The following is a 72,089-nucleotide window of genomic DNA, read 5'->3' as shown; positions in this document are numbered from 1 at the left end:
AAACAAAGAAAGAACAAAGAGTTTTATACTGATTCAACTAAGATATTTTGGTTTACATCCAGTTTAAGAATATCTATCTTAGATTTATTATTCAACAACAGTAAGAGTACATATCACAGTCGAGTAATGGCATCATATCTCTTAAACAATCTCACAAGTGCTTTCTCTCAACACTCAAACCAAGCACAACACTTTCTAACAGTAGTGAGGCTTATTACAAAACCTAGAAACCCAATACTCTTTCTCTCTCGTACTCTTTTCTCTCTCTCTAAAGCCCTTGACAAAATATTTCTTCAGCTGAAAATCTTCTCACTTGTCTGTATTTTTTTAATGAGAAGAAGCTTATTTATATTTATATATATGGGCCTTAGCCTTATTTGAATTAGTTGCCCAAAAAAAAAAAAAAGAACTGTTTGAAAACAATTGGAGGTTTAAATGAAATTGTTAAAGTTGTTGGGATTTGGTGAAACAAACCCAACAGTAGGCATGTGCAAGATTGAAGTTCTTTATACCAGATTTTCTCTTTTTCTCCATTCAAGTATTAAAAATACAAGAAAATTAGTAAAAAGACAGTGGAAACTACAGTAATTGCTTTAGCATCATATGTCATTGCATTTGGATTATGCATTATATAGTGTGTATTTTAAGCCAAGTTATTTCCTATCTAAACTACAGTAAACTCTGGTTTGTTGTTGCACTACCAAAATTGAACAACACACACAAACACCTTATGATCACAGCAAAAACCAGAAAAGAAAGTAAGAAAGAACACACACCATTACAGAACTCAACCTTGCAAGAATGAATATCACATCTCAGCTTTTTTTCTCTGTTTTCACTCTTCTTCTCTTGAGTTTTTTTTCTTCCTCACAATACCCAACTAGCTTTATAAGACAGCTGGAACATTTATACTATGTGTAGGATATAACTACCATAACTAACTTTATAAGCCAGCTTTCTAACAACACTAGAAAGATATGTTTACTCTAATTATTCCACACAGTGGCTTTCTTAAATAGAAATTATTTTATGTATGCTGATACAAGTGAATGAGCGAAGGGAATAATTCATTTTTATGTTGTTTCCGGCACAGATGATATGTCCTGAGGTGATGGAGTGGTGCAACTATTTTATCTCAGCTTATTTAATTTAGCAAAATTCTTCAATAATTGAGTCAGCAATTGGAGCGAGAGACCAAGAAGCTTCCCTCCATTTAGAAGTAGTAAGTACTTTTGTTGATGTACTTTTGGGGGAAAAAAACAAGTGTTGATGAACTGTTCTTGAGTTCATTTATCAACTTTACCAGTTTATTTTGAGTTTTTATTTGTGCATTTACCAGTTTATGTTTAAAGATCATATTTTGATTGCTATTTTGAACTGTTCTTGAGACAAGATACTTTGATTGATTTAAAGATCAGGTCAGATTTTAGATCTCAAAAAATGCTAAGTAGTTATCTATTAAATGTTGTATGGCTCTTGTCAATCATAAATGATAAACAAGTAATTGCTAGTCGGGGTTAAGCAAGTTTGGACTAGTTAAGACAGATGACATGTATAACAAGAGCCATTCACAACACAAGACTTCTGTAGTTGCTAAAAGATCATCACACTATCATGCATGTCTTTTGCCAATTATTAAAATTAGTTTCCTTTTCAGTTTTTCAAAGTTGCATGGATTAGATTGAAACATACAAGTTTGATTGGAAATATGAATCCATATTAATGAACGTTAACAATGCATATAAAATTTTGATCCTAATTGATGTTTTGAAAGAATATTAGCTCCCAATTTTTATAGTTTGGGTTCTTACAATCTTTATATCTGTACTTTGCCTAAAAAGAATATCACTTCTAAGCTCTCTTTTTTAGTGCTTATATTCTGCTGGTTATTTCTCATTTTTAGCTACGCTTGATGAATTTATGTCTCATTTACTTTGCCTTGAAAGAATATCACTTCTAAGTTCTTTTTTTTACTGCTTATATTCTGTTGGTTATTTCTCATTTTCACTCATTAGCTACGCTTGATGAACTCATTTTCCCTGCTGGTCATTTCTCATTTACTTTGCCTAGATTTTGGTTATCACTTCTAAATTTCAGTTCAGCCTTTACCCTTTCAATTTCTCTCTGTAATTTCAGCCAGAGTATATACTGAATATACTCTTGCATCCCCTAGATAAATTTTGGATTTCAAAGGCTTTTTTAATATCTATTGACAAATTTTAATTTTGTATTAATCTTTTAAGTATTGATTATATTCTTTAGGTTGGGGATCGAATTGGCAAGGAGCATTGTAAAGTTAATTTGTAAGAGGTACGAAATTTTTTCTTTTAACTCTTATTATTAATATCTTAAAAATGTTAGAGGAGTTTGAATATCTTAAATATTCATCCATAGAGAAGTAGGTTCTGAGATTAAAATTGTGTGCTGCGGTGATAACGGAAGGTTGAAAACTTGTGTGTATTAGAGAAGTAGGTTCTGGAAAATTTGTTTGTGTGCTGCGGTGATATAAGGAAGAAAACTTATTGTGTGTTGTTTGAATTTTTTGACTTGGTATTGATAGATGGTTAGGTAAGCTTTTATATGTATAGATTAGATTTTTCATTATATGTATAGATTAAATTTTTCATTTAGTCAAATTTTTTTCATTATTTCCATATGTATAGGTTAGATTTAATTGCCATAACAAAATTGCCATAACCCAAGCTAAAATCTTGTCTTTGATCCAAACCCAATTAGTTAGTGGGTACCATTTTAGAATCTGATTTTTAAATTAAAAACAACACTAGAATCTCTTGAACTAGAGACTATTAAATGGATAGAAAATAAACCAGCAGAATTAACAAAAAATGGTGGTCAAGACTTGTGTTTAGATAAGCCTCCAATAAGATAACTAGATAAGCATTTAGATAAGCCTCCAATAAGAAAGACTTGTGTTAGAAGTTGTCTGGGCTATTAGGTTGGGGAGATATTGTAGATAAAGAGTGAGATTTACTTAGAGAAGAATTTGGCAATCTTTGGGAAAGGGGAGCCTCTCAATCTAACTCACCCTTGGGAAAGGAATTGTAATATGATCAATCTTGTGTCGGTGCAGGTCAGTTACCTAAAAAAATAAAAAAGACAAGAAGTAGCAAAGATTCAATTCGAAAATCTACCAACAGAAAAGAAAGACAACAAATTTCCAGAAAAATATCGATGCAAAGTAACATATAATGAAAACTTACTCCACCCTAGAAGATATTAAGATGAATGACAAAAGGATAACACAGAAAACACATGCACATGAACATTGAGGTATAAACCATGGACATGAGCATACATTTGTCTAATTTTAACATTTAATAAAGTTGAATTAAAAAAATAAGTAATCATATATATTCATATGTGTGCAAGAGAAAGAGAAGCTCAAAACTTGTTGATGAAGCATCATTGTAGACTTCATAAACATAAGTTAAGTAAAAATATAAGGTACTAGTCAATTAAATTTTGGTAGCAAGAATTGTCAACCCTTCACAAACTTCCTGAGCCACAATGATAAATACTTTAACATTTCACCAATCCTTATCAGCACCAAAGAATTCTCCAGTTAAACATTACTTACCTCCCATATTACCAATATAGTCCATACCACTTTGAAGGAAAAAATTTTCGAAAAATAAGAAAATATCAAGGGAGTGACTAGGAAGCAAAGTTCAATTTTATGATCATAAATTACCAAAATAGCTCGACAATAAATAGCATGTCCTTATTAAGCTAAGTAAAAGCTATTTTATAAAACTAATCAAACTATCTCATCATACTTTTATAAAAATATAACCACATAGACCATGTAACAAATTTATCTTTAAGAAGCTAAGCATAGCCATGTTTAGTATATTTCCAGACTTAAACAAATAAATATTCACAGCCACAAAATAGCTACACATCAAACACACAGTGCCTATGTAGGGTGTCAACTTCAGTTCACCCAACTGCCCATACCAACAGATTCAGAATGCAATGCCCATCCACAAAATATTAGTGACCTTGCATAAGACCCCACAGATCCTAAGAGGGCATCAATCTATGAAACCTCAAATGTCTCTATCACTCAATATTGCTAAGCCCAGTGTCAAGCAATATAGTTTATAATATAGTGACTCCTTGTCATCTCTGATATTACCAGTGTCTTTTCTGACAATGAAGAGTACCACTTAAATTGATTAGCTCCTTAGGAAGCTCCTTATCTTATAAAAATACAGAGTAACAGTATATTTTTAGAATTAAATAAATAACACATAAACTAATATTTCTTTCTATCTGTTTCATTTTCCTGTTCTCTATATTCTTCCTTAGTCCTATTTGTTCGTTTCAATTCCCTTGTCTTAAATAACTTAAAAAGCTTGTCCCTTGGTCAACCATTTATCATAACTACTTCCTCCACCTCAAACCAAATTCTAATATAAAAATTCCAGACCTGCCTGTTACCCTCACCAAATATTTCTTTGTACACTTTAAAAGATAATTTTTCAATTTATTATCTTTCTTATGCTCAACATTCAATAAAAAAAAAAACCTTAATCAGTAGCCCATTTGAATTGATGTTTTGCTTGAGTGTTGCTCTAGCTACTCAAGATACATAATTGTACTCAATACTTTAAAGTTCCAATGTTGATAAAACAATTCCACCCTCCATTCCAATTTATTATCTTTCTTATGCTCAACATTCAATAAAAAAAAACCTTAATCAGTAGCCCATTTGAATTGATGTTTTGCTTGAGTGTTGCTCTAGCTACTCAAGATACCTAATTGTACTCAATACTTTAAAGTTCCAATGTTGATAAAACAATTCCACCCTCCATTCCAATTTATTATCTTTCTTATGCTCAACAGTCAATAAAAAAAACCTTAATCAGTAGCCCATTTGAATTGATGTTTTGCTTGAGTGTTGCTCTAGCTACTCAAGATACCTAATTGTACTCAATACTTTAAAGTTCCAATGTTGATAAAACAATTCCACCCTCCATTCTAATTTACTCTACCCATTCTTGAGACTATGATTTGGAATAGCATTGGCTCATCATTCTAACACCACTTTAACTGCGGTACTAAGCCAAACTTAGTGATGAAGGGATTACAAGTTCAACACAACAAAATTTCAAAATGGACTATTTTTCATGATGAATGAGAAGCAATAAAAGTTAGTCATATTTCGGAGAATTTATCAAAGTCTAGGCATAGTTTACAGCTAATCCCATTTAATTGATGACAAAATAAACTAGGGAAACAAAATAAAAGTATCGATAAACCCCTTGATTAAATGTTCTACCTTTACAAAATAAGGAACCCAGTAAGTCTCCTTGTTGTTTTCAAACAATTTCTCTTTCAACAATTCCACCCGAATAAACCTAGAAAGATGCACCAAAACTCAATTAGGCAGCAAATAATCTTTAAGTAGGGACAAAAAATATTTCTTACAAAAGCACCATTGAAAAAAAAAATACAAGGTTAACACTGTGAATCAAGTCCAGTAGATAAAGCTTTAAACTTCAATAACCCAAATTTACTTATATATAAAACTTGCTTGAAGCCTGAATAACCTGTATACTTGTGTATAAAACTAGCTTGAAGCCTAAATGACCTAAATATACACCAGAATGTATTCATCAAAATGATGAATATCCATGTCATTAATCATCAAACTTTGACAAACTAATTGGAGGCCCAGTCATGTTCCTAAATACTATCTCATCTTTTCTTTCTTCTATATTAAAAAGTATATCTGTCCCTATAAGCTAAATTTTGGAGAAAAAACAAACACTAAATGTATTTACCAGCTTGGAACAGCTCTATAAATTAGAGGAGTTTTAGATCTCCAAGGAACGAGTTCTTAAGAGCACATGATGTAGAGTCTGCTGCCCACAAGACATGATATCCCTTTCTTTCTTAATCAAATTAAAAGGGCCAGTGCCCACAAGGCCTTTTCATTGATATATTTACAACCCACAAAACAATTGAGGTCGAAAATAACAATATGGTCAACTTCTCTATTAAACAACATTGACTTAATGACCTTTCTTCTTCTTCTTCTTCTTCTTCTTCTTCTTCTTCTTCTGCAACTAACCCCAAAACAATAAAGGAATTCTTCCATTTTTAATCATTCATAGGATAAATAGCAAATATAGGATATTTAACTGAAGAAAAGGATCTTTTTAACTGGTATGACCTAAAATTCTCTTTTAAGATGACCTGAAATTCAACCAAGGCATGTTTTCTTTTAAAAGCATGTGTGTGAATGACCTTATCATGACCCTGAAATTACAACCACAAATAATGTGATTATCTTGTCTAACAATTGTTAAACCCAGACAAAAACAAGATTTTATTATAGAGAACAACATCAAATTCAAATTCATTGGAGATGGATAAAAGTTGGATCCATCTTAACAGGTTAGTAACCAAAATCATATAGTTTATTTTGGGTATAAGTTTAAGTGTCAGTGTTTGATTATTGACGTATGCTCTAAAATTGTAGAGCAACGATGGAATATGAGCAAAAAGCTAGGGAGTTTGTTAAGACAGCCATGACAAATCTTGGCTTTCCACCCAAGATTCTTTGTCCATGCAACAAATGTCACAATCTAAGACATTAACTTTCAGACGAAGTTGTCGAACACTTAGTTTTGTGGGGCATGGACCAATCTTACAAAACATGGTTTCATCATGGGGAAGATCTAGTCCAAAGCAGCACGACAAACACAAGTTTTGAATATGATTTATTTCGGGCAGCGGGAGTATTTTCAAGTAACGCCAATGATTTTGGTGACGATAACAATGATGCTGGTTTTTAGAGTCTATTAGCAGATGCTGAATCTTCATTGTATGAAGGTTGTTCAAAGTATACAAAAATTTCGTCTATCGTTGGGTTGTATAATCTAAAAACAAAGCATGGAATCTCAGATGTTGGCTTTAGTGAGATGTTGGAGATGATCAAAGAAATGTTGCCGAAAGATAATCTCCTACTGACATCAATGTATGCAGTTAAAAAGTTTCTAAAGATGTTTGATCTAAGCTATAAGCATATCCATGCTTGTGTCAACGATTGTTGTTTGTATACAAAAGAGAATGTTGATGCCCAAGTATGTCCCACTTGTCAATATCCAAGATGGAAGCAAAATGAACAGACAAAAGAGATTCTACAAGGGCAACCTGCAAAATTGTTAAGATATTTTCCTACTATACCAAGGTTTCAAAGGATGTTTAGAAAAGACGAGACGACTTTAAGCTTAAAATATCATTCAACCAATAAAAGAACAAACGGGAAAATGCGGCACCCAGTAGATTCAGAGGCTTGGGATGCAGTTTATGAGAGATGGCCAGATTTTCAACTTGAACCTAACAACCTTCGATTAGGACTTGCTGCTGATGGGATCAATCCTTACAAAAATATGAGTTCTACGTATAGTTGTTGGCCTATAATGCTCATTGTATATAATCTGCCACCTGCGTTGTGCATGAAGGATGAATTTACCTTTCTATCTATGTTGATTCTTGAACCTAAACAACCCGGGAATGACATAGATGTTTACTTAGAGCCCTTAATTGATGAGTTACTTGAATTATGGAATGGTGTTTATACATATGATATTTCTACAAAGAAGTTTTTTAATTTAAGGGCCATGTTGCTATGGACCATAAATGATTTTCCAGCTTATGGAAACTTAGCTGGATGTGTGACTAAAGGAAAGTATGGTTGTCCTGTTTGTGGCGAGCACTCAAATGTTGTTTGGTTGAAGCATAGCAAAAAGATGTCATTTTGCAATCATATTCGATTTCTACCACAAGAACACTGTTACAGAAAGAAGAAATATACAACAGCTAGGGCAAGGGAAAGAGCACCACAATGTCCAATTATATTGACAGGTGTTGAAGTAGCTGAGCAGTTAAGCAAAGTGACTAATGACTTTGGAAAGGGAAAAAAGAGGAGTCGTGGTATAGACACAGAATAAATCTGGAAGAAGCATTCTATTTCTTTTAGGCTGCCTTATTGGGAAATATTAGTTGTTCTTCATAACCTTGATGTTATGCATGTTGAAAAGAATGTTTGTGAAAGCATACTTAACACATTGCTCGATTGCAAAGGAAAATCTAAAGATCACTACAACTCAAGATTAGATTTGATAGAGATGGGCATTATGCCTCATCTCCATCCGTATGAAGAAAATGGTGTTACTCGTCTTCCTGCTGCAGCTTATACTCTATCAAAATCCGATAAGAAGTTGCTTTGTGAGAGGCTATTTGACTTGAAATTGCCTTATGGATATAGCTCTAACATTAGAAACTGTGTAGATGTGGAGAAACATAAGCTAACAGGACTTAAGTCTCATGATTGTCATGTGATTATGCAACAACTATTTCCTATTGCTATAAGGGGTTTAATGGAAGGAGGTTGTAGAGAGACAATTCTTCAGCTCTCTAAGTTTTTCCATGGATTGTGTCAACGTGTGGTTGATAAGGAGGAAATTCTGAAATTGGAACTAGAAGCCTTTGAAATTCTTTGTCAACTAGAAGAATATTTCCCTCCTTCTTTATTTGATCCAATGATTCACTTTGTTGTTCATTAATCACGAAAAGTTAGACTTTGTGGTCCGGTGCAATTTCGATGGATATACCATTTTGAGAGATATATGAAAGTATTGAAAGGATTTGTAGCAAACTATGCACGGCCAGAAGGATGTATTGCAAATCGCTATCTTGCTGTTGAATGTGTACGCTTTTGTGAAACATTTTTAAAGCAAAATGATAATCAAGATAGTACATTACTAGAAGAAAATCCACTATCAGCAGTAGAGTGCTTTGAGCTTGACCGATTGAACTTGGCAGTAGCGCATCGGTATGTGTTGTTTCACTCGGATATTGTAGAACCATTTCTCAATGTCCATATGGATGGGCTGAAAGAAAGACACTCAAATATGAATAACGATCAAACTTTGTTGTGGAATTGACATTCTGAAGGGTTCCCGTTATGGTTTTATGAAAAGGTTGTATTCTATTGCCAAGATAAAAGTTTACGTTTTGTTTTAGTGTACAAATTTCTTACAAGTATATTTTTATTTTCAGATTTCTAACATGAACAAAGTAGATGACATGTTAGCTCAATTGGATGAAGGTCCAAGTCGCGGTGTCACTTCCTACAAAGGGTACATGATTAATGGAATTCGATTCCATAAAAAAGGAGCTGAAAAAACAACTCAAAAAGCGGTGTATACTTGGAAGCACATGACAGTGGGCAATTGAATGATAAAGAATAGTATTTTGGTGTTATCAAGGATATAATTATGCTTGATTATCGTACTTTTAATGTAACGACCCAAATTCGCTAGTAAAGCTTAAGGGCCTTGATTAGTATGCCTGGAGGGCCTAATGGAGATTATGTGTGGTTTTAATGATTAAGATGTATAATTATGATTTAAAGCATGTTATATGATTACTTGAGTACTTGAGATGCATGACTATGCGTGTTAGTGTGCATATAGGCCCAGATTAGGTTAGAAGGGCATAATCGTAATTTTGGCCATTAAGGGCATAACTGCTTTGATATATGTGATAATTTTTGAGACCACATTATTATGTGGATATATCTGCGATCTGTGACTCGAGACGATCCTAGTGAGCTAAGTAGCGGAAAAGTCATAGCGGGGATTTATACCCGGCTCGGGGTGAGCTCACGGGTGTAAATGGGAATTTAGTGGATGAGCTGGAGATTATTGTAACATTGAGGAATGCTATTGGTGATTAATTAGGTATCGGGAATTAAGCGGGAAATAATAGAGACATTCGAGGAAGTAGCGGGAATTAGGTAAAATGACTAAAATGCCCTTAAGTGGACTAAAGGATTAGAGTTAATTGGGAGGGCATAAAGGTCATTGGACTCTTAAGGATGGGTATTACTGAGGTTTTAAGTTAGTGGAATTTATAGAATATCAAGGAAGTCTGAAAAAGAAGGGAAAAGGAAGAGGGAAAACAGAGAGAGTTTCTCTAAAATCGGTTTACACTTTCCTTCATCTGTTTCTTGAGAATTTCTGGAGTAAAGCTTAGAGGAGAGCTGGGATAACCAAACATCAAGGATCTTGACCTAAGTAAGGAATTGACAGAGGTTTAGCAGGGTTTCACCAACACTTGAGGTAAGGTTCTAGAGTTCATCCATTTCTGTTTCTGGTTTTTAAGTTGTGGTGCTTGAATTGAATTGAATGGAACTTTGGGGAATTCAGGCTTAGGGCTGAGGAGTAGCAAGCCAAGGGAGCCTAGGGATAGCTTGTGGGCGAAATTCTATCTAAGGTATGAATTCTAAGCTTTAGTTCTGATGTTCAGCTGGTTTATGTTGGGTTTTGGAGTTTGGAGGTGGCTATGGTGAACTTTGAGTTTGTGATTGCATGTGCTTGGATTTTAGATGTTTAGGGTGTTTGGGATGAGTGGAGTGTGATCATGAGGTTGTTTTTAAGTTTGGGTAAGAGTTGGAAGAGGTTTGGTTGAGAATGGCTCGAGAAAATCGCATAAGGGAAATTTTGGGTGTTGGGCTGTCTGTGACTAGCGCTACAGCGCTAGCCTTTGGGCGCTGTAGCGCTAGGCCATCTTGCTGAAGGGTTTTTGGGTTCTGTCTGTAGCGCTATAGCGCCCTCCCAAGAGCGCTGTAGCGCTACCCTGCCTTCTGAAGGGGATTTTAGGGTAATTTGCAAGGGTTTTTGACCTAAGGTTTGGGGTTTGGTTCCACCACCTTGTTTGGTGGAACTAGGACATCCCGGGGGCTTGGGATTGGCCCCGGGGCTAGGTTTTGAACTTGAGGGTTGATGTTGACTTTGGCCATGATTGTGTTTAGGTGAGCGCTAGGGCTCGAGTGGGATCGTGCTCAAGGTGTCGAGGGATTAAAGCTATTGAATTGAAAGGTAAGAACACTGCACCCGAATGTATGGTTGTGAATGGGACAAAGTGCTCCCGAAAGTTGTATTGTGTCATCGTTGGTATTATGCCAAGGGACACGTATACGCGGTCTAAGAGTACCGTTCATGAGTTTAGCGCACGGAGCGCGAATCGGCCATTGAGTGCCGGAAATAATAGGATAACAGAGGGAGCTGCCTGTGAGCGCTAGCCCTGGTTATCGTCTGTGCATTATGTATTTGAGCTGAGATGCTTAGTATATGAAATACTTGATTGATGATACACTTGAGTTGATGAGATGCTATATGTGTAATTGATTTATTGCTAGTTGTTCATGCTCTGTTGTTTCTGTGTTTTCTTGGTGGGCCTTGGCTCACGGGTGCTTCGTGGTGCAGGTAAGGGCAAGGGCAAGCTGGACCAGGCCTGAGGTGGAGAGCTCCGAGGTGAAATGTACATAGCCAGCCGTTCGATCACCACGGTCGAGAAGTGTGTCAGGACAGAGATTGCCTAACAGCTCGCTTTTGCCTTAGTATGGCCAGTTGATGTATCTAAACGTTGTAACTTTTGTAAATGGCTTTTAAACTGTCAATTTTGGGATCCCATGTACGTAAACAATGTTTAGTAATGAAAACGTACTTTTGAGACCAAAACACTTTTAACCCTAGTTCCTCTACTATTTCAGTAACACGCTTTTACTTTAATGACTTGATTAGCAAGTCTGGCACTTTATAAACACACAGTGTAACGGTCTTGGCTATCCAGGGCGTTACATTTAAGGTGCCATTGTTTTGGTGCGATTAGGCGAATATTCGAATGGGTGTTAAGAAGTCGGAGTTCTATACGCTTGTAAATTTTAATATAGGACAAGCTCAATCCATTAGGGATCCATTTGAATTAGCTTCGTAAGTGAAAAAATCTTTTTATGCAAGGGTGAATGAGTCAAGTAATTGGTATATAGCTTTAAAGGATTCAAATAGAGGGTGTTTTGGACTTGAATCCAATGAAGAAAATTGAGTTTCCTATTGTCTCTTATGTACTTTGAATGAAACAAACCTGCTTACACTTTTTGTATGTAATTTTGGTGTATTATTACTTGTTGACGCGGTTCTTCGCCAACAGGTAATTAAGAGAAGAAGAGAAAGGGATTAGTACTGAAAATAGAACCGTCACAGATATGAAATCTTAGAGAATGAACTAGGTGACTCCAGACACGTTTTTTAAGTGGTTCAAAGGTTAAAATCCTTCTACTCCACTAGTCCATGTTATTCATATATTCTGGGTATTTGGTTTACAAAGTATATGGCTCTTCAGAGACTATCTTTTCCAACCCCCTATCAACTCCCAGGGTCCCCATATTTATAGGAGAAGGCACCTGGAAGTTGGTAGGGAGGTCATCCCGTGACCTTACCATTTGTCATATCAACTCTGTGACAATTATGATTAATTCCTAAACCTGACACATGAGTGTGGTCTAATCAGTATGCAAGGAGATAATGGGCCGCACGGCCCAACCCAGCCGTGGGTGTCTGAATGCGCACGTTCTTGCTGCGTGTCCGAGAAGTCAGGGGGATATCGGACACGTGATGTCAGATATATGCACGTTTATCTTGCGTGTATTGACTTTACAAAGGGTCAGAGATCCATGGCCAGCTCGTACAACGAGCTGCCTCCTTGAACCGACCTTCATCCTTCAGGTCTTCTGATGCCTTCATCCGGTCTTGGGGGTCCTTGGCGAGCCTTTGAGGATCCCTCGAGCTAAGAAGGTATGATCTGGAAACAGGATCTCCGGCCTGGGGGAGTCCTCGGGCTAAACCATGATTAGTCTGAGACTCGACCTGCTAATAAGCCCGTGGGAAAACCAGGGCGTACACCTACCCCCCAAGCCCCCGCTCGTGGTATATGACGTCATATATAGGAGACCATAGTAGGGGCTTTTAGGCTTCCCCACAACCCTTCACATTCCATTCTTTGTGCAGGCGTCTGATACGTGGAACGTCGTGGGTGGTGACGGTACGCTTTACGAGAACCGCATTTAATGGCCTAGCCTATTGTCCAGCCGTCGTTTCATATTTCGAGTGGAAGTCCTCGGATCCCTCACTAGGGCCATCCAAGAGCCTTTTTCACGTGATCCTTCCCTCATATAAAAAGGGAGTGGCCACCCTATGCACGGGCCACCCCTTCATTCCAAAATTTCCCAAATCTCTCTCCTTCCTTCCTTCTCTGACTTTCAGAAGAACGAAACCCTCGACTCTACTGCCACCATTTTCCTTGTTCAAGAAGCTTAGGCGCACGAGTCTCTCCAAAGCTTTGGAAGCTACTGCACCGACGAGACTTCTACCAACGCAACACTCTCGTTTACCATCCAGCCATATACTGTAAGTTTTCTGACCCTGTTCATTTTGAAAACATGCCACTATAGTTTCGGTAAAAAAAATTTACTGTAGCCGCATGCAAGGGTTTTCTGGGTTGCGTGGGTAAGAGGGCGACGACCCGTTTTAGGCTAGGGCACACTTGTTGTAGGAAATCGCCTTAAAGTATGGGTTTCAAGATGTTTCTTCAGGAACAATTTCTGGTTAGGATCTTTAGGAACTTCGGGTGCAAAACCGGGTAGCTTAGGGGATACGCCTCAAAAGCGGTTTCGCAACGTTCTGCCTGTTGAAACTTCCCCCCCAAGGCAAATTTTTACTCTGAATCCCTTGACACACGAATTCCGAGTAATCTGGGATCTGTTGGGGGCATACGCGTGTGTTCATTGAACCGCGTGGTTCCACTCTCCAGGGGCTGGGCTTACCTCAGCTCGTGTAAATAATAATTGCTTCGCCCTTCTGCTTGGGTCGCCTTTTCTAAAGTGTTTTCTTTTGTTCGATAGGCGACCAGATGGCTCCAAAAAGGAATCTACCTCCGAAGAACGTGGGAAGCTTGGTCTCCCAGCAAGAGAAAGGAAAGGCAGTGATGTCAAGCTCGCTGATCCCCCACTTCGGGCCGGCCGTGGAGAAGCAGGTCGAGGTGGCCCCCGACGCATTCTTTGAGGCGGAGAGAATCGTCTCAAAGGTAACCGACCAGGCGAAGATCAACAAACTCTTCCTCACCCACAACATTCCACTGGGGAGAGCCTCCGTGATTGCCCGACCTGCTGCGGAAGGCGAGCGGAGCTGCACGCCATTTGACGAATCGTTCGCGGCGAACACTTCAAGGCAGGGGCCTTCCTTCCCCTGGATCAGTACTTCGCTGACTTCCTAAATTATGTGGGGTTGGCCCCATTTCAGCTCCCCCCCAACTCCTACCGTCTGCTGGCGGGCTTGAGGTATTAATTCAAGAAGCAGGAGTGGGAGGTCCCCACTCCTGCGGATATTCTATATTTCTTCTGCCTCAAAGCCAGCCCGGGCCAGCGGGGACGAGGTGACGGGTTCTACTACTTAACCCGTTTTCCTAATAAAGCGGCGGTCATCGAGCTTCCAAGCCATCCAAATGACTTCAAGGACCAGTTCTTCATGTCAACTGGGTTCCGGAATTGCGAGCACCATTATTTTAATCGCCCTCGTAAGTGATCCCTGACCTTAGCTCACCTTTTGAGTGTTTTTTTTTTTTAATTTTAGCTCCTCCCGTATTCCACCCTGACTCCAGCCAATCTTGCAGCCATCTACGCAAGGACCGAAAAGTCTGCGACCCTCAGGGGTCAGTATGACACATTGGCGGGCCTGCCCCCCAGCGAAAAGGACTACCGCGTGCTCGTGACGGACGAGACGATGGTGTTCTGCAAATTGATCTTCCCAAACCAGACTCTAAACCTGAAGAGGCCTCGGGGGCCGCCCCCAGCCCGCGACAACAGGCCTATCACCGTGGAGGAGGTCGCGGTAGAGGAAGACGAGGAGGACGAGGTGGCTGAAGTTCCTCTCGTGAGGAATAGAAAGAGGACCTTGGAGGTCGCTCAAGGGATGGACGAGGAGAGGATCCAAACCGGAGCAGCCGCGGGTCCTTCCGGCCAAGGTAACCCTTATTTGTTTAAGAATGTAGATAGGGCCATTGCAGACCCCCGACTGGTTAGATTCAATCCTAGGCAGATCATCCAGCGTCACGGGAGGGACCCGGACCTGAATACACTCCTGCTCTATTGTGTTGACCGGCTCGTTCTGGATCACCAAGAGAGCCGGCCTAGGGGAATCGTAGTAGTAGATAACACCCTAGCTTTTAGGTCGATCCTTTTTTAGGAGTATGGGACCAACTTACGCACATGGCCATCACTTCAGAGGGGTGCCTATGCCCCGGGGTTTAGACAGTATGTAGAAGAATCCAGCCCCGAGTCAGAACCGGACCTAGAACCTGCGCCAGTTCGTGAGATAATTGTCCCAGGCTCTTCCAGCTCGGGGGGTAAGGCTCCCTTAATATTCGTATACTTTTTGCTTTTAACTTCTGCATGATTGCTAACTTGTAATAACCATGTTTTTATTTTTGGCAGAAGAGATGTCTCAGCCCGGGGGTAATCTACGAGGTGTAGTCTTCGGCGGGAATCCCCCAGCAGGGCCAAGGTTGAAAAGGCTCCGAGAGTCTAAGAGCGTGGCCGGGGCCTCCACCAAATCCCCGGCTAAGGAGAAGGAAAAGACCCCGCCATCCCAGGTCGGGGGGGCAATCCTTCCTGCTGCCAGAGCAGGACACATGCCCCCGCCGCCCCAGCGATCTCCGTTAGCCACCCAGGACGTGGTACCAGAGGTCGGGATTCCGAGCGTGGCAGCCCCGGACGTACGCATCCCGGTCGACCCCCAGGATCTGAAAAAGATCCCAGAAGCATTCCGGGGGACGGTGTATGAGTCGGCGAGCTATGCCGTCGGCCGCTTCTACAAGCTCAAAGAGAGGGATCTCCGGGCTATTGAAACAACGAGCCCGGTCCGAGTCATAGAGTCTTCGATGGACATGACCCTAACGGTAATCTGCCCCACTTCTATTAAAGCTTTAACACTTACACAATGCCTTGTTTTTCCACTTAGCCAACTTATCCTTCCTTTCTTGCAGGGCATTGCTGCCGTACATCAAGGTATCGCCAGGACCAAGGCTCAGCTCGAGGAGATGGAGGCTGAGCGCCAGGCCACCCTTCAGGAAGCTCAGGCGGCGAAAGATACACTGGCGGCTTCGAAGGCCGAGCTAGAGAGGAGCCGCTCAAGGAACCGAGAACTTGAAACCTCCCTTGCCACTTCGCGAACAGATCTCGAGGCAGCGAAGACCGAGGCCCAGGCCGCCTTGGAAGCCGAGCGGGCCATCTCGGAGCAGTCCATGCAGGACTTGTTCTATTATTGCTGGGCCCATAACCCGGATGCTGACTTCTCTTTTATGCCAGCGGACCTCTGGGATACTTTGCTGCCGAAGCTCCAAGCTCGCCTAAACAAAGAGGTACCGCCCTCGGAGACTGGGGAAGCCTCTGGCGCGGCGGAGCAGGGCGAGACCGCGACCTCCAAAGGACCAGCTGGTGGGGCTTAGGGCTCTTATGCATTTTTAATTATTTTATTTTGTCTTTGTAACCTTTTCATGAGGTGTTTTCACCTCGAGACGATTTGCTTAATATTAACTTATATGTATTTTTTTATATAAGCTTAGTTCATGCTAACCGTTATTTATATCCCGAGCTCTTTAAGAAAGAGCAACGACCAATAAACTTAAGTTAACTTCCAAGTTTTATGACCCGGTTAAACCAGGGACTTATTTTGAAAACTTAGTTCGTGTTAACTTTTATCCATATCCCGAGCTCTTTAAGAAGAACCACGATCAATAAATTTAAGTTAACTTCTAAGTTTTATGACCCGGTTAAAACCAGGAACTTATTTTGAAAACTTAGTTCGTGTTAACTTTTATCCATATCCCGAGCTCTTTAAGAAGAACCACGATCAATAAATTTAAGTTAACTTCTAAGTTTTATGACCCGGTTAAAACCAGGAACTTATTTTGAAAACTTAGTTCGTGTTAACTTTTATCCATATCCCGAGCTCTTTAAGAAGAACCACGATCAATAAATTTAAGTTAACTTCTAAGTTTTATGACCCGGTTAAAACCAGGAACTTATTTTGAAAATTTAGTTCGTGTTAACATTTATCCATAGATAGGAGTCAACAACTAAGTCGTTAAGGAGACCTGGTTATATCCAGGTACCATATGCCCCCCAAGTAACTGGGAAAGGGTCTTTCGTGGTTACTTTGAAATCACACCTGCAAATAAAAAGAAACATTTGATTTTTATTTATACATAGAAAGTGGCCTTCCAGGCCTTACAAGTGGATCATTGATAGTATTTCTTTAAGCGGATGGCATTCCAAGTCCGCGGGATCGCCCCTCCATCAAGTCGAGCTAACTTATAAGTTCCCTCTTTGATGACTTCGAAGACCTGGTATGGTCCTTCCCAGTTTGGTCCCAAAACCCCATCTTTGGGATCTTTTCCGGCCAGAAAAACTCTCCTTAGGACCAAATCGCCAACGCTAAAGGCATGTTTTTTGACCTTAGTGTTGAAGTAGTGAGTGATCTTTTGCTGATAATGGGCGAGCTGGAGTTGCGAGTCCTCCCGCTGTTCATCAACTAGGTCTAGGGAGTGGCATAGGAGTTCGTGGTTCCGATCTTGGTCGTAGAACTGGACTCTATGCGATAGAACTTTAACCTCCACGGGGAGGACTGCTTCACTCCCAAAGGTTAGGGAGAAAGGAGTGTGACCCGTGGGAGTCCGATGCGAGGTCCGGTATGCCCACAGGACCTGGGGGAGCTGTTCTGGCCAGACCCCCTTTGCCTCATCTAGCCTCTTCTTGAGGCTTGCCTTTAGAGTTTTGTTCACAGCCTCGACCTGGCCGTTCGCCTGGGGATAGGCCACGGACGAGAAGCTTTTCACAATTCCGTGCCTTTCACAAAATTCGGTGAACAAATCGCTGTCAAATTGAGTGCCGATGTCGGAGACGATCTTCTTAGGTAGGCCAAATCGACAGATGATGCTTTTCACCACAAAGTCGAGTAATTTCTTCGATGTTATTGTCGCCAACGGCTCTGCTTCGGCCCACTTGGTAAAGTAGTCAATGGCTACCACGGCGTAACGAACCTCGCCCTTTCCGGTGGGCAGGGCGCCCACTAGATCTATTCCCCAAACGGCAAATGGCCAAGGAGGCGAGATCATTTTTAGCTCGACTGGAGGAGCTCGGGCAACCACAGCGAATTGCTGACACTTGTCGCACCTTTTCACATACGAGATCGAGTCTTCGGATAGATTCGGCCAATAATAGCCTTGCTTGAGAACCTTTAAGGCCAGGCTTTGCCCCCCAGCGTGGTCTCCGCAGAATCCTTCGTGAACTTCTTGCAGGATGGCCTTCGCTTCACTCGAAAGAACGCAGTGGAGGAGAGGTAGGGAGTGCCCACGTCGGTATAACACTCCTTCGACTAGCGTGTATCTAGGAGCTTGATAAAGGACTCGCTGTGCGTCGTTACATTCTTCGGGTAACCTGCCCTCGACGAGATACTCCAGAATGGGAGTCATCCAGGTCGGCCTAATATCAATCATCTCGATCTCCGCCCGATCTCCTTCTATACTTGGTTTTTCCAAGAATTCTACTGGCACCAACCCCAGGGTTTCTGCCTCTCCCGAGGTGGCGAGTTTGGCGAGAGCATCTGCGTTGGCGTTCTGCTCCCGAGGTATCTGTTCGATCGACCCTCGCCCAAATGCAGAAAGCTCGGCTTTTACTTTCGCCAAATAGGCAGCCATCTTGGGTCCCCGCGCCTGATATTCTCCCAAAACCTGGTTCACCATGAGCTGGGAGTCGCTGAAGCACTGGACGGAGCTCGCCTTTAGCTCACTAGCTATCCTCAGCCCAGCCAACAAAGCCTCGTACTCTGCCTCGTTGTTAGACGCCTTGAATCCGAACCTTAGTGCCGAGTGGAATCTATGTCCCTCGAGGGATATCAGGATGATTCCGGCCCCGGAGCCGTTCTCGTTAGATGAACCATCAACGAAGATCTTCCACGACGAATGTGGGGAGGCGACCTGAGGCAAGCCTTCTGATGGATTCTCCTGGAATCCCGTGCATTCCGCCACGAAGTCGGCCAAGGCCTGACTTTTTATGGCAGTTCGTGGAGTATAGAAAATCTCGAACTGACTGAGTTTGACCGCCCATTTTAACAGACGTCCCGATGCTTCAGGCTTTTGCAAAACCTGCCTTAAAGGCTGATCGGTCATGACGTGTACAGAGTGGGACTGGAATTATGGCCTGAGCTTTCGCGAGGCCGTGATTAGGCAGAACGCCAGTTTTTCCATCACTGGGTATCTTGATTCTGCTCTGAGGAGTCTCTTGCTGATGTAGTAGATTGGCTTTTGAACTTGGTCCTCTTCTCGTACTAGCACGGCGCTAGCTGCGTCCTCAGTGACGGCCATGTAGAGGAAAAGAGGTTCTCCTGCCTTGGGCTTAGATAGCACAAGCGGTTCAGCCAGATGCGCCTTCAGGTCGAGGAATGCGCTTTCGCATTCTACTGTCCACTCAAACTTCTTGTTTCCCCGGAGCAGGTTGTAGAAGGGCAAACACTTGTCGGTTGATTTGGAAATGAACCGGTTGAGCGCTGCCACCCTTCCTGTGAGGCCTTGGACATCCTTTCGCGACCTAGGGGAAGGAAGCTCGAGCAGTGACCTGATCTTGTCGGGGTTTGCCTCGATTCCTCGGGTATTGACTATGAAACCCAGGAATTTCCCCGATTCTACACCGAAGGTGCACTTCTGAGGATTGAGCCTCATGCCATACTCTCGCAGTATGTTAAAACACTCTTCTAGGTCAGAAACGTGGTTGTCAGCAGTCTTTGACTTGACCAGCATGTCATCGACGTACACTTCCATGTTTTTTCTGATCTGGTCTTTGAACATTCTGTTTACAAGCCTTTGGTAGGTAGCTCCGGCATTCTTCAGGCCAAATGGCATGACCTTATAGCAATAGACATTAGTCGGGGTCATGAAGCTGGTATGTTCCTGGTCTGCCGGATTCATCACGATCTGATTGTAGCCTGAGTACGCATCCATGAAGGACATGAGCTCGTGCCCCGCCGTGGCATCCACCAGCTGATCGATCCTTGGCAGTCGAAAGCAATCCTTGGGGCAGGTTTTATTCAGGTCAGAGAAGTCAATACAGGTCCGCCACTTCCCGTTGGGCTTTGGAACCAGCACGGGATTAGTGACCCAAATTGGAAATTTGGCTTCGCGGATAAAGCCACACTTTTTGAGCCGGGCCACTTCTTCTTCAAGGGCTTCGGCTCGGGTCATTCCTAAACGCCTCTGCTTTTGGGATTTGGCAGGAACACTCTTATCCAGGTGGAGTGTGTGCATGATGACACTCGGGCTGATCCCTATCATGTCCTCGTGCGACCATGCGAACACGTCCAGGTTTTTCTGCAGAAACGTAGTCAGCTCCGCTTTTCTTTGGTCACAGAGGTTCTTCCCAAGCTTAACCGTCCGTGATGGGTTTTGTTTATCAATGTTCACCTCCTCGAGCTCTTCAATAGCCTGGAGCTCGGATCTATCCTCGCCTACACGGGGGTCAATGTCCTCACTTAAGGCAAGCTTTTCCTCTTCGGAAACCTGAGGTTTTTCAATCTCAGCAGCCGCCTTGGGTCCCTGAGATTCCTCTCCGCCTTGAATGGCCATTGTCAGCTGCCCGGGTTTAGATTTTCCCTTCGTGGAAATGCTGTAGCATTCCCTGGCAGCGAGCTGGTCACCCTTGATAGTACAGACTCCTGTTGAAGTAGGGAACTTCATGGCGAGGTGTCGGATGGAAGTGATAGCCTCGAAAGCTATGAGCGTAGGTCGGCCCAAAATGGCATTGTAGGCAGCAGAGCAGTCAATGACCACGAACTCGAGTAGTTTGGACACTGTCCGAGATTCTTCCCCTAGGGTGATCACAAGCTCGATCGTCCCTATTGTTGCTGATCCTTCTCCCGAAAAGCCATATAGCATCATCGAGGTTGCCTTTAGCTCGGCGACGGTCAGACCCATCTTTTCTAAGATGGATCGGAATAGGAGGTTCACCGAACTCCCATTGTCCACCAACACTCTCCTTACTTTCCAGTTGGCGAGCTGGACTGCTACGACCAAGGGATCGTTATGAGGGAATTGGACATGGCCTGCGTCTTCCTCCGTGAAAGTTATCGGTTGTTTCTCTAACCGTTGTTGTTTTGACTGACGTTGCTCCGGGACGAACTCTGCTCCGCTGTGAGACTTTAATTCATTCACATATCTCTTCTGGGCGCCTCTACTCGTGCCAGCCATATGCGGTCCTCCAGAGATGGTGGATATCTCTCCCTCGACCGCGGGGTGAAGGACGTCCTGATCTATCCGGGGCCCGGGCTGGCTGGCTGGGACCTCTGGAACGGGTCGACTTGCTGGGACCCTGTTTCGCGAGTATTGCGCCAATGGGCCTGCTCGGATGAGAGTTTCGATTTCATCTTTGAGATGCCTGCAGTCGTCGGTATTGTGGCCGACGTCGTTATGGAAACGGCAGAATTTTGAAGTATCTCTCTTTCCCTTGTGGTGCTTTAATGGCTCCGGCCTTTTCCAAGGGACCCGAGCAGCGTTGGCTAGGAAAATATTTTCCCTGGACTGGGTGAGCTCGGTATATGTTGTGAACACGGGCTTGAATTTATCCACAGACTTATTCTTCTTTTGACCGTGATGGCTGTTTTCACCATTCCCCTTTCTTTTGCCACCACCGGGCTGGTTGTTCTGCGCGACGTCGGGAATCGCCACTACGGTCTCTGTCCCCGTTCCAGCCGGCTTCTCGGGAATCTGGCTGGTCCCCACGGCGGAAGCTTCAGCCTCTTCCAAATTTATCCACTCTTGGGCTCTGTTAAGGAATTCGCTAACCGAGCTGACTCCCCTCCTTTGAATATCTTTCCACAGGTCCCCACCGACCAGGATTCCGGTCCTCATGGCCATGAGCTTGGAGCTATCGTCAGCGTCTCTGGCTCGAGCAGCGACATTCGCGAATCTGCTCAAGTAGGCTTTCAGCATCTCACCGGGCTGCTATCTTACGTTAGCAAGGGAGTCGGCCTGGACTCGGGCGGCCTGGGAGGTGCGGAATGCCCTTTTGAAGTCAGCCGAAAAGGTCTTCCAGAAGCTGATTGACTGCCTTTTACTCTGCTTGAACCACTGCCTGGCAGGTCCAGTCAGTGTGGAAGGAAAGATCAAGCAACGCAGCTCTGGACCGATGTTATGGGCCATCATTAGGGTGTTGAACATCCCTAAATGGTCCGACGGGTCTCCATCCCTGTTGAACTTTGACAAGTGAGGCATACGGAAGCCAGACGGGTATGCCGTCGCCGCTATGTTGGGGGCGAAGAGCTCCATTTCGTCACCCGAATCATATTCGTCTTTTTCTTTCTCTGATAGGAGCTTTCTCATCAGTTCCTCCATCTGAGCTAGGCGCTCGAGGGTTTTGTCCTGAGATCCTGGGTTATTCCGGGGCTGTTCAACAGCTCCGGACCCGTTGTACATATTAGGTGGGTTGTTGCCCCCCCTATCTTGAGATGGGTTATTTGGGACATTCCCTCCGTTACGTACTTCGGATCGGACTCCCACTGAATGGGCCTGGCTACCACCTCCAGCTCGATCGTCTCTGTGAGAGTTGAGGCGATCTCGGAGGTCGCCTCCCTACGTATTCTGGTGACTTTGTGCCGAGCTTAGTCGCTGACGCAGGTCTCCTCCCGAGAGATCACTCCGGCGACTACCAGTCCAGTGGCTCCTGCTGGATAGGCTTGGAGTGCGTCTTTGGCGGTTACGATCTGATCCTTCCCCTGGCGCCCTGCTGCGCCAGGAAGGCCCAGCCGACGGCGGGTCTCTCCTACTACTCCCGTAGGCCGGGATGTCTCGGACGGCCTGAGGAGACGGGTATCTGATTGGAGAAGGAGGATGCCTGACTGGGGAGGCGATCCTAGTTATTTCCGGACGGATTAAATTCGGTGGGGGCCTTTCGGCCCTGCCAGCCTGCTGGTCCCGTGCTGGGTGAGCTGGACGACGCGTAGGACGGTCTTCGGGGACGGGCTGACGTCTCTGGCCCTCCCCGGATCTTCTTCAGGAATTTCCTCGATCTCTCCTGGGCGCCCTCGAGGAAGGTTGAGAGCTAGGGGTTGATGTCCTAACCGAACGGCTGTATTGCTGTTGTCCGGTTCTAGGCATTTCCCTGAAGTTTTCCTCTTGATGGTGTGATGAAGGGGTAGAGTTGGCTACAGGAAGTCTATCCGAACGGCTGTGCCTGGACCGATTACTCTGGCGAGACTTAGGAGCCTCACCTTGCCTCTCTCCAACGTTAACGTTGGTTGCGAGAGGGGGTAGTCCGTCTAGAATATCCTGGATTTGCTTACCAGCTGCTGCTAACTGGCTCCTCAGCTGAGCATTCTCCATCTCCACCGCAGTATAATAACACGGATTCGGATTAGGTGGCCGGGGCGCTGAACTACCAGTGTCGTCTTGGCCCGCCAGCTGCTTTCCTGGCCTCTGCTGGACTTCAGGAATTTTCTCATCAGGGATGGCAACATGGTGGGCCTCCTGCCCATCATGCTGTTCTGTTTCGTTGCCATGTCTGGATCGAGTGGTCACCATAGTTGGACGTTTGTGGTAGCACTAATCGAACTTGCTCTCAATGAAAGCACCAAACTGTTGACGCGTTTCTTCGCAAACAGGTAATTAAGAGAAGAAGAGAAAGGGATTAGTACTGAAAATAGAACCGTCACAGATATGAAATCTTAGAGAATGAACTAGGTGACTCCAGACACGTATTTTAAGTGGTTCAAAGGTTAAAATCCTTCTACTCCACTAGTCCATGTTATTCATATATTCTGGGTATTTGGTTTACAAAGTATATGGCTCTTCAGAGACTATCTTTTCCAACCCCCTATCAACTCCCAGGGTCCCCATATTTATAGGAGAAGGCACCTGGAAGTTGGTAGGGAGGTCATCCCGTGACCTTACCATTTGTCATATCAACTCTGTGACAATTATGATTAATTCCTAAACCTGACACATGAGTGTGGTCTAATCAGTATGCAAGGAGATAATGGGCCGCACGGCCCAACCCAGCCGTGGGTGTCTGAATGCGCACGTTCTTGCTGCGTGTCCGAGAAGTCAGGGGGATATCGGACACGTGATGTCAGATATATGCACGTTTATCTTGCGTGTATTGACTTTACAAAGGGTCAGAGATCCATGGCTAGCTCGTACAGCGAGCTGCCTCCTTGAACCGACCTTCATCCTTCAGGTCTTCTGATGCCTTCATCCGGTCTTGGGGGTCCTTGGCGAGCCTTTGAGGATCCCTCGAGCTAAGAAGGTATGATCTGGAAACAGGATCTCCGGCCTGGGGGAGTCCTCGGGCTAAACCATGATTAGTCTGAGACTCGACCTGCTAATAAGCCCGTGGGAAAACCAGGGCGTACACCTGCCCCCCAAGCCCCCGCTCGTGGTATATGACGTCATATATAGGAGACCATAGTAGGGGCTTTTAGGCTTCCCCACAACCCTTCACATTCCATTCTTTGTGCAGGCGTCTGATACGTGGAACGTCGTGGGTGGTGACGGTACGCTTTACGAGAACCGCATTTAATGGCCTAGCCTATTGTCCAGCCGTCGTTTCATATTTCGAGTGGAAGTCCTCGGATCCCTCACTAGGGCCATCCAAGAGCCTTTTTCACGTGATCCTTCCCTCATATAAAAAGGGAGTGGCCACCCTATGCACGGGCCACCCCTTCATTCCAAAATTTCCCAAATCTCTCTCCTTCCTTCCTTCTCTGACTTTCAGAAGAACGAAACCCTCGACTCTACTGCCACCATTTTCCTTGTTCAAGAAGCTTAGGCGCACGAGTCTCTCCAAAGCTTTGGAAGCTACTGCACCGACGAGACTTCTACCAATGCAACACTCTCGTTTACCATCCAGCCATATACTGTAGTTTTCTGACCCTGTTCATTTTGGTGTATTATTACTTGTTGACGCGGTTCTTCGCCAACAGGTAATTAAGAGAAGAAGAGAAAGGGATTAGTACTGAAAATAGAACCGTCACAGATATGAAATCTTAGAGAATGAACTAGGTGACTCCAGACACGTTTTTTAAGTGGTTCAAAGGTTAAAATCCTTCTACTCCACTAGTCCATGTTATTCATATATTCTGGGTATTTGGTTTACAAAGTATATGGCTCTTCAGAGACTATCTTTTCCAACCCCCTATCAACTCCTAGGGTCCCATATTTATAGGAGAAGGCACCTGGAAGTTGGTAGGGAGGTCATCCCGTGACCTTACCATTTGTCATATCAACTCTGTGACAATTATGATTAATTCCTAAACCTGACACATGAGTGTGGTCTAATCAGTATGCAAGGAGATAATGGGCCGCACGGCCCAACCCAGCCGTGGGTGTCTGAATGTGCACATTCTTGCTGCGTGTCCGAGAAGTCAGGGGGATATCGGACACGTGATGTCAGATATATGCACGTTTATCTTGCGTGTATTGACTTTACAAAGGGTCAGAGATCCATGGCCAGCTCGTACAACGAGCTGCCTCCTTGAACCGACCTTCAGCCTTCAGGTCTTCTGATGCCTTCATCTGGTCTTGGGGGCCCTTGGCGAGCCTTTGAGGATCCCTCAAGCTAAGAAGGTACGATCTGGAAACAGGATCTCCGGCCTGGGGGAGTCCTCGGACTAAACCATGATTAGTCCGAGACTCGACCTGCTAATAAGCCCGTGGGAAAACGAGGGCGTACATTACTCTTTTGTTTAATGAAACAAATCTGGTTTTATTACTCTCTACGGTGCACTTTATGATTTTATTTTAATTTGAATGAAATAATTCTGGTTTTATGGTTTTGGTGTATGTTTATTACGCTTTGGTGATTCGCATTTCTGATTTATATACTATGTTATCTTTCTTTTTATGTTGCAGCAATTTCAACTTGAAAAATGAGTACATTACGAAGATCTCCAAAAAAACACCTTCGTTCAAGTGCTTTATGCAATCTTGTGGCCAAAAAGCGAAAAGCATCATTGAAGACTCAAGCTGATTATGACGATATGTGGCTTGGAAGCCCTGTTTTAAAGAAAAAGAGTGCTCTTCATAGGTTTTCTGCACCTGTTAGAGTTGTAATTAACTCACCACCTGCTCTTAGTACTAGAGCAGCAACTCGTCGTATGGTCTATAATACAGAGCTAGATCCAAATGATGATGTGGAAGACATGGAGATGTCACTTGGAAGTTCAAAAACTAGACGATCTCTTAATTATGAAGTAGATAAGGTAGTTGATAGTGTTTGTAAAAAGGGAGTAAGGGAGGAACATGAAGAGATAGCTGATGAGGAAAGGGTTGGTGTAGAATTTGAAGGGGCTGTTGCACAATGTGAAGAAGTGGCTGAGATAGAACTTGAACAAACTCTTAGAAAATCTATTAGATTACAAAATACAACTGAAGAGGCAAATCAAACTGAGATTGAAGAAATACCTCAAGATGTAGACGCGAATGTAATGAACTTAGCCAAGAAGACAAGGGGAAAAACTCTATTGGCAAATCTTACCAAGAGGAACAATGACTTAAGGATAATAAATTGGAATGAAAAAGGGCAACCAATTGGTACTAACTCAGTGCAATTTTCTTCTTTTGTGGGCGCTCTTGTGCGAGAGGTTGTTCCTTACACTATTTCAGATTGGAGGAAAGTTTCACCAATTATGAGAGATGTTCTTTGGGCATCTATTCAGGTAGAATTACAAGTTTTATGAGTGTATTTTTTATATATATATTCAGCTCTACACTTAAACATATAATATGTTATTCTATATTCTATTGTAGGCACAATATGACTTACATGATGATTGGCAAAAAAAGATGTGCTTTGAAATGATGGGAGAACTATGGAGAGCTGGGAAATCTAGACTTGTAAAGGATATTATCAATGCAAAAAATGAGAGTGAACGACTAGCCTTAAAGCTGGATTGCATAAAAAGTGATGTAGAATGGAGAGCATTTGTTGCCAAAAAAATTAGTAAAGAACATTTTGTAAGAAATATGATGTAAGAAGTGATGTTGCTGCCTCTTTTATCTCTGTTGGTGTTAAATTAAATATAGTTATGCCTCTTTTACTTATTTATTAAATAGGATATAAGGACCAAATACCAAGAGAGAAGAAAGAAAGTTGTTCCACACACCTTAATTCGAAGAGGATATGCTCGAACAATCGATGATATGGTAATAATTAAGTTTTATACTGTTTGTATTTTTGCTTCCATTATTGTAGTCTCTATTTTATAATCTCTATTGATGTATTGTGTAGAAGAAAGAAAATGAGGATGTTAAAATATCTAGAATCGATGCTTTTCGGAGAGCCCATACCAAGAAGAATGGTGAACCTGTAAACCCAACGACATCTGATATTTTTGTGAGTATTAGTCATTTAATTTTTGTGAATTTTTACTTATTTTCCATAATGCATACATTAGTTATACTAATTTATATGCAGGGTTCATTGAATGAGATTCTCCTTGAAGACCCAAAATCTAGAACTACAGACAACGCTGATGAGGATGCCTTGACAAAATTGCTTGGTAACCCAAAATCTGGTCGTTTAATCGGACAAGGAAGAGACGTACCAAGGTCAAAGCTAACTATTGTTAACATGTGTAATAGCAAGATCTCCAAGTTAGAAGAAGAGCAACATAATATGAAGCTCAAAATGACTGAAATGATGAATCTACTTAAAGAACACTTGATTGTATTTCTATCTTGCACTTATAAACCTTAGTTTTCTTTTCTTCCAATGAAACTTATCTTGGTTTTATATTTAGGTTAAAGTGACACCAAGCGAAGGACAGTCTCGCAATGTACCGCAGTCAAACAATATTCAGTCCCCTAAGGTAAATTATAAAAGTTGTTATTGTTTTAAATTTTTTATTTTAGAAGAACAATTACAGAAACTAATATATTGTCTTTAAAATAAATTTGGTAGAGTATTGCACTAGAAAAAAGACATAACTTTACAGGAAGGAAGAATGCTTGCTACTTGCTTGACTGGGCAGATGTAATTGTTGCTGAAGGTCGTTGGGATTCTAGTGATCCAAAGATAATTGTACATGGAAAGCCTCTTGGACCAGAATTTATGCGGGTATGGGTTGATGTTTCTATTGTACCAGAATCTTACTTATTTCGTCCTAATCATGCGATGCTTACAATACAAGAAGCAGTTGGTTCCACAGTTGGTTCTAAAAAAGTTATTCCAAGAGGTACATTTTCATACTCAAAAAATAACTAATGTCTTATAATTTAGTGTTTGGTTTGGTGTAGTTGTGAATCCATCATTTTGTATGTGGTGTCCTTTCTTGGATATAATTTCCATAGCATTTTTCTTGAAGTAATTTGTGATGCTAGATAATAACAATAAAATATTTCTTTGTTTATTATGCAGATGTGACAAGCGAAGTAGAAAATGATACTTAAGACTCCTTGAAAGTAGTAACTTTGTTTATTTCTTTGTGTTGAAAGTAGTAACTTTTAGACTCCTTGAATACTTAAAGAATAGTTTGTTGTTGATGACAGTGTTGAATGTTTTAAACTAAATTGTGGATTGTTAATTCAATGTTGAATGTTCTTACTTTTTGTTATTTGAAAATCAAGTTCATTTGATGATGCTAGTATATATTAGAAAGATAATTTTAATTATATAAAAAAATTAAAATATAATAGAATAAATTAGTGTTATATAAATAAAATATATAATGAGAATTTAAACATATCTAAATATAACAATAATACGAAAATTGAGTTATAATATCTATTACAATAACACTTTTTATGCAAAGAATTATGTTATGCAAACTTCATTATATAACACAAATAATGTGTTATACTAAAGTGTAGTATAACACAAAAACTGTGTTATACTAAAGTATAGTATAACACAAAAAATGTGTTATACTAAAGTGTAGTATAACACAAAAAAAGTGTTATACTAAAGTGTAGTATAACACAAATTTATAAGTATTGAAATGTGTTATACAATCGACTATAAATAACATAATTAAACACTTATCTATATATTAAAATAACACAGAAAGTGTGTTATCGTTGACAGTACAATAACACATCTGTATAACACTGATAAAGTGTTATGTAAAATACCCTGACCTACGATAACATAGTCGGTCTTAACACATTAGAAAGTGTTATCGTATGTTTTGATAACACATTTTCGGTGTTATTAAAAGCATTTTTTCTTGTAGTGATGGTGAATAAATATCTCAAGAAGTACGGTCTTCCTGGGATAACCCTAATCAAACCTTCACCCGATCAGAGGGCAAATGTGCCTGGGGGCGCCTTCAGTGCCTGGTTGAGGTACCATATCAAGGCAGGGGTTATCTTGCATATGCATGAATTTTTTCAAGGGGTGGCCAATTATTTTGAGGTCACCCCCATTCAAATTACTCCCAACGGATATAGAGTACTATCCGCACTCTATATCCTTTATAATCATAAGAAGTGGCCTATACCTACACCACATGAGATCAACTATCTGTTCGATTTCAAGTCCAACCCCAACCACAACAACACGGGGTTCTTCCACTTCTACCACCAAGAGTCCGCTCGGACCTTCCTCAACGACATCACCTACAAATCCAATGTAGGGAAGTAATTTCAGGAGTACTTTCTTACGACGGACCTAGTCGCTGATAACCTGGCCTTCACCCGAGAAGGTAAATCTTTTAATTGCTGGTCGTTTAATTTCTTTTTGCTTTTCTATACCTTCTTTAGAACTTTGGTGTTGTTTAGGTCCATGGTATCGACCAGACCCTACTCCAGAGATGGAGATAATTGCAGCAGCCTTGGCCAGCATGACGAACATCGAGAAGAGCATCAAAGATCTGGTTACTGAAACCAACTTAATGCTGGTTGGCCTTCTGGCACCTCACCAGGAAGTGAAAGAGTCAACAACAGGGAGTGTTACTGGGGGAGAGATCCCCGAGTAGAATCAAGATGTGTCACAACCCCCGAGAAGGCAGGCAATAAGAGTGACCATCAGGGAACCCTCTAGCATGACACGAGCTACTGTTGCTCCGACCCAACACGAGAAGGGCAAGCAAAAACTTCCAGAATACCCCGAGCCCATACTCGAGTCTTCTGATGAGAACGGTACTGACTTCTCACATTTAGACAATTTTCCCATTCCCTATCATTTATTCGATGGGGACGACAACTTTAAATATGCGATCAATAGTTTAAATTCAGACTTCTTCGAGGCAGAGAGAGAGCATAGCAGTAGTACCATAAATAATGTATCCACCAGTAATAATAGCTCGGGTATACTACTTAGAATTTTTCTTGCTCTTATTCCCTTGCTTTTTCAAGTAACTTAACCTATATTGTCTGATCGTTTATTTCCATCTTGCAGTCATGCCTTCCGGTTAAGTGTTCGACTTGTACAACAACCCCAATGCCACGACTCCTGCGAGCAGGAAGAAAGCGAGCAGGCGACACCCCAGGGAAAGCAGTAGCAACCCTTCTAAGAAAAGGGCTCGGACTGAGAATCCTCCTACACCATCACCTTCCAGAGATATGACTCCTCTTTCAGCTCCCGTTGACCCGACTCCTCCAACTTCTATTCACCCAAATTCCACAGCTCCCGTCGACCCGACCTCTCCAGCTCCTCGCAACCCAAGTCCTCCTGCTTAGTCAGGAAAGACTCAGGCCGAAGCTATCCTGAACACTGCTTACAACTCGGCCACCGATAGGCTGAAGAAACTGTCGAGACACTGGCGTACCAAGAAGCCTTCAGCAACGTCTCTACCATCAAAGTCGACCAACTCATCATCTGTGCACTGAATGAAGTACTCAGTGTAAGTCTTCATTTTTGTTGTGGTTTCATTATCTATCTTGCCCTTTTATTCACACTAACAACTTTATTTTTCCTCTGATCGCAAGGGGTTTTTACCATGAGTACCAGTTGGCGTCACTCGGAGGAGATGGTTGCCAAGCATGCTGAAGAGATTAAGATGGTCGAGGAAAGACTCATCGAACAGCTCAAGGTGGCCGAGGCCAAACCTGCTGAGCAACTGAGAGCGACTGAGGACAAAATTGCTAAGCTAGGTGAGGATCTGAAGCAACACCAGGAGACTTTGGTCAAAGTTACTGAGGCTAAAGAAAAGTACAAGGAGGCTTCGGTGTTGAACTTCAAAGAGGCCTCCAAGCTCGAGGATGACTTGGTTATCAGTAGAAAGGAGACTGCTGAGAAAGAAGAGCGCATCAAACTGCTTGAAGAAACCAATGCTCGCAACCTGGAGAGGTTCAAGGGAGCGGCGTTCAACTGCTTTTATATGTTCTCGAAAAGCAACCTCGATGTGAACTTTGATTATTTTCCAGAACATATGAAGCAGGTTGAGCTGGCTAAGTGCATTGCTCACCTGGAGGAAGAGGAGAAAGCTCAGGGATCTCCTGAGATCTCTTTGGCGACAGGTATTGAAGGCATCAAAGAGGATGCTGAGACAACAGTCGACCAGCAACCCCAGCAAGATCCTCCAGCTGCTCCTGCCACTCAATAGCTTTATTTATTTATTTTGATTAGTAATTACATCTGAGCAGCAACTGCTCGCGGTGTAAAAGTTTTTACTTTGACATTATAATACTTTCAATTTATTATAACATCTATTCGCATGACCGAACTTAGCAAAGCACTTTGTTTTGATTTGACAAAATTTAAACAAAATTTTGAAAAATACTCTAAGTACCATAGTATGTTTTCCCTTATTTTGCTCATGTGTTTACATATGCCTGTTGATATGCTTTTATTGCTTAGTACCTTATATGCCCCTAAGTGATTGAGGAGCTTAAGGTCCTCGGTCACTTGCCATGACCAATACCTTTTTGAGCATTACTGCTCGTAATAAATACTTATAAAAATGATAATATAGCAAAACAACACACGTAATGAGCAAATACTTGTAATAAATACAATAATTGGTTGGGCACAGTTCCTTTTATTTCTCGTAATAAATGGAAAATCGTGTCTGTACGAGTGATCAAAAATTGATCTTACACTTATAAGTGACTAGTCAAATGACTGACTAACCCTTGTTCATAAACTTGTAAAAAGTGAAATTAATACAAGCCAATTCTTTAAAAAGAACTGTTTTATTGATGATAGTTGTGCAGGTGTTCTCCATTCCAATAGGGAGGATTGAGATCTCCATTCAAGTGAGCAAGTTTATAAGTGCCTAGTTGGAGGACTTCTTCAATTTGATACGGACCCTCCCAGTGAGGTCCAAGCACTCCAGCAACTTGATCGCAGGTGTTAAGAAAAACTCTTCTAAGTACCAAATATCCCACGTTAAATTTTCTTTCACGTACTTTAGAGTTGAAATACCGAGTGACCTTTTTCTGGTAAACTGCTACTCGGAGTTGAGCTTGCTCGCGCCTTTCATCGAACAAATCCAAAGATTCCATCAATAACTGACTATTTACACTCTAATCATATGTCATCCTTCTATGTGATGGTGGGTCTAATTCAACAGGCAACATGACTTCATATCCATTGGCCAATGAAAATGGAGTATGGCCCGTTGCTATTCGATGGAACATTCTATACGACCAAAGGACTTCTGTTAACTATTCTTGCCATGCCCCCTTCGCTTCTTCAAGCCTTTTCTTCAAGGTATCCTTCAAAATTTTGTTGACAGCTTCAACCTGTCCATTTTCTTGTGGATGAGCTACTGAAGAAAAACTCTTGATAATCCCGTGCCTCTCACAAAAATCTGTGAACAGATCACTGTCAAATTGTGTGCCATTATCTGAGAAAATCTTTCTTGGCAACCCATATCGACACACGATGTTCTTGACCACAAAATCTAGCACCTTCTTGATCGTTATTGTTGCAAGTGGTTTAGCTTCGACCCACTTTGTAAAGTAGTCAACAGCAACTACTCCATACTTGACATTGCCTTTTCCTGTGGGTAAAGACCCAATCAAATCTATCCCCCACCCTCTGAATGTCCACAGGCTTTGCATCTATTTGAGCTCATTAGGGGTTGCTCATGGTATTTTGGAGAACCTTTGGCACTTGTCACATTTCCGAACAAAATCCACAGAGTCCTCATTCATGGTTGGCCAGAAGTATCTTTGCCTTAGGATCTTTTTTTATAAACTCTGCCCCTCAGCATGATCCCCGCAGAAACCCTTATGGAATTCTCGCATTAGTTCTTTGGCCTTTTCCTTTGAAACAAACCTTAAAAGTGGCATCGAGTACCCTTTCCTGTATAAAACTCTATCGACCAGAATGAATCGAGCCGACTGCCTCTGGAGGGTTCTTGCTTTGTCTTTGTCCGTCGGCAACACTCCTTGCTCTAGGTATTCAATGAAGGGTGTCATCCATGTTTCTGTTGCTTGAATTACTAGGGAAGACTCTTTTTCTTGAATGTTTGGTGTGGAAAAATGCTCAACTGGTACTATATTTAAGGTGTTAGCATCTTTCGCGCTTGCTAACTTGGCCAAAGCATCAACATTGGAGTTTCGGTCGCGAGGTAACTGCTAGAGAGTATACTTTTTGAACTGTGCAAATAAGTACTTTGCTTTGTTCAAATAAGCAACCATCTTAAGAACCCAGGCTTGATATTCTCCAATAATTTGATTAACCACTAGCTGGGAGTCACTGTAGATCTCAAGCGACTTTATATCTGTACGCCCTGATTTTCCCACGGGCTGATTAACGAGCTGAGATACGGCCTAACCATGACTACCACGTGGACATCCCCAAGACCGGAGCTGCCTTCATAAGATCCTACCTCCTTAGCTCGAGGTAACCCAAGGGTTTTCCAAGATTGCTTAAGGACTGAGCTTGGACTCTGAAGACAACAGGTTGAGGGAATCATCCAGCTCGTGGTACGGGCTGAGTTTGAGGTTGTGACCTTTTATAAAGTCAACCATGCAAGGTAAACGTGCATATATCAGACATCACGTGTCTGATATATCCCTGACTTCTCGGACACGCAGTAGGAACGTGCGTATTCAGACACCCACGATTGGGTTGGGCCGTGCAGCCCATTATCCCCTTACCTATTGATTTGACCACACTAATGTGTCAGGTTTAGGAATTAATCATGAATGTCACAGAGTTGACATGATAGGTAAGAAGGTCACGGGATTACCTTCTTACCAACTCCTAGGTGCCTTCTCCTATAATTATGGAGACCTTGGGAGTTAATAGGGGTTGGATTCTATATTGTGAGAAATACCCAGTAATCAAATACCCAGTATATAGCAATAATACTGACTAGTGGAGTAGAAGGATTTTAACCTTTGAACCACTTAAAAAACGTATTTTGAGTCATCATTTCATTTCTAAGATCATTTATCTACTTCGGTTCAACCTAAGCACTAATCCCTTTCTCTTCCTTTCTTAATTACCTATTGGTGAAGAACCGCGTCAACAATATCCATGTCCTTGGCTAACCTTAGTCCTGCGAGCAGAGCTTCATATTCGGCTTCGTTATAGGATCTTGTGAACTCAAATCTGATTGCACAATGGAATCGATGTCCTTCGAGTGTGACTAAGATTAAACCTGCTCCGGCATTGTGCTCGTTGGAAGAGCCATCTACGAACAACTTCCAGGAAGGAGCTTGACTATGTAGTTCAGGCTCTTCTATCGGCTTGGTATCCTAGATTCTAATGAATTCTGCGACAAAGTCTGCTAGAGCCTATCCCTTCACAGCTGCTCGTGGCGAATAGAAAATATTAAACTGCCCAAGTTCGACTGCCCATTTCAATAATCAACTGGCGACTTCTGGTTTTTGTAGGACTTGCCGTAGTGGCCGGTCAGTGAGTACCATGATCGGATGAGCTTGGAAGTATGGTCGCAACTTTCTGGAGGCCAAAATCAAACAATAAGCTAATTTCTCAATGGGCGGATATCACAACTCTGTCCCTATTAGTCTCTTGCTTATATAATACACAACTTTTTGAACATGTTCCTCCTCTCTGATCAGGACAGCGCTAGCAGCATACCTGGTGACTGCCAAGTAGATAAACAAAGTTTCTTTTTTTATCAGCTTGGATAAGAACGGTGGTTGCAACATATGGGACTTTAACGCCTAAAAAGCTTGTTCGCATTCTTCCGTCCACTCGAACCTCTTATTGCCCCTGAGTAGATTAAAAAATGGAGCACGCTTGTCCGTTGACTTAGAAATGAATCTACTCAAAGCGGCAATCCTTTCGGTTAGACTTTGAACATCTTTAATTTTGGTAAACGACTTCATCTCGATCAGGACCTTGATTTTTTCAAGATTAGCTTCGATACCTCGCGAGTTTACTATGAATCCCAAAAAATTTCCCGATCCAACACCGAATGAACACTTGAGGGGAATTAGCTTCATCTAATATTTGTTCAAGACGCTGAAGCATTCTTGCAAGTCCCCGATGTGCTCTCCTGGGCACAAGAAGTCTCATGTGATGCTAAAGAATACTATTTGATTATGATTATAGGCTCGTTGTGAAGTTTGTTTGATTTTTGCTTTGCTCGGACCCGAGGTAAGGAAGTTAGATAGAATTCTATTTATTTATGCAATGAAATGGTAGGATGGGTTTGTTTGAGGATAAATGCTATGTATGATGATGTACCTTATGATATGAAGTATGAAATGCTATTTTGAGATGATATGATGAATTTGATGAATCATGTAATTCATTTGCATTGATATGACTGGATTGCATGTATTTTGTATGTTGTATGAAAAGCAAATGGTTGTTAGCGTGTTGAATGCGACACAACAAAGGGCTTACTAAGGCTATAAAGACATAACCCGAGTTACTAAGGTACGACATAACTCATAGGGTGGACACACCGAGGTTATTCGAGGACTAGAGCCTCCTGTTTACCTCACAGAGGAGGGCTTTCCATTTTTATGCTTTTATTGGTTACCTCAAGATGTGACATGGACAAGAGAGGGGGCCATGTTCACAAGGATGTGATGATGATGATGTTTGAATATGCTGATGATGTATGACGATAATGTTTATGTATGATGTATGATGATGATGTTTAAGTATGATGTATGGCGATTTATAGATATGATGTTGTATGGGACTTACAATATGGTTATGCTTTTGTTGTGTTTTTCTTTGCATGTTGTTTGTACTTCCTTACTGGGCTTTTAGTTCACCCCCTTATTTTCCCTTTCAGGTAGTAAATAAGGTTTCTCTTTGGCACGCGCTGTGATGTGAGGAGTTCTGACGTTAGAGTGTGTATGACGTGAGGGTATCCTATGGGCGAATAAAGGATCATCTTAAACGCCAATTTTTAAAGAATGATGTTATGTTTTATTTTGATTTCAAAACTTATTAGTGGGACTTGAACTATATTTATTTTTAAACGTTGCATGAGAACTTTTATTTTTATTTTAAACTATTAGGCCTAATTTGCATGTGTTTAGCAAGGACCCACTGGATTTTCATATGTTAAGTGGTTTTCATTGAATAAGTTTATGAGGTTGATAACCTATTAGAAAATAGTATTCTAGGGCATTTTACACAGGACCTCATCAATCTGTCTGTCTACCCTATCGAGATGGTTCTTTAATTGGGCATTCTCCATCTCGATGGCTATTAAATATCCTAGATTAGGATTTTGTGGGAGTGACGTTAAACTCCTAGCGTCGTCTTGGCCCACCGGTTGCTTCCTAGGACGTTGCTGAACATCTGCCCCCCTTTTAGTGGGAATAGCGGTATGATATGCCTCCTTCCCACCAGGCTGTTCCATTTCATTTTCATGCATCGATCGAGTAACCACCATGATGAATGTCAAATGAAACATGTAAAGCACTAATTTCCTCTCAACGAAAGCACCAAAATATTAACGCAGTTTGTCACCAACAGTAGATTTAGAAATCTAATAGGGATATCAGTGCTTATTTGTAAACCGTAGTGAACTTGTAAGAACCCTTTTGTACAGACACAATTTTACGTGGTTCAGTGGTTAGCATCCACCTAGTCCACGAGACAAAAAGGTTGTCCCCTTCGTTGTCCATTATCCCTGATATTTATAGTGGAATTTCCTGGATAGGTTTGGGTACCGTGTGCATAAATATTGTATACATTTAATACAGATTATTCCCATTTACATTGGGATACGATTGTATAATAGAATATATTCCTACTATATCGGATAATAAATGACAAATTGGTAATACAACCTGGGCATTAATGAGCATAAAAAGAGCCTCCGAGTCTCTTGGGATCCTTCAGTAAGCGTTATGACCAGGTTTCCACGAGCTGATGAGAAAAGATTACCCGAACCTTAGTTCGAATTAACTTCAGAGCGCCCAAAGGAGGATTTGGCAACTATAGGTCTCAAACTGGATCTTTATCCTAATAGGCAGCCTGATAATAACCTGATTGTCGTATTGCCAAGTCCCAACTCGAGTTGCTCACATCATTATTAACCAGAGGTTCTACTTGGCTGCTTTTCCATATTTTCATCTATCAGTTGTACCACTAGCTGAGTGATTAAACTCGTGCTAATTTTTAGGGTACAACAATATATTTTAGGCATAAAATCTTGAACTAAAACATTTTTTTTTTTGAGAATTTTCTTTCTAAATTCAAATTTAAATTCAAATTTTGTTGGTGATTGACTTCTATAAATATTGATGTCCACAATTTAAAATAAAGGAAAATTTACACAAATACCTTAAAATTGTAACCTAATTTAAAAAATACCTTAAAACAACTTATTCACACATATACCATGTCACGTTAGCATGATATATTGGAATTTGAAAAAAAAAATTGGAAATCCCGCTCCTCAATTTTTGTTTTTGTTTTTTGGGTTGTAAAAAGTTACTTCTAGGTTACTTACAATAAAAATAAGATACCAATTGGTTGATTGATTTTTTTTATATATAAAAAGCTTTATAATTATATCATATTATTTTAGATGCCTATTGGTTACCTCCAAAACTTATTTGTAGACTTCCTAATATACCAATTAGTTATTTTTAGGTTATATTATGCTATCTTATATTTCAGATACATTTTGATAACTTTCATGCTTATTGTAGAAATTAATGAGTTGTCATATAGTATTACAAGTTATCATATAGATTTATAATAAAAATTAATTTAGTATACTGCACAGTAACTTTTAAAAGACTTTTTTAATTAGTCATGTAATTTAACATGAATAGATTATTAGAAAAGGATAATATTTAGTATACCACATAGTTACTTTTAAAAGGTACATTTTTGTTGCTTTTAAAATAATTTAAGATACCAATTGTTTACATTTTGATATATGACTAAATTTTTGGGATGAGACAAATTTATAGCAACTAATTGAGTTAGTGAGTTGCCAAAAAAAATCTTCTTATGTTCTAGTATTCTAAAGAATCTATTTTAAAAAAATTACTTGAAATGTTTCCAAAAAAACTTTAAAGTTATTTAGTATACCATGTGATATATTTTAAATGTAAAATTAGAATACTCGTTTTTGGTAACTTTTCAAACACAACAGAAAAGGACCTACCCCCCAACCATCTTCTCTAGTGATGGAAAGAAACCTATGTTTGCCATATATCGAAATGATCCCATCCAAGAGTAGGTCGAGATGGTACCTCCCTAGAGTAAAAATGATTGGCAGTGTCACCGAAAATAGCTTCTAAAGTCACAGATATATCCACAAACTTGTCGAAAAATGTTGGTGATATGGCGGAGTGGGTGGTTAAGTTTTGTTCCTCCCGAAAAGCTCGATCTAATGATGCCACCCCCAAGGTCCATGGTGACCAGAGTTGGCAAGAAAATCACGCTTCCAAATTATTTTTTTGTTCTACACTGTAAAATGTTATCTTTTGGTTGCTTACGATACCGATACGATACCGATTGGTTACCTTTTATATATATAAAAATCTTTATTTTTAGATAATATTATGTAAGAGACCTTTTGGTTACCTCCAAAACTTATTTGTAGACATCTTAATATACCAATTAGTCATTTTTAGGTTATAGCATGGTATCTTATTATTTAAGATACATTTTAGTAATTTTCATGCATATTTCATAAACTAATCAGTTGCCATATAGTATAACATGATACTATATTTAGAAAATAGTTCTATTTAGTATACTATATAGTAACTTTTCTTAGAAAATTTATAACATACTGTTTACCGAGTTTTTCGGAACTAGAATTATAAAAGATTAAAGATCTTAAAAGAAAGGATTTAAGAGAAGTAAACATGGCTTTTATGTGGTTGGGGCGTTAATGAGCCTTAGTCCACGAGACAGTTGTATTAGAGCATGGAGAGCTTTTGAAAATGGAGTTTTCTGCAAGTTTTAGCAGAGTAACTGTTTACAATCAAAAGCTAGGATCCCATCCTCAGTGCACCACTATTCATATTTATAGGTGCATAAGTGCACTGGGCTTGGGTTAGGCTGGTCCGGCCCAATAAGGGTGTAAATACCATTGGCTTCTCTGATGAGAGCCCAATACAAAGGATTGAAATATGAAACATACATTAATCGAAGCCCATTAGGCCAGCCCAAACAAGATCTTATTCTAAGACATTTGACAAACTGGTGTTTTATTCTAGGTGTTATGGTCTACGAGGAAGATTTGGGGGACAAGATCGGTCAAAGTAATGGCGGCGCAGTTCTGAACCAACGGCGTACAATCCCGAGGTAGCCTCCTATGCAGGTTAAGCGTGGGGAAAACCTCCACGCTTCTTGGGATGATGTCAGTATCGGGGACACTTTATCACGCAAAACTTGGCCAACCAATACAGATCCGTTTACCAAAGTCCCCCTCCGTTCACCAGGATCCGGGTTCGTTTACTAAGACCCGAGTTTATCCTCGGAGGTCCTGGCCCAATCTCGGATTTGGGAGCCCGCGACCTCCTTTCCCATACCTAAGGGGACATCCCGGTACGCGGTTCCGAGTTTATACAACCTGCCCCGATGATGGTCCCGGCTCACTCTCCCGGATGTCTTCCGGGCCTTGCCGAGACTTAGGCAGCCAATATCAGTTCTCCCTTCACCTAATGGGCTCGGTCTGGGCCTTAACTCCCAGGAAAGCGGCCCATGGACTTAGAGTATGGACCCATACATTTAGGAAGAAACGGGGATAACAATTACCCCCAAGCCTTCATCTGGGCTTGCGCAGGGAGGCTTGTACCCCTCCTGGACCATCTTAGCACTTCCCGGTTCGTTTCCAAGGTGGTGGGTCATCGGAAGGGGGAAACTGATTGTTGAACGATCACGGAGTGAAAGCCTATTTCGATGTCCTGGACTGAATCCAAAAAGACCGGTCTGTTTACTAGGATCCAAGTTCGTTTACCAGAGCCCCGGTTCATTTACTTCAGGGCCGTCTGGAGGCCTCCTGCTCGCTCTGCTTCATCATGAAGGGGATATGTGTCCCTTTGCGACAGGTGCATTGAGGGCACTCGAATTCGAAAGGTCAGCAAACATTCTATTGGTTAGTGTGTTGGCAGTTAAATGTCAGCTCGATTTACGAAGCGTCCCATCCGCACGAATGTCCCCATTAATATCTCTGCAACAAAGAGGACCGTTGGATCAGATGACCTTTAAGGTGCTCTTCTTCTGGGCCGTTGGATCGGGGCGGCGTGGATCACGCCTCTGGGGAACCGTGATCTAGTACTCGAGTAGGTCCATTAATGTCCTTGCACGAACCAGGATCGTCCGATGGGGGGATCGCGCTAAACCGTTAGATCAAAACAGCCTCCTGGTTCTTATAAATACCCTTAGATTTTCATTTGATATCTTTACACTCTCAGAACAAAAAAAAATGCTTAAAGGACCTTTTATGTTCAAACTCGCCAACGACATTCTTCATCATCTACTTCGCCTTCGCCGTCGCCTATTCCCGACGCACCTAATTTCTGTATCTTCGTCTGAGCAGACGACATCAGCCTGTCCAATAGACGAGCTTTTGCGCCGCCTTCATTTGTTCAAGGCCGTGATTTTACCGTCACTGTCGCCGGAAGCACACCATTTTTCATGACCAGCCTTTTCCAGTAAGTTTTCCTGACTTTTGCTTTTATTTTCTTGCGTTTGGTATACCGTCATAATTGTCTGTTTAGGTTGTTAGATCTCGCATATGTTTAGATTGGATCTGGGTGCATTAGAATAGGGTAGGAAAAAAAAAACTAGTCTGGGTTGTCCCGGATCTCCTCAGGTCCGGGTGGTTCCCAGACAAATGGCAATAGGCAGGCTTAGGAGAACTTCAGCTAGATCCTTTCTTTTTCATTCCCGATCAGGGTTCTACGGCTTCTTAGTGATCCCGGACCTGATCTAGAGGGGACTCCTCCAAGCAGTTCGTAGGAGAGCCCCCGTACCTTAAACAACCTTCTTGGGTTTTGTTGCTGACTACTAGGTTGTTTGTTTTGTTCTGTTTTGCTCCCAGTTCATCAGCCATGACTTCAGGCGTTACCCTCCATTCGAAAGAACAGGTTAATGCAGCCCTTGTCACTCTATCAGGATCCAAGGCTCCCAGTGGCAACAGATGGGAGATGGACGGGGTGCAGAACCTGCTCCGAAATTATCGGATGTTGTACGCCCTGGAGAAGCATTTGGGTGTGGATTCGACTCCCGAACTGTTCTATAACCGCTTGGACAGAAAAAAGGAGAAGGCTTATACCAGCGTGGGTGAGTTTGGGGCCTGGAGCATAGGCCACATCAGTGCGGGAGCCACTCTCCCACTTCATGACTACTTCACACAATTCCTCAAGTTTATGGGGATTGCACCGCTTCAGCTCCTGCGTCAAGCATACCGACTGCTTGCTGGATGGCGCATCTTTTGCATAGCGAAGAAAATCCCGGATCCGACCCCAGGAGAGGTGTTGTATATCTACAAGTTGGAGCCGCAGGTCAACGTCAAGGACAAGACTCTAGATGTCTTCTACAGACTAAAACCGCTTGGAAACTACGCTGCTCCTACCAGCACATGGAAGCACCCCCCAGACTCCAGACATTACTGGTTCATGACGTCTAGGTTTCTTATAGAAAAGAACCCCTCGCTGATGCTGGACTTCCAGCGAGTGGGTAAGTGGCTTCCCGTTCCCTAGTTTCTTTCTTTTTTTCACTTTTTATTCCTCATTCTCGATATATTGCCTTGGATGGCAGGACCCTATGCCCAGACTCCCCTCACTAAGTTTATCCTGGACCGGAATAAATTCTACTTCGAGCTAAGCGCGGAAGATTTGGACATAGGGGGCTACGTCAACACCGAAAACCTCTGGGTGGTCAGAATGCTGGCAGCCAACCAAACGATCAAGGCCCCCAGTCTCCGGGGGATACAATGCAAGAAAGACCCGACATTGAGGGAGGAGCTTGCCCTTGAGCACATTAGGGTTGTAGAGGTCGTGGCCCTGGCAGACGCAACCAAAAGGAAACGGGAGCAGACTGAGCGGAGGGAGAGTGCCACCTCCGAGGAGCTGGAAGCCCTCTTTGATGAGGCCCAACTGAACACGGGGACCCCCAGTGCTAGTGGATCAGGGTGAGGTAATTCACCTTTGCTTGTGACTTGTGCTCCTCGAGTTGGGGACTTAGTTAGGGATAGACTAGTTTATCGAGGCCCCCTGTTCTGGGCTGATGGAGAGATGAGACCTTCGTCTTCCATCACTGTAGATCAGGAAACTCTCATGTACTTGTCTGGGTTTCTTCAATATGGGAACTTCTTGGACTCGGATGACATGGGAGACCGATTCCATTCCTTCGCCTTAGGGGAATTAAGTCGAGTCCGAGGTCTAGACAAGGGTTCATCCCGGAGGACTTTTAGCTTTGTTTTTCCTGTTTTTTTGCTGACTCATCCTGACTTGTTTATTTTGCTAATTCCCCTTTTGTTTGTCTATTTCAGAAGACTACGACATGTCCAATCTGGTGGAGAAAATGAAGCAAGCCCTCGAGGTCCGGGTTGCCAAGGCTAGAGCTTCGGCAAAAAAGACCGCAAAGGCGCGCCCAAGCCAAAAGCTCTGGAAGCGATCCTTGAGAGCTTAGTGCTGGAGCCTAACTTAGTTGGGGAGGCCTCAGCTGCGGTCCCGATCACGACAGTTAATCTTGAAACTATCCTGGCTCTTCCTGCTCGTCCCCCAGTAATAGACCTGAAGGGGTAAACGCTGGTGAGTCGGAGCTCCGGGAAGAGAGCCGCGGACTCGGGCGTGGGTGAGGTCGCGAAAGGGACAAAGAGGACCAAGACCAGAGGCGTTGGCTCGGCCGAGGAATCCTCCAATGAGAGTCATCTTACTGCCAAGGAACTTTCGAAAGCGCCTGCACTTCCCGTCCATCCAACTTTGCCCGAAGAGGGAGAGGCGGTTTTGTAGGAGGAACAGTCCAAAATTGTGTCCCGGACGTGGGAGAATGGCAGGGAGAAGAGGGAGGAGGTTTACCGGGCCCTGAGGATTCATCGTCAGGTCGCGTTCTCAAAGCGTCAGGTAGCTTTCAGTGCTTCCCAGTCGATCGTGGACTAGCTTGCTGCTGAGACGGGGTTCCGTCCCAAACTAAGGCACGACACGGCTTCGTTTGCTGCGGACTTGCTGGACCAAGTGGGGGCTACTATGTCCAACCTCCAGTTGAAATGGTACGCCACCATAGCCATCCAGGATTTATCTCCCAGGCTCTCCGTCATCAAGCCACTGTTGTAAGTTATGCGTCTACATCTCCTGTTTCTTCTTGCACTTTTAGTTCTTCAGATTTTTCTAACTTCAATTCATTCCAGGATGCTCTACTAGCTCACCGGAATGCCGACTTGGCAGCCAAGATTATAATGAAAATGGAGACGAGCCAACTAGAGCTGGAGGCGGCTGTGAACTAGTGGGAAGCTGCTAAGAAAGCCCTGGCCAAAGAGGTAGCTCAGGCAAAAGCAGACCGCGAAGCGGCTGCCTGGACTAAGTTTCAACTCAAAGAGACTATGTCCTGGAGAGAGGCCGAGAATAGCCAGTTGGTGGCCGGTTTGGAGGCAGAGCTTCTCCGAGTGAAGGCCCTGCAGGAGGCGGCCGAAGCCCAGTCTACCCAGGACCGGGAGAGGATTACCGACCTTCAGTCTCGGGTCCGCGAATTGGACGACTTGTTTCGACAGGAGGTGACGGCCCATGATGAGACCCGTCGCGAGAAAGAAAAGGCAGATGACTTGCTGGAGGTCACCTTTGACGAGGCCATCTACATGGCCTGGGTCTAGGATAAGAACATGAACCTCCTGCTCTATTCCAACCCCGCCGCGAAATGAGCTGAATTTGAGGCCAAGGAGAAGGATGACGCAAAATTCTTGGACGAGGACGAGGTGGACGGAGCTAACCCGGAGGCATAAGGGCCGGGCGAAGCCTAGGCCCGGGCCTTCTATTTTTTTTTCTAGTTTTGTAACAATTTTACGGAAGCGGATGCGTCTAAGACAATTTTTATGTTCTTATTTTCTTTATTTCTTGCATAATGTTTTCCTATCTTCATTCGTTAGACTTTCACTAAGCGTTTTTAACACCTTGTGTAAATGTGTCGAATGCTCGGTCCCGGTTCCAATGGACAGGACTGCTGGGGAAAAGTTGCAGAAAATGTCTCTTCTGGTGAACCGTCATTGGGTCTTTTCAGCCTGGACTAGATTATTCTAGTTTTATAATACGGGTTTCAATAGCCCGAACCGCCCGAGGTCTTTCTAGATTTTAACTTATCAACCCGCTTTACTCTTGTTGCTCAAGTTCGAACGACCTGGCCCATTAGGGAGTTGATAATTTAAACTAAATCTATCCATCCTGATTCTAGTGTTCATGTTTTGACGGTCTGGACCATCAGGGATTAGCTAATTAGCTTATTTTGAAACCTGGGTTAGGTTCCCACAGCCTGGGCCGTTTATAAGACTAATTTTAGACAACTTATACCTGGGACTCGCGCTCCAATAGTCCTGTGCTATTGCAGAGATGACGCGGACGGGTATTTGGTTGTTTGGGACCACACTCGGTCAACCGATTTTTAGGTATTTTATATCCCCGGACACGCGTGTCCGGGTTATAACTTGGGCTGGTCCGTATGTCCTATTGGATATTTCACCTCCCGGACTGTGTAGGTCCAAGCCGGGATCAGGCCTGAGCCTTAAGTCCTATAGTTTGTACCCCCTAGAACTTGTCGGCCCGGGCTGGGACTAGGCCTTAGCCTTGTGTCCTTTCATTAGCGTCCTATTTTTTTTTTGTTCTCGGACTTGCTCGTGCGAATGGATACACACACCCCCCTAGTGAGCCAAGACTAGTCTTGGGTCACTTGCTTATGGAGACGAACGAGAACTTTCATTGTTTCACAATATTTTTTTATGACATTTTGTACACGTCATTTTTATTATTCATGAAATCACCCTGGGGCATACATTGTTTACAAAGAAAATATAAAGCTGAAACATGCTCTCCCGACTACTAATAGTACTTACAGAGATGTTCCGCGTTCCAGGCCCTTGGGACTTCAGTTCCATCGAGTCACTTTAAGCGATACGTTCCTGGACATACTTTATGTTGAATTTCGTATGGCCCTTCCCAGTTTGGGCCCAGAACCCCCACTCCCAGATCTTGGGTTGCAGGGAAGACTCTCCTTAGGACTAGGTCGCCGGTTCTGAACATTCGACTTTTTACTTTCGAGTTAAAATGTTGAGGGATCTTGCCCTGGTACATCTTTAACTAAACTTGCAATTCTTCCCGAATCTCATCGAAGAGATCCAAGGATTCCTGGAGTAAGGCGTGGTTCTTGGCGGGATCATACGTGTCTCTCTTGTGGGATGGGATGACCGTTTCTACTAGGATGATGGCTTTGCACTCGTACACCATGGAGTACGGAGTGTGTCCGGTAGATGTTCGTTCGGTGGTTCGATATGCCCATAGTACGCGGGGCAACTCTTCTGGACATTTGCTCTTGCAGGCTTGAAGATTTTTCTTTAATGTTCCCTTCAAGATTTTGCTGACGGCCTCTGTTTGCCTGTTCACTTGAGGTTTGGAGACCGCAGAGAAGCTCTTGATGATACCATGTCTTTCACAGAAGTCCGTGAAGTGGATGCTATCAAACTGCTTCTCGTTGTCGGACACAATCTTGTAGGGGAGCCCGTACCTGCACACGATGTTGTTGATGACGAAGTCCAAGGTCTTCTTTGAGGTGATGGTGTTCGAAGGCTCCGCTTCGACCCACTTAGTATAGTAGTCAACGGCCACAATAGCATACTTCACACCTCCTTTCCTGGTCGGGAGCAATCCTACTAGGTCAATTCTCCATACCGCGAAGGGCCAGGGACTTTTCATTAGGGTTATTTCCGTTGGAGGGGCTTGCGGGATCTTCACGTACCTTTGGCACTGCTCGCATTTGTAGACGTAATCAACACAGTATTTTTTCATGGTTGGCCAGAAATATCCTTGGCGCAGGATTTTCTTGGACAAGCTGAGCCCGACTGTGTGATCTTCGCAGAAGCCTTCGTGCACCTCGTGCATGATTGCGCTCATTTCGGTCCTGGATACGCATCGGAGGTTCGGCATGGATAACCCTTTACGATAAAGCTTTCCCTCCATCATGACATATCTATGGACCTGGTACTGAAGCTTCCTGGCTGCTGCCTTGTCCGTGGGCAACCCCCCGGTTGTTAGGTATTGGATGATGGGTCCCATCCATGGAGTAATCTATAGCATTGATCGTGGAGGTTTGAATACTTGGTACGGGGAGATGGTTGATCGGGACTAGCCCGAAAAGCTCTGCCTTAGCATTCGTGGCTAGCTTTGCCAACGTGTCCGCAAACATGTTTTGATCCCTAGGGATCTAGCGGATGTAGTGCTTCTTGAAAGTTTGAAGCATCTCTCGTGTCTGAGTCACGTAAGCTGCCATCTTTTCCCCTTTTCTCTGGTACTCTCCCGAGATCTGTCTGACAACCAACTGGGAATCGCTATAGATCTCCAGGTTTGTAGCCCCTACCTCCTGGGCCAGGCGCAATCCGACCAACATGGCCTCATTGTTCGAAGCCTTGAATTGGAAACACAGGGCATTTTGTAACTGGTGTCCCTGTGGCGACACTAGGATGATTCCGGCCTCTGCCCCATTTTCATTCGAGGCTCCGTCTACGAACACCTTCCACAAGGGTGTTGCAGGATCCGCGGGATCGTCCTCTTCAGTGATCCCGGAGCATTCGACGATGAAGTCGACTAGGGCCTGTCCCTTGATTGATATTCTAGGGATGTATGTAATGTCGAACTGACTCAGTTCCATGGCCTACTTCAAGAGTCTTCCTGATGACTCAGGTTCTTGCAACACTTGCTGCAAAGGGTGGCTGGTCAGAACCCTTATGGCATGGGCCTGGAAATAAGGCCTAAGCTTCCGGGACGCGATTAGTAGGCAAAATGTTAACTTTTCGATTAGTGGATATAATGATTCTGCACCCAATAACCTTTTGCTTACATAATAGACTGGGAGCTGGGCCTTCCAATCTTCCCATACTAGCGCAGCACTGACGACGTGTTCATTCACAGCCAAATAGAGGTACAACGATTCTCCCTTCACCGGTTTTGCCAATATTGGTGATCGGGCCAGATGTTCCTTCAGCCTTTGGAAAGCCTCTCTGCACTCAGCTGACCATTCGAACCTTTGGCTTCACCGAAGGACGTTGAAGAATGGGATGCACTTGTCTGTGGCCTTCGAGACAAAACGGCTCAAAGCGGTTATCCGCATAGTCAGGCTCTGAACATCCTTGTGCTTCCGGGGTGAGGGCATCTCAAGCAGTGCCTTGATTTTTCTGGATTGGCTTCTATTCCTCAGTAGCTTACTATGAACCCCAAGAACTTCCCGGATGCTATGCCGAAGGTGCATTTTTTGGGATTCAGCTTCATCCCATACCTTCGAATGATCGTGAAGGCTTCGGCCAGATTGTCAGAATGTTCGTTGGAGGTCTTGGAATTGACTAGCATGTCGTCGATGTATACCTCCATGTTCCATCCCAGTTAGGCTCGGAACATTCTGTTGACTAGCCGCTGATAGGTGGCTCCAGCGTTTTTCAGTCCGAAGGGCATGACGATGTAGCAGTACACCCCCTTGTCGGTTTGGAAACTGGTATGTTCCTAGTCCACTACATGCATAGAGATCTGATTGTAGCCTGAGTAAGCGTCCATGAAACTCAAGATCTCATACCCAGACGTTGCGTCCACCATCTAATCGATCTGAGGGAGCGGGAAGCAATCTTTGGGGCAAGCTTTGTTGAGATCCGTGAAGTCGATGCATGTCCTCCAGGTCCCGTTTGGCTTCGGCACTAGCACTGGGTTGGCCAGCCATACGGGATACAAAGCTTCTCGGATGAAGTTGATCGAGTATAACTTCTCAACTTCCAGCTTGAGGGCTTCCGCCCTTTCTGCCCCTAGGGGCCTTCGTTTCTGCCAGACCGGGGTCTCATCCTTGTCGATATTCAAGGGATGGCAGATGATATTGCAGTCGATCCCGGTCATATCCGAATGAGACCAGGCCAGGACGTCCTGGTTTTCCTTCACTCGGGTGATGATGGCGGCCCGGACCTCGGCTTTCGGGTTCTTCCCGACTTAGATTACCTTGGTCGGATCGGTGTCACTGATGCACACCTCTTCAATCTCCTCCATGGGTTCAGTACGCAGTCCTCCCCTATCCGCAGGTCCAGCTCGTCCTCTTCGCGGATAATCCGTCTTGCCGGAGGAGGGGGCAGGACTGGATCGGCAATTTCCCCAAGGGGTTCTTCGCGGACCATGTAAACGGGTCGGGCGGATACGTGGTAACATTTCTGTATGCTTTTCTGATCTCCCCGGACTGTTCCCACTCCTCCGTTATCGCAGGGGAATTTTATGCACATGTGGCGAATGGAGGTGATTTCCCTGAATTCGACCAATGCGGGCCGACCGAAAATGATGTTGTAAGCGATGGGGCAGTCCACCACCACGAACGTACAAAACTTTGAATGAGCTTTGCATCTCGTTCCCCAGTGTTACGGGCAATTAGATTTTTCCCATTGGGAGTATTGAGTCCCCATTGAAGCCATAGATCTGGGTTGGGCACAAGGCTAGATCCGCCTCGGTCAAGCCAATTGCAATGAAGGCAGGTTTGAACAAGATGTTGACGAAGCTTCTGTCGTTTACCAGCACTTTAGACACCTTCTTGTTGGCGATTTGGGCATCAATGACCAGGGGTTCATGATGTCGGAAATGGACGTTGCGGGCGTCGTCTTCCGTGAAGGTGATGGGGAGGTTCATCAGCTTCAGGCATTGAGCCGGTGCTTGGACCAGGGCGCATACCTCTTGGTTGTGGTCAAGTTCGTTGAGGTAACGCTTTTGATCATTTCGAGATGGTTGGGGCCCGCCCGAAATGGTGGCTATGTGACCATCCACTCACGGGGGCGCGGTCCCGGCTGGGTAAGGCATTCTGGGTCCGAGCGCCTACACGGCGGGGACCCCCTGAGGGGCCTGCGATCCTAGGCCCTTTGCGTATCCTCCCTGGGGAGGTGGGTACACTCCAGGTGCGCCCGGGATCGTGGACTGTCCGGGGACTGCTGACAATCCCGGAACTCCCACGGGCATCCTGATCCACTGGTGGAGATGTCCCAGCTTGATCAAATTTTCAATCTCATCCTTTAGCTGCCGACATTCTTCGGTTCAGTGGCCTGCCTCCTTATGGTACGCGCACCTTTTACTGATATCCCTTGGGTTTTTTCCCCCTTTGAACATGGGGGCTGGTCTCTGGTAATGAATCGTCCTTTCTGTGGCCATGTAGATGTTTTCCCTAGTATCCACTAGGTTGGTGTACTCCGAATACTGGGGCTCGTAGCCCCACTTGCCATTCTTATATGGTTCGGACTGATTTGGTCCCTTCCCATATCTTTTTTCCCTGGGAGGGGTTCACACCTGCTTTAGTTCCCCCCATCTGGAACAATTGGGCCTTGCCGGGAGCAGCATTGTACTCGACTGGCGCAGTTCCATAACCAGGCAAAGGGGTAGTCTGGGCCTGGGCATATCCCAAAGATGCAAGGCCATAGACCGTAGGTGCGACAAAGGTTATTCCAGGCACGGCTGCCGATCCCGGCGCTATTGGGGGAGTCAAGTACTGCTGGGCCGAATACTGTGCCTTGCCGGGATACTGTGCCCCGTATCCCGGAAAGGTTTGGGCATTTGGCTGAGGTGCCAGCTGCCATCCAAATGCCTGGATTTGGGCCTCCTCCCAGTTGATAAAGCCTTGGGCCCTCCTTATGAATTCCTCGAGGGTGGCCGCCTTGCTGTGCTGCATGTCATCCCAAAGGGGAGAGCCGGCCCGGATTCCAGATTGTAGGGCCACCAGGCGCTGCCCATCATCCACCTTGGTTTTGGAGGCTTCCTCTATGAAACACTGGATGTAGGCCCTCAACGTCTCCGTGGGGAGCTGCTTGATGTTGGTGAGGGCACTGATCAGCATGTTCATCCTCATGGCGGCCACGAACTGTTTGCGGAAAGCCGACTGCAGTCTAGACCAGGATTGGATGGATCCCGGCTTGAGCCTCTTCCATCATTCCTCATCAGGTCCGCCTAGAGTAATAAAAAAACAGAGACACTTGCCGTTGTCGCAGACGTGGGCTACGGTCATTAACCGATTGTAGCGTGACAGATGATCTCTGGGGTCGATGTTCCCAGTGTAAGCGGGCAGGCTCAGCATTTTGAATCCTTTGGGGAGCACCATGTCCAGGATGTGCTTGCGCGCAGGGCTCCTTTTCTTCCTCGTCAGAATCGGTGTCTGCTCCCTCCTGCTTGCGGACCAAGCAGTTCATGACTTTATTTAAGGCGGCCAGCTGTTCCATGAACTGTTTGGTTGTACCATCTTCCAAGGGAACTCTCTCGTTCCTTTTGTCATTGAGATTATTTCTCAAATCGCCATCCCGGGGGTGGATCTTTTCCTTGCGAGCCCGTTCCTTTCGAGCGTTCAGCCCGTCGCGTAGGTCTACACGGGATGGATCGTCCCTGGAGCTAAGGGCGTTCGACTTTTCATTATGCTAGCGCCCCCGGTGGCCCTTATTCACGGAAGTGCTTAGGTGGAAAGACCGTTCCCATCCAGTCCGCCTTGGGGTGGGCCGAGGCCTGGTACCCTGCAAGCGCGTCCCTCGCGGATTGATTGGGTGGTCCTGTCCTGGGACGGGGTGCACCTTCTCTTTCCTAGAGAGTTGCTGGGGGCGGGTCCCGGTTTTTTGGACTGGAGGGACTTCCCTCTGGGGGTTTGCCCTGGCCTTTTCTTTCTCTCGGGCCGGGTTAACCGGACCCTGTCCAGGCGCTTGTACCGGAGTAGGAATCGGCCTCTCACTTTCGGGCGCACTATTCCTAGCTTGCGGAGCGGGCGGTTGTGTTCCTGGAGGCGAAATAATTGGAGGACTAGCCGCAAAACCTTGGGCGGCTATTAAAGCTTGCAGGACCTAGAGGGACTATTGCATCCATCGAGTGGCTTCCTTTTGCTCGGCAATCCTGGCCTCTTAGTCCAGGACCTGCTATCTTAGTTTGGTCACCTCTGGGCCTCCTGGTCGGGGTCTACTTCTTCTGGGATCGTGGGATCCTCAACTTTGAGATCGTGGTATTCCCCCTCATTTCCCTCCTCTTCCTCATAGTAATCTTCCTCATACTCTTCCCCACCTTCATCATTCTGCAACTCATCAGGCTGGGACATCTGATGAGGTGTGTCCTCAGTTTGGCTCTGAGGAAGAGGTTGGCTAGGCAATGGCTCTCCATTGCCTTATTCTTGGTTAGTGGGGTTGAAAGTGGTGTGTCTTGTGTTCACCATTATTGCAGACGTTCAAGATCAACTCAAACTTTATCAGGCTCTTAATGAAAGCACCAAAATGTTTACCGAGTTTTTCGGAAACTAGAACTATAAAAGATTAAAGAGCTTAAAAGAAAGGATTTAATAGAAGTAAACAAGGTTTTTACGTGGTTGGGGCGTTAATGAGCCTTAGTCCACGATACAGTTGTAATAGACCTTAGAGAGCTTTTGACAATGGAGTTTTCTGCAAGTTTTAGCAGAGTAACTGCTTACAATCAAAAGCTAGGATCCCGTCCTCAGTGCAACAGTATTCGTATTTATAGGCGCATGAGTTCACTGGGCTTGGGTTGGGCTGGTCCGGCCCAATAAGGGTGTAAATACCATTGACTTCTTTGATGGGAGCCCAATACAAAGGATTGAAATATGAAACATACATTAATCGAAGCCCATTGGGCCAGCCCAAACAAGATCTTATTCTAAGACATGCGACAAACTGGTGTTTCAATCTAGGTGTTATGGGCTACGAGGAAGATTTGGGGGACAAGATCGGTCAGAGTAATGGCGACACAGTTCTGAACCAACGGCGTACAATCTTGAGGTAGCCTCCTCTACAGGTTAAGTGTGGGGACAACCCCCACGCTTCTTGGGACGATGTGAGTATCGAGATCACGCCAAACTCGGCCAACCAATCCAGATCCGTTTACCAAAGTCCCCCTCTGTTCACTAGGGTCCGATTTCGTTTACCAGGACCCGAGTTTATCCTTGGAGGTCCCGACCCAATCTCGGATTTGGGAGCCCGCGACCTCCTTTCCTGTACCTCAGGGGACATCCCTGTACGCGGTCCCGGGTTTATACAACCTGCCCCGATGATGGTCCCGACTCACTCTACAACCTGTCCTCTGGGCCTTGCCGAGACTTGGGCAGCCAATATCCGTTCTCCCTTCGCCTAATGGGCCCGGTCAGGGCCTTAACTCCTAGGAAAGCGGCCCATGGACTTAGAGTATGGACCCGTACATTTGGGAAGAAACGGGGATAACACATACGTTCTAGTCGCTCATATATTTTACATGTCAATTATCGAATTATTCTGATTAACCAAGCAAAAAAGAAACTTGCAAGTCACTTTAAAATCATAGCAAATAAATCACATTTTAAGGACTCCTTGATTTAACTTTTACTTAAATAAATTAAAAATCAAGTACAAAGTTACTTTTCATACATAAGCAAACCAATCAACCAAATTCCAAAAATTATCTTGGAGTTAATTAACTAAAATAAAGTTTTTTTGTACAAGTGTAACTAATCAGTATTTGATTGTTGTTATCGTAAGCAACTATATAGTTACTATTGATTCTAGTGACCACAAAAAAATATATGATTTTCACATATCAAAATGGTCAGCTTGAAAAATAGATCGTAATAGTACTACTTTTGAGTGAAAACAACTATCGGTATGATCGAAATTATTTTTTAAAGTCGTAGAAATTAAATAGTTATTTATGTTTTATTCCTTAATTTATATATATATATATATATATAAAGAGACACGTCAGAGAACTAGTAGCCTTCACTTGGGAGAGAAGAGAGTGGAGATATAATTAAGATAAAATTGTGTATAAATTTACGGTACAATTAAATTGAAAATGATATGAAAGTAATGTCAATATTGTAAATAAAAAGACTCAGTTATTTTAGGAATTAAATTGAAAAAAATGGTTACACGTGTAATTTTACTAAAATAAAACTAATAAAAAAGAAGTTTCTTTGGTAATATTACATTTCTAAATATAGAATGAATAATATAATTTAATTTGAGAATAAAGAGAAAAATATATTGTTTAAAATTCAAAGAATAGGACAAATGAATTCAACCATGAAATCAACAACCACGTGGAAATTAATTAAGAATAGCCAAAACGACCCAAAGTGTAGGTCGCCTTCGAGTCTCTTCAACACACACGATTGTCGGGCAATAAACTCAATGATTAAAAAGATTTAGAAAATTAAACAAAGGCTGCGGAGATCGCGGAGCCATAACAATTGACCAAAAAACAATAAAAAAAATTATGAGCAAGAGTTTTAGATTATTGCTAAAGTACAATAGTGTGTTGCCCAATAACTGCGCAAGGTGGTATGTCAGCATTAGTATAACCTAATATCAGGTCTTATATTTCTTTATTTAAAAAGTAATATTAAATATTGTTAATTAATGTTAATTTATATAGTGCCGGGTATCTTAAGATACCAAACAACACTCAAAATTTTACTAATTTTAGTACATGATAATCTTTACGTACAATAATTTTGTTGGAATAATTTGTTCCGAAGAAACTTTATTTTACCTTGGTTAACTCAAACTTCCACGCAAGTTGAAACAAATAAAAATACATAATTGGTCTCATTGTTTAGTTTCAGAAATTATTTCAGAATATGTACAAATAATATGGATTATGTTGGAAATTATACTTTTATGTTATTAGGGAATTTTAATTTTAAATGAGATCAATCCCTGCTTGGGGGACCTAATCAAATAATAATTTAAGATTATAAATAAAGGAGAAAAAAAACTATATGATGTGATATATATGATGATTTCAATTATTTTTTTTAATATATATATGCGATAAAAAACACGTAAAATACACACTTGTTTGATTTTATTTATAAAATTTATTAATAATTTATATCAATGTTATATAAATTTTTAATAAATAAACAATATTATATATAATAGAATCACATAAATATATTAAATAAAAAATAAAACAAAAACATTATTTATGCTTTTTTAATATATATATATATAATATGGTAATTTTTTTAAACATAAATGATAATTTTTTTAATAAAAATTAAGATTATGTATTATATTATTATTATTATAATGATATTTTATAATCTTTAAATTTATATTAGTATAAGTATTAAATATTTTGTATTAAATATTATTATAATAATAATATTTTATAATATTTGAATTCATATTAATATAATTAGTAAAAAATTATTATTATATATTATTATTATAATAATTGAGATTCCGTTTTTAGTAATTACCAAATTAATTAAAGTGCAAAATTGTAATTAAATGTTAAAACAAATTTCAACTGTGTCGGGACAGAATCCGAACTTGTCACGACAGAAACTGAACACAATAAAAAGACAATGCAAAACAATAAAGAACATAACAAATTTTTACAAGGTTCAGAAACCCTTTCGGATAATCTACTCCTCGGGGCCACACCCAGAGAATAAAATCAATTAATAAAGAATCACAAGTACAAAATATTGACTTAAACAAAATAAGACTCCCTCTTGAGATTTCCCGTAACTTTGTTGTACTTCTCTTCACTAATCTGATCTTGATTGAAATGCTCAACAACTTGAACTCCTTTCAATAGCCAGCGAGTGCTTGCATCCTCCCGACACAAGGCTTGTAAAAATCCTCTCCCGAAGACTTATAAAAGTTGTGTTCAAATTACAATGTGTATTCACTCATGAATATGGTATAAACTCACCACAAAAAATAAACTCTCATATTACAATAAGATCACATGAATACTATGATCTTGAATACAAATAAGGAACTCTCACAAATTATGCATCTAAGAGTTCACTTTTTCTCACTGCCTTTAGAGCCCTATTTATAGAGTCATTTTTCGTGCACTTAAAGGCTAAGAAAGAATCTCCTAATAAAGGTAAGAATAATTGAAGATATTCTAGATTGATGAATAATTACCTTTTTTAGAAGATGCTGATCTGACAAATACGATTTTGGTGGAGACAGCTAATACCTGTGTCGGATCAAAAAGCTCAAGATGGAAATAACAATTAATGATAACAAATATTTAGTTTCCTGATTTTTATAAACTTGAGCTGCACGAAAATATATAAACAAATATTCCAGAAATGACTTTGAGTAAGTATTGAATGTGTTATTACTTCCCTTTATAAACAAATTGTGATAAAATACAATTAAATCAGGAATGTAAATATTCCACAAATCAAAAGAAATGGAAAGTGAATTCTGAAAAGCACAATAAGGGAAACAAAAATTGATCTTTTAATAAAAAATATATTTCTATAAAATATGTCAATTTTAGGATTTACAATCTCTCCCTTTGGAAATTTTATAGACAAAGCATATCTATTTTTAAAAGATCCTTGGAAAACACAAGTGAGTGCTTAAATTCACAAGAGTCACAAAATGACTACCCGTGCCAAAAATAACCAAAGCATAAGACAAAAAAGTGTTAATAAAAATAATGAACAACTGCAGGTCAACAACTGCAGGTCAACCAAAATAATCAAAGTACCAAAAAATAGAGTTATTCTCTCTCTCTCCCCCCCTCATTGTCTAAGAAAATGCCAAAGAACAAAGGAAACGAAACCAAAAGAAAGACACAGCTAATGTTCTTTTACATTTATAAAAAGCAAATAAAAATATATCGAAAGGAACGGTAATCGTCATGGAGCAAGAGTGGTGGATGCATTGATAATGGCCAACGAAGCAAGAATTTGGTGCTGAGTATCCTCCATGAGAGTGAACCGGTCAGAGAGACTTGTAATTCCTGTCTGGACAGAAGCGAGATTAGTCGGGACAACAAGAGTGTCAGCCACAACATTGCCAGACCCAGAACCAGCAAGATTAATTCCTTTGACCTTTCGAGCTGTGGACAGAGCATGGTCATCTTTGACAGTGCAGGTAGGACCGACCAATGGAGAAGTTAAGGTCTCCTGGAACTTCTTCAAAGGACGCTGAGAGTCCAAAAGTTTGTAAATGACTTGCAGAAACATCAAGTGTTGACCCTTGCATTTGGCACCACTCAAGGACATGATTCGATCAAAGATAACAGCAGCAAGATCAATGGTGACTCCAATCCCAATTTTGAACAATAGAAAATCCATGTCTTGAGTGATGGTCGAGGAATGAGTGGTAGGCATCCAATTAAATATTGCAAATTTTAAAAGAGCACCATAATAGTGAGTGAGATCCGAGACTCGTAGAGAGGTGCTTGGTTCCCACACCATAGCTTGACCAACCAACTCAGACAAGACTTGATCCTTTGCAAACTCAATAGAATCATCAATCTCAACAGGAACGAGATTGAGGGCCTTAGCAATTTCAATAGGACTAAACTTATACCAATGTCCCCTAACATACACTTTATGAAACATAAAAGAAGACTGGTCTAACAACTCATCATTCAAATTTGCATAAAATTCCTTAACAACCCGAGGCACAAACCCATCAAATCCAGACAAAGATCGCAACCAACCCCTTTCCTCTAAAGCAAGTAAGACCCCAAAAACACGATGAGGAGCAAAGAGGAAATTATGCTCACTAATAAAGTGATGATGCTCATAAAATTGCATGTTTTTCTCATTATCATTAAAGCAGAAAGTAAGAGAATGAGCTTTGAATGAACCTGAGGTGCGGCAGGTGCACCTTTTTGTTTAGGGAGTTTGGAAGACAATTCGGGAAATGCCAATGGTGTGGTGTTCTTTGGGTCAGATGCAATAGGAGAAGCTTCTGATGGGTCTTCTTCAGATTCAGTCTCCTCTGCCAAATCATCAAGAGGAACGTCAGGATTTGGCTTGGTCAAGGAAGGGTCCAACTCAGGCAGTGAGTCTTCTGTTTCAGGAGAAACATCCTCCAATGAGGTGCAAGGAGGTGGATTGATTTTTGCCTTCAATTTAAATCGGGATAAAGGAGATGAATAAGAGATGGAGCTAGTACCTTCTTTTGGAGCCACTTTGGCCTTCTCGCCTTTCTTTGTTTCAGCAGCTTTGGTCTTGCATTTGCCCTTTGCCTTGGGGGTCAAAACATCAGGAGATAACGACGATTCAGATTCATGATCAGATGGATCAGACACAACTTCAGTGGAGATTGATTGGGAATGACTTGTAGTCAAGGCAGATCTGGCTTTTATTTGACATTCGAAAGAGGCGAGTGGAATCCCCGAGGCTTGGTTTGGTTGAGCATCGAGGTTGGGCAAAGTAACTCCTTTACTTGAAGCTCCAATTATGGTAGATCCTATAGGACCCGGAAGAGAAAGAACCTTCTTTCTTGCTGTGGTTTTAGGTCAACAACCTGTAGGAGGCGAGACAGTAGGGATTGATGCTGGGACGGGAGGAGTGGTAGTGGGAACTGACTCAGGAACTGTCTCCTGATGAGACTTCACAGATTTGGAAGATGAACCACGGTCTCGATTCTTCATGGCTGCTAAGAATGAAACAAGTGAAACACACAAAGAAAAACCCTAAACACTTTGGTTATAAGTGAGAGAGACAAACATGAAAACACTGAGTATGAAACAACCAAAGTGAATCCGAATATATAGAGTATTCGGTGCACAAATGAGGCAAGTTCAAAAATGGGTAACCATATTTTATATGATAAATGCCAAAATATCTCCATTTTTAAAACAAATTCTTTCACACCTCAAAATTGGAAACTTTTTGAATATTTTAGAATATATTGAGATAAAACAAATAAATTGCATCAAATAGTTTTTCAAAACCTTTTTTTTTATAAGTACACGGTCCAAAACATATTTTATTTTATCATTATTAGTTTTTTTTTTAAATTGCCGAAAATAGAATGTAAATTGCCATACCATATGTGTCCATGTAAATGTCAAGTCCTGTTCAAAAGAAACAAGATAACCATATTTTTCACAAATTAGAGAAATACGTTATAATTCAAATACTAAGTGACCATAATTCAAAAAATATACCAATCACAAAATATATTTTAATCAATTCATTATATGTATGAGTCTTACAACCATATTATACAGTCTAGTCAACAGGCATGTGTGTGTGCATGTGTAATCAATTTGGCGTTTGTTTTTGGCCTTTTAAAGCTAGGGTCATTGCCCATATTTGGCAATTGTAGCATTTTTCAAATTGTAACCATAATGGAGGCTATAACTCTTATACTGATGGTAGCCCTTTACACTAGTAGAGTATCCTCCAATATAATTGCTAATTAACTGGTACCAACTTACTCAGTGTCGGCTTTCACACATCAGTATAGGTAGCTCTTTTCCAAGATGGGGCCTGAAAAAGAAACTGGATTAAGGAATGCTCATACAAACATAATGATTTGGTCAAATATAAATTGGATGGTTTTTAATTTTTCAAATATTTTTTTTATTCCTAACAAAGTATAAGACTTATAACGTTCATTTTCTAAAATACAAAAAATATGCTCATCAAATTTCTTCCAAACAGGACAAGAGATTTACACAAACACATATGCAAGGCAAGATAATCAATTTTTTTGGAAATTTCAAATAGAAAAAACCCCCAAGGATTTCCTGAGGGAATCGAATCTGACCGTGTCTAAAGCTTTAGTAAAAGTATCTGCAATTTGTTTGTTAGTCTCAACATATTCTAGAATCAATGTTTTGTTCTCAACAAGTTCCCTAATAAAATGATGACGAATGTCAATATGTTTGGTGCGAGAGTGCTGAACAGGATTTTTGGAGATATTAATAGCACTTGTATTATCACAAAAAATGGTTAAAGTTTTAATATCAAACCCATAGTCTGCCAACATTTGTTTCATCCACAAAAGTTGAGTACAACAGCTTCCAGCAGCAATGTACTCAGCTTCGGCTGTTGACAAGGAGATAGAGTTTTGTTTTTTACTATGCTAGGAGACCAAATTGTTTCCTAAGTAAAAACAACCACCACTTGTACTTTTGCGATTATCAGTGTTTCCTGTCCAATCTGCATCACTATAACACATAAGGTTGGAATTTGTTTCTTTGGAGTACCAAATGCCTAAATCAAGAGTATTATTGATGTAACGAATAATTATTTTTACGGTAGTCACATGAGACCCCATGGGGTTCCCTTGGAAACGAGCGCACACTCCAACACTGTAACTGATGCCAGGGCGATTGGTAGTTAAGTATAGGAGACTCCCAATCATACTCCTGTAAAGAGTTGGATCAACTTTCTTCCCATTCTCATCTTTAGATAATTTGACCGTAGTACCCATTGGAGTTTTAGCAGGTTTAGATGCATCGAGTCCAAATATTTTCACTAAATTTCTTGCATACGTGCTTTTGTTTCACTTGAAGTCCTAAGAAAAAATTGAGTTCTCCTACCATGCTCATCTCAAACTCTTCATGCATTTGTTTCACAAATTCCTGCACTAGAGAATCATTAGTAGAACCAAACAATATATCATCTACATAAATTTGTGCTATCATAATATTTTCATCAACATTTTTGATAAAAAGTGTTTTGTCTACTCCCCCTCTCTTGTACCCCTTTGAGACCAAAAAATGAGTTAGTCTCTCATACCAAGCCCGTGGGGCTTGTTTCAGCCCATACAAAGCTTTTTGCAATTTAAAAACATGATTAGGATTGTAAGTATCCTCAAACCCTTTGGGTTGTTCCACATAAGCTTCTTCATTCAAAAATCCATTTAAAAAGGCGGATTTTACATCCATTTGGAACAATTTAAAACTAAGAACACATGAAATAGCTAGTAATAATCTTATGGATTCAAGTCTTGCAACAGGGGAAAATGTCTCATCAAAATCAATTCTTTCAACTTGAGTGTACCCCTGTGCAACTAGTCTAGCTTTATTTCTTATTACGGTCCCAAATTCAACAATTTTATTTTTAAATATCCACTTTGTACCTATAACATTAGTATGACTCGGTCTAGGGACAAGGATCCATACCTCATTCCTTGTGAATTGATCTAGCTCTTCTTGCATAGCATTGATCCATGATTCATCACTTCAGGCTTCCTTCACATTTTTTTGGTTCCAATGTAGAAGTAAAACAAACAAATTAAACCAAGTTTACATACCTCTTTCGAGTGACCATACTCTCTTCAAGATTTCCCAAAATAAGATTAGAAGGGTGATTCTTTTTTACTCTAGTTGATGGTTCTTTTTGAACGGAGTCAGAGGAAATAACTGAATTTTCCTTCTCTGTTTGTCCAGTTTTTGTTTCGACAGAATCAGCATATGAGACATCATCAGTGGCTGTTGTCGCCTCCGAAGGTTGTGTTGTCAGATCTACCATTTCTTTATGATGTTGAATATCAATGAGCCTGTCAATTTCCTCCTCATGGGAGTACTCAGAAAAATATTTTAAATCATCTACAACCACATTAGCTGATTCAATAATAGTTTGGTTTCTCATGTTATGAACACAATAAGCCCTACTATTGGTGAAATATCCAAGAAAAACTCCCACATCGCTTTTGGCATCAAATTTTCCCAGATTCTCACGATCTCTAAGTATATAACACAGACACCCAAATACATGAAAATAATTGACATTGGGTTTTCTATCGTTCCAGATTTCATAAGGAGTTTTATTTTTACCTGGACGCAGAAAAACACGATTAATTGTGTAACAAGCTGTATTAATTGCTTCAGCCCACAATTTCTTTGTGAGTTTTTTGCTATTTAGCATAACTCTGGCCATTTCTTGCAAAGTACGATTTTTCCGTTCCACTACCCCATTTTGTTCATGGGTTTTGGGAGCAGAAAATTCATGCAAAATTCCAAAAGATTTACAATATTCATCATAAACAGAATTTTCAAACTCCTTACCATGATCACTTCGTATTCTTACAATCTTTCCAATGTTACAATTTTTTCAACTCTAAGTCTTGTACATGGAGTTTGAAAAGCTTCAAATGTATCTGATTTTTCTCTTAAGAAATCTACCCAAGTAAATCTAGAAAAATCATCCACACATACAAAAATGCATCTCTTACCATTAATACTTTCAACCTGTATAGGACCCATGAGATCTATATGCAATAATTCTAACACATTTGAAGTATTAATATCAGATAATGCTTTATGGGAAATTTTCAACTGTTTTCCCAATTGACATGATTCACACTTACCAAGTGATTCTTTACCCAACTTGGGTATACCACGGATGAGACCTGCATTAGCAATCTTTTTCAAGTTTTTGAAATTGATATGTCCAAGTTTTTCATGCCATAAGTCAGTATTATTAAAACTTGATGAAGACGCATGACATGTGAATTTTTGTGTGAGTGTGTAACAATTATCCAAAGAACGAGAACCTTTGAGAACAATGTCACCACTTTGATTTACAACATTACACTCATCATGCAAAAAATGAACAAGAAAACCTTGGTCACAAATTTGGCTTATGCTAATTAAATTGGCTTTCAACCCATCAACAAGAAGCACATTTTTCAGTTTTGGTAACCCTTCAATGTTTAGAGTACCTTTGCCTAAAATATTTCCTGTCATTCCATCCCCGAATGTTACTACTCCACACTTCAAGGATTTGAAGTTGGTAAGCATGTTGGCATTACCTGTCATATGTCTTGAACAACTGCTATCAAAGTACCATGAACTAGATGCATGCATTTTATGACAGGTAAAGGTAGCCAAGCAAACAGAGTTAACTTTCTTGACCCATATTGTTTTTTATTTTGAATTTCTTTTGGTCAAGAATTGGTTCATGCTACCAAAGTGTTTAACATAATTCTTTTTAAACAAATTTAACAGAGAAAAACACTTAGGTCTTATGTATCCTTTCGTCCCACAAAAATGACAAAATGGTACAAATTTTCCAATGTTTCTTTTTGGAGAAATATTCTTTAGTTGTAGATCTGTTGGAACAGATGACAACTTCGTGGTCTCTGCTGCGTTACTCCTTCCTGGGAAATGGTTAGTTGGCACAACAGTCGAATAATTCATGGATTTTACAAAAACCATTTTTCTTGAGGATTCAGATCCATTAGATCCTTATCAACTATAATCACTAGCCTTTTTTCTTGCAGAGAGAATATCATCCAATATTCCAGATCTAGGATTAAGCATTTTGACACCTTTTTGCAAAAGATAAATTTCTTTACTCAAAGAATTAATTTTATCATTTTTGGAAGCAATAATCATCTCATGTTCTTCCAATTTTTTCAACAAATTTTTATTATTGCTAGCCATTAGTCGATTCTCAGAGCAAACTTTCAACCATTGATCATACATTATTTTGTAAGACTCTTTTAATGACTCCGCATCAAAGTCAGAATCATCAGAATCAATGTTAGAATTCTCATTATTCTGAACAATTTTATTAAGGCATAACACATCCTTGTAATCAACTGAAGAAAAAACCATACCTTTGTGAACAGAGGTTAAGGAAACACTATTTTCCTCCTCATCACTCTGTTCAGAGTCTTGATCACTCCATGTGGCTGTCATGACTTTCTTTTTCTTTAAGGTATTTGCACTCTCAGATTGGATGTGTCCAAATCCTTCACATTCCCTACACTGAATACCCTTTTTATTAGTCTCAAAGGGTTTAGAAAAATTACCTTTTGGTTTTTTGGATATGTCCTTTTTGTTTCCCAATTTCTTATGTATTTTTTATATATTTTTTTCAATAAAGCCATCTCATCATCCAAACTTTCCTTCTTTTCTTTAGAAGATTTCAAGGCAATAGATTTCTCCTTGATTTCTTCTGTCTTACCTTTTTGTCTAATTTGTTGGTTTAGTTCAAAAGTTCAAAGTGAACCCATCAATTCTTCTACTTTTATTTTGTCCATATCTTTTGCTTATTCAATTGCAGTTAGCTTCGTCTGAAACCTGTCAGGGAGAAGTCTAACAATTTTTCGAACCAAAACATTCTCTTCAAGTTTTTCACCAAGAGTAAAATATTTGTTAGCAATATCTGACAATTTCTCATAAAATTCAGTGAGGGTTTCATTTTCATTCATTTTCAAATTTTGTTGTGAGCATAACAAGCCTAGAACACTTGACATCAGCAGTTCCTTCAAATTGAGTTTGAAGGATTTGCCAAGCATCTTTGGCCGAAACACATGAAGAAATCAATTTAATGTAACCTTCACCAACACCATTAAAAATAGCATGCAATTGCTTTATTATTGTAACTAGATAGTTTATCTTCAGCATCAGTCCAATCAAGTTCAGATTTTACCTTAGTTACATCATCGCTTTCTGCTGGAGGAGTCCAACCACTTAAAACAGCTCTCCAAGCCTTTTCATCTTGAGATTTGATGAAGGCTCTCATTCTAACTTTCCAATATGGATAGTTCAAATCATTGAGTAAAGGGGGGGGGGGGGAGTTATGGAGCCTCCTTTTGTGAAAAAAGACATTGCAAGAACAACAAACGAAATAAACCAAGATCACACTCAGAAATGAGTGACCTGCTCTGATACCAATTGAGATTCCGTTTTTAGTAATTACCAAAGTAATTAAACCATGTGAATTAATTAAAGTGCGGAATGGTAATTAAATGTTAAAACAAATTTCAGTTTTGTTGGGACAGAATCCGAACTTGTCACGACAAAAACTGAACATAATAAAAAGACAATGCAAAACAATAAAGAACACAACAACTTTTTACAAGGATCAGAAACCCTTTCGGATAACCTACTCCTTGAGGCAACACGCAGAGAATAAAATCAATTAATAAAGAATCACAAGTACAAAATATTGACTTAAACAAAATAAGACTCCCTCTTGTGATTTGCCGCAACTTTGTTGTACTTCTCTTCACTAATCTAATCTTGATTGAAATGCTCAACCACTTGAACTCCCTTCAATGGCCGGCGAGTGCTTGCATCCTCCCGACGCAAGGCTTGTAAAAATCATCTCCCGAAGACTTATAAAAGTTGTGTTCAAATTACAATGTGTATTTACTCATGAACGTGGTATAAACTCACCACAAAATCTAAACTTTCATATTACTACAAGATCACGTGAATACTATGAACTTGAATACAAATAAGGAACTCTTACAAATATCACAATACCTCACAAATTATGCATCTAAGAGTTCACTTTTTCTCACTACCTTTAGAGCCCTATTTATAGAGTCCTTTTTCGTGCTCTTAAAGGCTAAGAAATAATCTCCTAATAAAGGCAAGAATAATTAAAGATATTCTTGATTGATGAAGAATTACCTTTTTTAGAAGATGCTGATCCGACGGATACGATTTTGGTGAAGACAGCTAATACCTGTGTCAGATCAAAAAGCTCAAGATGGAAATAACAATTAATGACAACAAAGATTTAGTTTCCTGATTTTTATAAACTTGAGCTGCACGAAAATATATAGACAAATATTACAGAAATGACTTTGAGTAAGTACTGAATATTTGCAAGATATTACTTCCCCTTATAAACAAATTGTGATAAAATACAATTAACTAAGGAATGTAAATATTCCACAAATCACAAGAAATGGAAAGTGAATTCTGAAAAGCACAATAAGGGAAACAAAAATTGATCGTTTAATAAAAAAAGATATTTCTATAAAATATGCCAATTTTAGGATTTACAATAATAATATTTATAACATCTAAATTTATATTAATATAATAACTAAATATCTAGTCTTGTATTATATATTATTATAGTAATGATATTTTATAACATTTGAATTTATATTAATATAGTTATTTTGTGTGTAGTCTTATATTAAATATTATTATTATAATGATATATTATAATATTTAAATTTATATTAATATAATGAATAAATATATATTTTTAATTAGTTTTAAGAGTATATTCAATTAAATATTTAGGATATTCCGTTAATGTTAACAAAAACAAACCGTTAAAACCAATAATTTCTATTATCTACACTTTTTTTTTTATATAGAAGAGATATATATTTGACATTTGATTACTAGTGATCACCTACTAAATGAATGAGCATTTATAAATGAAAGATTTTATCTGTATTTTCACCTCCTGACACATGACAGTTAAGAGTGATTAGTGATGAGGTGAGTTATGAGAAGCTCGGAATGAAACTTCTCCAGGAAGCCTAGTTTGGGCGAGTCATGGATATCTCCGAGGTAGGTCACACCCCGAGGTTTATCTCTAGGTGAGGCCACCTTATGGACTAGATGGTAGGTCGTGAATGTCTCCGAGCGAGGTCCCCCTCCGAGGTCCGACCTCATGGCCGAGGCCTATCCAGGTGAGGCCACATTCGGAGGGGCTCTCTTCCCTTACTCGTCCCCTAGGTCTATGATTCCAGTTCTCGGACTTATGATAGCCACCAGATGTCAGTCACTGAAATTATGGGACACCAGGTGATCGTTTGACATCTTATAGCAATTGTCGATTAGTGGTGTCGAGTTCGAACAACTTGAAAATTGGTACTTCCCACAACACCGCTTGACATGAGCAAACATGCGCTGCACCTTGATAGTTACAAATATGTTCCCCGTAGAATTCGCGTGGGCCATAGTCTTTATGGTAACACAGACCTTTGTGTATTAACTTAACATTAATACTCTGATATTTATGAGAGATGATTAACATTAATGACTCAAACCTTTATAAATAGGGCTTGGGTATCTCCTTGAAAGGTTGTTGGATTTTTTAGAGAGAGAAACTCTATACTATGCGCTGCCTGAGAATCACCATTAAAGCTTGCTACCTCAAGCTTGAAGCTCACAAAATAATAGAAACTCATGGACTAGGGTTCTTTTATAACTTGAACCACGTAAAACCTTGTGTCTTTCCTTGTTTATCCTTTAATCTCTCAGATTAAGTTGGCGGCGAAAAAGGAAATCAAAATTTTGGTGCTTTCATTGAGAGCTTGAAGGAAGCTTGGAAAAGAGTTATGGTGACCACTCGAAGGAATGCATTAGAGGATACTGCCCCTCATGTCGTAGCTGAGGGAGGAGAAACTGGTCACATGCCATTGCAAGACCCACCTTGACGCGCTGGAGGACTACGACAAAAAATGCCAAGTACAATGGCATGGACGACGACATGGATGACGGGGGAGATGAGGAATACTATGAGGAGGAATATCCTCATCCCATGGACACATAGGAGACACCAGAAGTGGTGGCGCTCCGTGACCAGGTGGCCACTCAACAGTAGAAGATCGACACCCATAAGGGTAATATCGCGGCCCTGCAGGAGATGGTTAACGCCATGACGACTATTCTTGCATCCTAAGGGCTATGAGTGGACCCCCATGGCGAAGTACCATCTTGGTAGACAACTAGGGTGCCTCCTCTGCCCCCAGTTGGAATGCCACCTATTGTTCCTGCCGGTGTGCCTCCCAATAACCCGCTAGCTGGCATTCCTCCCAAGCACCCAACCGGAGATGAAACCTAACCTACGCCACAAGATCGTGGCAAAGGTAAGGTTGACGATAACTTTGCTCCAAAAATCGAAGAAGGCACATTGGAACCCCAAAGACAATCCAATCTCAAGGCTAACTAGCATAGGTGAAGGCCCAGCAGCCCGAGGATGCCGCCATGCCACCAGCGCCTGTGGAGCCTAGAGCATTTTTCCCAGGCGTGCCAATACGGACAGTGCGAGGCCTGGAGGTGGTGTCCCCCAGGCACCTCTCCATCCCCACAGGAACAAAGGTTGAGGGAGGAGCATGTAAAATTTCCCTATTAACAATGAGAATGTTGAGTCTGACAGGGAAACGAAGGTGGTTCTTCCTGAGGATAATGGCACGTTCCGAGGTTAGGCTGGCTTGTGGGACAACCTTAATGCTCGTCAGCATAATAAGTCCCACGGGCACGAGCATACCAAGAAAGGTCCATCAGACCTTAGGGACAATCTCAACGCCAGAAGGAGAGATAACCCGGCGTAGAGCCTAAACCAAGACTGTGTTCCGCTTCGCACAAAATTAGAGAGCCTAGAAGAGGATTATGCTCAGAATGGCCTGATGATAAGGCCACGACTCTGAATTGAAGGACAAAGATTGGGAGCCCTGCACTCTTCGCATAGAGGAATCCCCTTTGCCATGGGGCTTCAAGATGTCAGCCATCCAATCTTATGATGGCGGCTCAGACACCACCAACCACCTCTCAAAGTTCAACAGGTTGATGTCGGTGCACCGCATCTCCGAGGACGCTAAGTGTTATGTGTTCCCGATAACTCTAACATGACCAACAAATGAGTGGTTCAAGAAACACTGACTAGGATCCATTCAGAGATTGCCGATGGCTCGATGACTTCATCCATCGAGCACAAAAATATATAAGCAGGGAGGATGCCCAAATTCGAGCATTTGGGAGGCCTGTCGCCTTTCTTACTCTGACAACGCCTTGCCATGTCACTTCGGGGATCCAATATTTGATTTACTCTCCTGCCCAACAAAGTTTGGGGGGGTGTTCAATCAAGTCCGAGTGTCCCTCCAATTGGCTTTAGTGCAATGCCGACTGCTGGTTTCAGTGCGGCTCCGACGAGATACGAAGCGGCGCCCATTGGGTTTAGTGCTTTTCATCCTGCATTTAGTGTTGGAATTGTGGCTCCATCCCAGTGTGCCACACCCAGTCAAACCCCAACAACAGTATGCGTGGGGGCAAGGGCAAGGGCCAAAAGCCCAAGGAAAATGGGATTGCACAGGTCGAACAAGACATGAGCCCTGGTGAGAAGTATGTCTCACATTACTCCGAGTACACTGACTTGGTAGAATCCCACGAGAATATATTTGTGGCTACAAAACAACATGTTAACTACCGGAAGCCACAACCCATCTGGAGGGACAAGGAAAGGAGAGATCCCAGCAAGCTTTGTCATTTTCATAACAATATAGGGAACCATACCAACGAGTGTTGCCAGCTCAAGGATGAGATCGTAAACCTTATCATGTATGGGCACCTCAACCAATACGCTCAAAGCTGGCCTCACCAACCTCCAGCCCCATCAGTAGGGATACTTGTACAACCTGTTGCTCCTATATCTCCGAGCCCGATGCCCATAACTTTGCCTCAGCCAATAGAAAACAGGCCCCCTCCAGTAAATGGCAGAGTGGGGACCATTTCGAGAGGCCCCCACATGGGGGGCACTTCTAGAGGCTCCCAGAATAGATATGTGCGAGCCTTAAACCACGATGATGAGGTGCTGGCCTTGACTCAACTGCCAGCCTAGATGTCATGAATGACTGACGAAGTCATCACTTTCTCCAAGGACGATGCTCGAAGAGCTCACTTTTTGCACCACGACCCTTTAGTGATCGAGAGCTAGGTATCCAACAAGATGGTGGCTAGTGTCCTGGTGGACAATGGGAGTTTAGTGAATCTCCTGTTTAAGTCCGCTTTCAAGAAGATCGGGCTGACCACAAACGACTTGTCCCCATGCCCCTCAAATTTTTACGGATTATCGGGAAAGGGTCTCATACGAATGGGCCAAATCAAGCTACCCGTGACACTAGGGGAAGAGCCTTGCCAGGTCTTCAAATACTGCACTTTTGTGGTGGTGGACTATCCCTCTACATATAACGCCATTTTAGGGTGTCCGACCTTGGTGGAATTCAGAGCTGTCACCTCGATTCGGCATCTGTGCCTGAAGTTTCCTATGGATTCATGAATTGGCATAGTCCGAGGAGACTAGAAAGTGAAACAATGCTATAATGTCTACCTCCAACAACCAGTGAAGGTAGTCGACATAAAGCACCACGAGCAGTTTCTTCCTGAGAATACAGAATTGATAGTGATGCTGGTTGAAGAGGCAGATGAGCTAGATTCGTCGGTTGAGGAAGAGAGGGCGGTCAAGCCTATGGAGGAATTCAAAGAGGTGGCTCTTGATGCGACAACTTCTGATAGGAGAACCAAGATTGGGAAGGATCTGGAGGAGAAATTCTAAAACTTGCTCCTAACCTTCCTTCGAGAAAACCAGGACGTCTTCGCCTGGTCTATTTCAGGCATGCTAGGCATCGTCCCAAATATCATTTCCCACTCCCTGAATGTTGATCTAAACGTCGCTCCATTCCAATAGAAGAGGAGAACGTTTGACCAAACTAGGACATAAGCCTTAAAGGCTGAGGTGGACAAGGTGCTCGCGAATGGTTTCATCCAGAACACACAGTATCCCAAGTGGGTATCCAATCTGGTCCTCGTGCCTAAGCTAAATGACACTAGGAGGACCTCCATAGATTTCTCTGACCTGAATAAGGCTTGATCTAAGGACTACTTCCCACTATCGAAGATTGATCAGATGGTCTATGCCACCTCCGGGTATGAGCTTTTGTCCTTCATAAACGCATACTTGGGGTATAACCAAATTTCCATGCATGTGGCAAACCAAGAGCACACCAGCTTCCGATCGGTGAAGGGAGTTTACTGTTATAAGGTGATGCTCTTCGGACTAAAGAATGTTGGGACCACCTACCAAAGGCTCGTGAATCGGATATTCAAAGAGTAGTTAGGGCGAAATATGGAGGTGTACGTGGATGACATAGGGGTGAAGTCCTGATCAGCCCCCAACCATGTGACAAACCTCACAGAGGTATTCTGGGTGATTCAAAAGTTCAGGATGAAGCTAAATCCCCAGAAGTGCACCATTGGCGTTGCTTCAGAAAGATTAAAGCCCGCCAACATTCCATTTCCTTGAAGGCATAAGGATTTCCAGAGCCTCACTAGAAGGATCGTTGCACTGAGCCATTTTGTCTCTAAGGCGATGGACAAGTGCATCCTGTTCTTTAACACCCTCTAAAGAGCAAAAAAGTTTGAATGGATGGAGGAATGTGAGCAAACATTCCAGAAAATGAAGGCTCATATGGAAAACCCTCCTATCTTGTCAAAAACCGTGGAAAAGGAAGCCCTCTTACTTTACATGGTTGTATCTAAGAATGCCATCAATGCCGCCTTAGTCCGTGAGGAAGACTCTATCCAGCATCCCGTGTACTATGTGAGTAAGAGGCTCCTTGGGGTAGAGTACAGATACCCACTCATGGAAAAGTTGACCTTCTGCCTGATGGTGGCTTCTCGGAAGTTAAGGCCTTACTTCCCGGAGCATTCCTTCAAAGTCCCTACGAACCACCCTTTGCGGCAAAATCCTTCAAAATTCGGAGTCGTCTGGAAGACTCTTGACGTGGGCTATCGAACTCAGCCAACTTGACATCGCTTACATCCTGAGGACAACCATAAAGGGGCAGACACTAGAAAATTTCATTGCCGAGTGAACGGGAAATCATGAGGAACCTACAAACACCCCGATAGAAGGGCCCACGTGGAAGATGTATGTCGATGGATCATCCAATAAAAATGGGGCCAGGGCAGGTCTTATTTTAGTTTCCCCCGAAGGGAACAAGGTCCACAACACCCTAAGATTTGGGTTCGATGCCTCCAACAATGAAGCAGAGTATGAGGCACTGATTGTTGGACTTCGAGTTGCGCTTGAGCTTAAGGCTGAGGGCCTCGAGATTTTCAGTGACTCGCAACTGGTAGTTAATCAGGTACTTAGGGAGTACGAGGACCGAGGGATGAAAATGGCTGCATATTTACAATTCGAAAAATGCCTCTGGAACAGAACTCGAATGCTGATGCCTTAGCCAAGCTCACAACCACGAAAGACACCGAACTGATCAATGTAGTTCCCATCGAATACTTGTCTTCATTGAGTATCTCAGAGCCTGAGGAGGTGGGGGCGATCTAGCCCCAGGATGGGTGGATGGAGTCCATAATTAAATATCTTGTCTTAAGGGAGTTGCCGTAGGATGAGAAAGTAGCTCGGAAGCTAGTTTACCAGGCACCTCGCTACATTATCATGGACAGCAAGTTGTATAGGAGGGGATTTTTGTTTCCTCTGTTATGGTGCGTGTCCAAGCAAGAAGCTAGCATGATACTCTAGGAAATGCATGAGGGTTCTTGCGGGGACCACGTGAGGGAAAAAGCTTCGCTAATAAAATCTTGAGGTAGGGATACTTTTGGCCCACCATGAATGGAGAAGCGATGGACTATAAAAAAATGTGTCAAGTGCCAAAGTTTTGCCATAATACCTTGAGCTCCTCTGAATGAGCTCACTCAGATGACGATTCCTTGGTCCTTATCGGGTCATTGCCCATTGGAAAAGGAGGAGTAAAGTATGCGATATTGGCTATTGACTACTTCACGAAGTGGGTCGAGGATGAGCCACTCGCTACTATCACTTCGAAGAAGGCTCTAGATTTTATCATCAAGAACATTGTTTGCCGCTATGGGCTCCCAAGGAAGACAGATTGACAATGGTCTTCAGTTCGATAGTGAGGTGTTCACAGATTTCTGTCAGAGACATGAAGTCATGAAAGCTTTTCTTCCGTTGCGCACCCGCAGGGAAACGGGCAGGTGGAAGCAGTTAACAAGACACTCAAGTCCACCTTAAAGAAAAGGCTTGGACAGGCAAAAAATGCCTGGCCCTAGGAGTTGCATAGGGCATTGTGGAGCCACCGCACCACTACCAGGATCTCCACCTTCAACTCGCCATTCTCAATGGCCTACGGGTACAAATCCATGCTCCTAGTTTAAGCAGCAATCTCCACGCACGGATGGGATACGTATGACCCGGCCATAAACCATGATTTACTGTGAGAATCCCTAGACCTCGTGGAGGAGCTTAGTGAAGCTTATCAGCTTTGAGTAGCATCCTACCAGCAAAAGGTAGCCAGGTATTTCAACTCTAAAGTGAAGGATAGAAAGTTTGGGGTCAG

General features: G+C 42.0%; 1 protein-coding gene and 1 long non-coding RNA gene across 2 annotated transcripts in view; both read left to right on the top strand.

The window, feature by feature from the left end:
- Window positions 1-2,619, top strand: part of LOC133801791 (uncharacterized) — a 7,478-nt gene extending 4,859 nt beyond the window's left edge. The window contains exons 4-5 of the long non-coding RNA XR_009876979.1: window positions 1,094-1,222; window positions 2,263-2,619. This is a non-coding gene — a long non-coding RNA (uncharacterized LOC133801791). The remainder of the gene's footprint in view (window positions 1-1,093; window positions 1,223-2,262) is intronic.
- Window positions 2,620-24,843: 22,224 nt separating this feature from the next.
- LOC133801240 (uncharacterized) lies at window positions 24,844-28,462 on the top strand. The gene is made up of 7 exons (XM_062239414.1): window positions 24,844-26,633; window positions 26,725-27,120; window positions 27,206-27,310; window positions 27,392-27,525; window positions 27,717-27,785; window positions 27,878-28,151; window positions 28,334-28,462. The coding sequence occupies exons 1-2, from the start codon at window positions 25,845-25,847 to the stop codon at window positions 26,947-26,949; spliced, it is 1,014 nt and encodes a 337-aa protein (XP_062095398.1). The 5' UTR covers window positions 24,844-25,844; the 3' UTR covers window positions 26,950-27,120; window positions 27,206-27,310; window positions 27,392-27,525; window positions 27,717-27,785; window positions 27,878-28,151; window positions 28,334-28,462.
- Window positions 28,463-72,089: the final 43,627 nt, after the last annotated feature.

This window comes from Humulus lupulus, chromosome 9, assembly GCF_963169125.1.
Source record: "Humulus lupulus chromosome 9, drHumLupu1.1, whole genome shotgun sequence".
Taxonomy (NCBI): domain Eukaryota; kingdom Viridiplantae; phylum Streptophyta; class Magnoliopsida; order Rosales; family Cannabaceae; genus Humulus; species Humulus lupulus.
The sequence above is the reverse complement of the archived record's forward strand: the minus strand, read 5'-3'. Positions and strand labels throughout refer to the sequence as shown.

Coding starts and splice junctions, on each gene's coding strand:
- LOC133801240 (XM_062239414.1), top strand. CDS start 25,845: ATGAGTACATTACGAAGATCTCCAAAAAAACACCTTCGTTCAAGTGCT. Junction 26,634..26,724: donor TTCTTTGGGCATCTATTCAG/GTAGAATTACAA, acceptor ATTCTATTGTAG/GCACAATATGACTTACATGA.